This window comes from Cololabis saira, chromosome 9 (assembly GCF_033807715.1).
Source record: "Cololabis saira isolate AMF1-May2022 chromosome 9, fColSai1.1, whole genome shotgun sequence".
NCBI classification, from domain to species: domain Eukaryota; kingdom Metazoa; phylum Chordata; class Actinopteri; order Beloniformes; family Belonidae; genus Cololabis; species Cololabis saira.
The window spans coordinates 2,667,776-2,739,864 of NC_084595.1; the positions used below are offsets into that span (position 1 = coordinate 2,667,776).

Below are 72,089 nucleotides of genomic sequence, written 5' to 3' on the forward strand. Positions count from 1 at the left end.
ATTATTATGTATTACTTAACATTAATAAGCATATTCGTTTTTCCAATTCAATTCAATTTTATTTATATAGCGTCTAATACAACAGATGTTGTCTCTAGACGCTTTCCAGAGATCCAGAACATGAAAATAAACATGAATATAATTATAAATATAATCCCCCGAGCAATTATTATATAAACAATGGCAGGTAAAAACTCCCACAGTGGAAGAAAAGCCTTAAGCCAAACAGTGGCAAGGAAAAACTCCCCTTTAGGAGGGAAGAAACCTTGAGCAGGACCAGGCTCATAAGGGGGGACCCTCCTGCCGAAGGCCAGACTGGGGGGTCGGGGACGTCAGCAGCACAGCAGGCAGGTGGAAGCAGCAGCAGGATGACCAGAGGTATGGGGGGGGGGGGCGCCGGGACCGCAGGCCAAAACCCATTTCCCGAGGCTCCGGCCCTGTAAACATGCACAAAAAAGAGAAAAGGGGGGCCGGCACAAGAAACTACAGGGGCGATGGACAAAACGATAGCTATGAGATATTTATAATAAATAAAAATTGAAGTGGAGAAGAGAGGAAGGGAAAGGGAGTGGAGAAGAAGGGTGAGAGGCACCACCCAGTGGATCATGTCGGTGCCCCCCTGCAGCATAGGCCTATAGCAGCATATCTACCACCAAGCTATATTTGAGACTAACTATTATAGTCTTGTTCTATAGCTGCAACTATGACTACTAACTCTAACACACTAGAGTTTACACTACCTAGAGATTTACCAACACCAGGTAGAAGTTTACTAAACACTAACTATAGGCTTTACTAAACAGAAAGGTTTTAAGTTTAGTTTTAAAGGTGGAGGTGGTGTCAGCCTCCTTAACCCAGATTGGAAGTTGGTTCCATAGTAATGGTACCTGATAGCAGAACGCTCGCCCTCCAAATCTACATTTAGATACTCTAGGAACTACAAGTAAACCTGCACTCTGAGAACCGAGAGCTCTGCCAGGAACATAAGGCACTATCAGGTCTTGCAAATAATGCGGAGCTAAGCCGTTTTGGGCTTTATATGCAAGTAATAGGATTTTAAATTGGATTCTGAATTTTACAGGTAGCCAATGTAGCAACGCTAACACTGGAGAGACGTGGTCTCTCCTGCTGATTCCTGTCAGCACTCGTGCTGCTGCATTCTGGATCAGCTGGAGCCTATTCAGCAAATTACTTGGACATCCTGCTAATAACATCTAAAGCTGAAGGCAAGAAATCAGCAGTGTTACTAACAAGGAAATCAACATCAGAGGTAGAACCCAGGTCACTGGCCTCTACTGATTCACTATTTTCCACTGTCGCAAGATGAGCAATGGCCTCCCTAAATTTAGCAATAGCTTCATCAGACAAACATCTGCTAAAATAATACCTCCTGCCCTGCACTTCAACATCAACAACATTCAATTCAAACGTTATTAAATAATGGTCGGATAAAAGGGAGTTTACAGGTGACACCAACAGATCATCAGTTTCAACACCGTAGGTGAGAACGAGATCGAGAGTATGATCAAAACAATGCGTCGGCCCATCCACTTTTTGTGAGATACCCATTGACTCTAGAAGAGAATTGAAAGCTAATTCAAGATTATCGCTTTCAACATCCATATGAATATTAAAGTCACCCACTATGATGAATTTATCTGTACTGATCAATAATCCAGATAGGAAATCTGAAAATTCAGACAGAAACTCTAGGTAAGCACCAACAGGGGGCCGGTACACTACCACTAACACAACTGGCTTCTCTGATTTCCAGCTCGGAGATTTCAGACTAATGGTGAGGCTTTCAAATGTATTATAATTGCACTTAGGTTCAGTTTTTGTTTGGAGACCGGAGTTATAAATATATATATATATATATATATATATATATATATATATATATATATATATATATATATATACGCATACATATGCATACACATACACATACATAAATATACACATACAAACCCAGTGAGTTGTTCTTTTTTGGGTGGGGGTGGTGACATCCACTGCCAATCCAGGAAGCAGGAACACACGGAAACACACGTCAAGCACTGGAAATCTGCAACAAAAAACCACAAACAAAACACAAAACCGACACAACCGACACGGAGCCGACCAAATCACGAGCAGCAATCGACCCAAATCACAGTCTGAGCTAAGCTACCGCTAACTAACCCCAAAAACTACAGAGCAAACATGCAGGTGAACAAGCCAGTGTGTATGTCTATGTGTGTGTGTGCATGTACGTATATGATTGTGTGTGTGTGTGTGTGTGTGTGTGTGTGTCTATGTGTGTGTGCATGTATGTATATGATTGTGTGTGTGTGTGTGTGTGTGTGTGTGTGTGTGTGTGTGTGTGTGTGTGTGTGTGTGTGTGTGTGTGTGTGTGTGTGTGTGTGTGTGTGTGTGTTTGTGTGTGTGCGTGCGTGCGTGTACATGTCTTTGTGGCTATGTGTGTGTGTGTATGAGTGTGGGGCCGGCTCCGGGGGACTAAGGATACGAGGGGCCGGCTTCAACTCAAACACAAAGACATGGGCTTCAAAATAAAACAGGAAGTGACAAAACCGTGACAACTACATTTGATAAGAGCTTTATTCCTCAAAATGCCAGGACAGTGAAATTACAGTACATGTGCAACCAGTACAACACAACCTAGCTGAGAAAGATGACACTGGAAAAGAGTCAATTTATAAATGACTTGCTGCCCTCTCTGCTGGGAATGAGCTGCAGAAAAGTCTTGTTACTCATTGTAATCCCTTTTAAAATGGGAAACATCGGATATTATGTTGAATTCCTTGAGTAAATTAGCCGTTGCGTCAACTACACTTCCCTCCAGGTTTTCTCGCCATGCTGTGAATATGTTAAATTCCCGGCGAAGGACCTCCTGGAGGGATTTCTTATCGTCTTCACTCATCTCATCGATGAACTCTTTAGTTGCTGGTGCGCCAGAGAACCCTCTCTCTTTTGGGTTAACCCAGGTTCCTCCACTGGCCATCGGATGTTCTTCAAACAAAAATCTTGTTGCTCTCTTATCAAAGTTTTTAAGGTTATCAAAGTTGTTAGCCATATCTAAAGCCATAATAATCAAAGGGAACGTCCGAAAATTTCTGGCAGATTCTGATATAACTGATGCAGTGAAATACCAGGCGCGCTTGAAGTCAGTTTCAAGATCTATGTCCTTCCTAATTCCAATAAAGATATTTTTAGCATAAAAAGCAAATTTAGAAGGTTTAATGCCCCGTCTAATCTTCATGTAACATTCATTTCCTACGTCTGTCCATTTAGTTAAAAGTTTGGTGATTTTCTCCGTGTCGTCGCGATCGTTGAGCTTTTTTCCAACTGGGAACGCACAAAGGCTCTGATCAATAAAGAAGATCCAGTCATGGATCATCAAATATAAGGTCAAGTTTTTATCGTTTCCGAGGCGGTGGATTAAGTATAGGATGTCTCGTCCTAATTGTATTTTGTAACATTTTTTTGGGTATTGGTCTGGGTTTAGCACCTTTACAACATCACCTTCACGTTTTACTATTAAACAGTTTTGTTTCTGCAAGTTTTCTGCATCAGCTTGCGGCGGGGGGTACTGTGGTTTTGGAAATATTGCCAAGGTTATACATCGATGATCCATCACGAAATCGTCGAGTTCACTTTGCTTATTTGCGAAGATCTCTTAGATGCAGTAGCGCATATACATTCATACATAAAAACTTTTTACGTCGTCGTTGTGATATCGTTTAGCCAGAACCAGAACTGAAACACAAAGACACAGGTTTCAAAAAAAAAAAAAAGGAACTGAATAACCAAACTGTGACATAGTTGGACTGTGTAGATACAGTCACAGTGGAAAAACCAGTTCTACCTCAATTAGAAACCCTGCATCACCAGAGAGGTGAATCATCTGTCGGGCGTTTAAAAATGTAAATTCCCTTTAACTGGACCGACAACTTTTACATTCTCCTCCATTTTCTATTCTCCTACTCATCCCCCACCTGTCCAGCTACAATGGAGTCTACCAGCGTTGCTAACCACGCCCACACACAGGGACAGCCAATCAGCGTCCACTTCAAGGTGGGACTAAAGGTTGTTTTCTACTCACAACTCAAGCACAAACACAGATTTATTAATAAAGACAACTCGTAAACAGAAAAAGTAAAGTTAGAGATTAAAAATCACATTAAGCGATTAAAAAACATAACTAAAAATGCCTGTAATTAATTAATCAAAATTAACATGCTAATTTGACACCCCTTATATATATATATACAGTACATTCATATTAATATATAATATTATAATATTATATATGTATATATATATATATATATATATATATATATATATATATATATATATATATATATATATATATATATATATATATATATATATATATATAATATTTATATCATTGTCCAGTAACTGCAGCAGAGTTATTGTTCAGCGAACATTAGCTGATAAATTATGTAACAACATGACGTAATCTCATGTAACACTCTGAGGTTTCCTCCGAAACGTGTTAGGTAAACAATTACCTGGAAACCTTGTCTGAGATAAAAGAAACAGCAAAGTTAATTAAAAGAAAATTAACTTCATTAAATTAGTACAAGTCAAATTTACACAGAATTAGCATGTGCTTACATAGCACATTTAGCATGATTAGCCTGAGTTTACATAGCACATTTAGCATGATTAGCCTGGGTTTACATAGCACATTTAGCATGATTAGCCTGGGCTTACATAGCACATTTAGCATGATTAGCCTGAGTTTACATAGCACATTTAGCATGATTAGCCTGGGTTTACATAGCACATTTAGCATGATTAGCCTGGGCTTACATAGCACATTTAGCATGATTAGCATGTGTTGACGGTGTTCTGGCCTTTAGTCCAACTGAGGGGCGTCGAGGTTTCTGTGGTGAAATTTAACATTTAACATTTAAACTCAATCAACGCTAAAGTTGATGGACGGGGATTTCACAAGTTTTTCAGTGTCGTTCTCGCTCGACCACGAACAGGAAACTATTCCTCTGAGATTCAAAATAAGATTTTTCTCGAAAGTCCGTCTTGGGTAACCTACTTTCTGAATATAAGAATTTGGTAATTATTTTTGTCGAAAATAAATTTTTAGGTTTTTTAAATACCTGACTGTTTTCGGTGATTCGTTTCGCCTCCTTCAGTCACAAGATGGTTTCTGTGACTTTTAATGTCATCAGCTTATTATAAAAGGAAGCATGACTCACGTACCTCACCTGTCAGGTGAGTCACGCCCCTTCTTAAATAACATCGCCCGAGTCCAACCACTTCTGCCAGCACTGAGGTGTTGTTGGTTTCATTATTTGTGGTAGAATAGATTACTGTAATGACTGTAATGCCCTCGGGTCGTCCTAAAAGAGTATTTCAAGTTTACACCTGCTACCGAATTCAGACGCAGGTGAGCTGGCGAGGACCAGAGGGGGCGGGGCCAGAGCGATGACATCACACCGGTCTTATCGCTGCACTGGCTCCCCCTGGCGCTCTGATTCATCTGATCTGCTTTTAAATTGTGAGCTAGAGCTTATCTGGTACCAGACTTTTACAGTTTTTCACAATTGTTTAAACACATTTATTGGAACATCAGACACAATGTGCACAACCTGAAACTCATGTGTCAGGTGGCTGAACCAATCCTGCTGAACTCCAAGCACATTTACTGCTCTAGACTCAAATTCCCATTCCATACCACACATTTCTCACAACACTACACACAATTCCCAATACCCTGCACACTCTTCCTGAATTCCCTCTCTTGCTGTTCACACAGAACACACAGTCAACCACATTTCTAAACTCCAAAGGCTGTTGTGCAATATGCAATCAGCAATTTGCCATTGAATTCATATTCATTGATGAAGCGGGGTTCAACCTTGTAAAAAGAAGGCGCCGAGGGAGGAATATCATCGGCCAGAGGTCCCTGGCCAACGTGGAGGGAACATAACAATGTGTGCTGCCATCAATCACCACGGCGTCCTCCATCACCATGCCACCCTTGGCCCCTACAACACTGCACTTCTTCAAGCATTCCTGGACCAGCTCTACAATATCATTGTCCAGCCAGACCAGATGGAGGACACAGAGGTGGTCAGGTTCGTTGTTATCTGGGACAATGTCAGTTTCCACTGGGCTGCTCTGGTCCGTGAGTGGTTCAGGGTCCATCCAGAAGTTGATGTCCTATATCTCCCTCCATACTCTCCCTTCCTCAACCCAATTGAGGAGTTTTTCTCTGCCTGGAGATGGAAGGTATACGAGAGAAATCCTCAGACACGGATCCCACTGCTGCAGGCCATGGAGGACGCATGTGGCGATGTCACTGCTGAGGCCTGTCCAGGCTTCATGCGGCATTGTAGGAGATTGTTCCCCCGCTGCTTGGCCAGGGAGAACATCGCCTGCGACGTGGATGAGGTCCTGTGGCCAGCCAGGGATGAAAGGCAGGAGGCAGCCTAATACTTTTGTTCCGTTTCTATTTTCTGTCAAGTTTTCATCCACAGCTTGCTGTGATGTCCAGTGGACTGCACATTTTTGAGTCCAAATACTGTAAAATATTATTTGTTGTTACAGTAAAGAATTGTGTGTTGTTTTCTATTTGAGTAGCCTATACATAAGAATACTATATGGTGATATATTACATCCAACAGCTGAAGGTGTAACACTGAACATACAAATGCATGATTCTACTGAGGCATTCATATAGTGTTTTCCATTCATAATATAGTGTCTTCCATTCTGCACATCAGTGTTCAGTGGGTGCTTAGAAATGTCTACTCAGATGATGTATGTGTTTGACATTTGAGAAGGAAATACCATTTAGTGAAGAGTTAACACTGTTTTGAGGGTAGAGTGTGCTTTTGCAAGAGAAGTGTAGGATTTTGCATTTTGTGTGTGAGTTTTGTAATTTTTGTTTAGAGTTTTGAGAAAGTGAGGTAGTCTATCAGGAAATGTGTTTAAACAATTGTGAAAAACTGTATTATTATTATTATTATTATCATTATTATTATTATTATATGTATGTGTGTCTATATATATATATATATATATATATATATATATATATATATATATATATATATATATATATATATATATATATTTCTATATAATTGGTCACATAACTGGAATTTTAGATACAAATGGGAGGTTCAAAATCAAATTTATAATTAGATAAAATATGTCAAGAGAAGGTTTTCAAGTAAAGATTTAATAACTGCAACTTTAAAAACATGTGGTTACATCTTAAGTCTAGGGATAAGTTGATTATTGGATGAGTAATTTGGGAGATTCAAGGTAAAAGTTTGGTTTCAGTCTGGATAAAGTCTTTTTTATTCTTATAAGTTTTGTTTTTGTTTTGTGCTATTTTTATTTATTTTATATAAGGAATAAATATTAGTGGAAGAGTGTGGTTGTGGGAGTAGTGGACTGTGATAGGCTGAGTAGAGAACAGAAGTTAAATTACACTAAAGGTAAATTTCCTCTGGCTCCATCTGGTGGACAGAAGGTAAATTACACTAAAGTAACTGCCAGCTCCCCCATGAGGAGAGGAGGGAAACTTCCTCTGGCTCCATCTGCTGGATAAACGCTGGAAATGCATTACTTTAGTCCAATAGATAAAAAAAGGCAAATATACATTTGAATTGAATTTAATTTAAATTTTATTTCTAACATGAAATGAAGATGAAGAAGTGAATACAAAACAATAATAATCAATAATACTTAAATGTTTGTTTCCTGCTTCTTTTTTCCCCAACATCCAGTAGGCTACTTACAGTTTTACTTATTTGATAGCACGATAGCACGATAGAACAAAACATGCCTAATACTACATAATTATCCATATAAGTATGTAGAAAAGCTAAATATTAAATACATATTATATCAATATATAGAAAATACAAATGATATATAAATATATATAAATATACACTATATAAACTACATAAATATCCCTATAAATAAATATATATATATATATATATATATATATATATATATATATATATATATATATATATATATATATATATATATGCTACATACATGTTGAGAGGGATAGTTATAATTATGTAATATATGTTATATATTTATTATGTATGCTTCATTTTAAATGTATGCATTTTATTATTGATTCATCTGCTCAGCTTCAATCATATTTGTGTTTACATCAGATTAAACATTTGATTTCTTTGACATAAATATCATGCTCCTCGTTAGTTGAAGAGAAAAACATTATTGATAATCTTGTCTGAACTGACACCTTCATTTCTGAAGTTAGATCATGTGGATTTGACCAAACTTTATGAAATAAAACTCATGGATTGACATGCAAGTTACTTTGACTTAGTTTTTAATGCCTGACGTCCCACAACCGCTTTACTGTTCTTGCTCCTCCTGCTGCTCCTGCTACTCCTGCTCCTCCTGCTGCTCCTGCTACTCCTGCTCCTCCTGCTGCTCCTCCTGCTGCTCCTCCTGCTCCTCCTACTACTCCTGCTCCTCCTGCTGCGCCTGCTCCTCCTGCTCCTCCTGCTCCTCCTGCTACTCCTGCTCCTCCTGCTGTTCCTCCTGCTGCTCCTCCTGCTGCTCCTCCTGCTCCTCCTACTACTCCTGCTCCTCCTACTACTCCTGCTACTCCTGCTCCTCCTGCTGCTCCTGCTCCTCCTGCTCCTCCTGCTGCTCCTGCTCCTCCTGCTCCTCCTGCTCCTCCTGCTGCTCCTGCTCCTCCTGCTCCTCCTGCTACTCCTATTACTACTGCTAATCCTACTGCTGCTCCTACTCATCCTGCTGCTGCTACTACTAATCTTGCTGCTGCTACTACTAATCTTGCTGCTCCCACTCCTGCTGCTACTACTAATCTTGCTGCTCCCACTCCTGCTGCTACTACTAATCTTGCTGCTCCCACTCCTGCTGCTACTACTAATCTTGCTGCTGCTACTACTAATCTTGCTGCTCCCACTCCTGCTGCTACTACTAATCTTGCTGCTGCTACTACTAATCTTGCTGCTCCCACTCCTGCTGCTACTACTAATCTTGCTGCTCCCACTCCTGCTGCTACTACTAATCTTGCTGCTCCCACTCCTGCTGCTGCTGCTGCTCCCACTCCTGCTGCTGCTGCTACTCCTAGTACTGCTAATAATCCTACTGCTGCTACTACTAATCTTGCTGCTGCTACTACTAATCTTGCTGCTCCCACTCCTGCTGCTACTACTAATCTTGCTGCTCCCACTCCTACTGCTGCTGCTGCTCCCACTCCTGCTGCCGCTGCTAATCCCACTCCTGCTTGTGCTGCTGCTGCTGCTGCTCCTACTCCTGCTGCTATTCCTGCTGCGACGTTCCACACCTGCAGGAGGAACAAGAACATGTTTTACACAAAATAAGATGATTGATGTCCTTCAGAAACAATCCACAACTCTGAACATTTATGTGCAACACATCTTCTCTTCATGTGAAGATAAGAGGCAGCAGACCAGAGTGGTGCTGGAACCACGTCTGCTGATCTAAATCTCTGGATCTAAATCTCTCAGTTGGTAGAGCGTTCGCCCATGAATCTGAAGGTCAGTGGTTCGAACCCTAGTTCCGCCTGTGTCCACCAAAGTGTCCTTGGGCAAGACACTGAATCCCCCGGTTCAGGCCAGCGCCGTTGTGTATGGCAGCTCCGCCGACAACTGGTGTGTGAATATGTGAATGTGTGTGTGTGGGTGAATGTTTGCAGTGTAAAGCGCTTTGGGGCTGTAGGAGTACAGCTGGAAAGCGCTATATAAGTGTAAGCCATTTACCATTTACCATCTTTATGAGTGTGACACCGTCATGGAGGAGCGACGGCTGAGAGAACGAGGAGGAGCTCAGTCCTGTTAAAGGTCCAGGGTTTCACCCCGGACCCTCACTAACACAAACCACCAGGAGAAACATGTTCTAACGTACCTGCTGTTGTGCCACTCAGGTAGCTAAGCTGATCAGTTATCGAAGGCTATTAATGAATATTATTAATAATTATTAATAATAAATAAAGTCGACTATTTATCAAATTGAATTATCAAAATGATAATAATTCTCGTATGGGGCACCACCCCGGGCCTTAATCCAGGAAAAAATGATAACTTAACAGCAGACAATCAGTCTCAGATGATTAAGGTTTAAGTATAGTATAATATAATTGAAGGAGTGAGATTCGAGCACTGGCTCTGCTCAAACAATCAGTTTGTGACCGAAACTTGCATGAAACAACAGAAACCACTTATTAAAAATCAATCAGAATTTATTTACATACGGGTATCAAAGCAGATGTAATTAAATACCCAAATAAATCCTGATGGCACACTACATCATTATAAAACCATTAATTAAGAAAAACAACAATCAATAAAAATGAAATGAAAGTTAAATGCATGGGATGCCCCCGGTCCGGAGGCAATCACGTCGTCTCGGGTGCGCGCGTCCCACTTCTGGGACGAGCGGGTTACCGTCGGGCTGATGAGCGCGTGGCCCCGGACGGGGCGGCGGGATGCGTCTCGGTTCTGCGCGGGGCAGGCTGGCCACAGGTCCTTTCAGGTGAAACTCAAGAGCAGAGAGAGAGGTTAGGAAAGAGGAACGGGTCTCACCCTGGACCGGGGCCCGAGCTTCGAAGCGGCTCTTCCCCCCTTTTCAGCTCCCAGGGACCGGGGACACGTGAAGTGGGAGTCGGAGCTCCGGATGAAAAGTTGAGACCAAGAGTTAATGGGAGCGGCTCCGCGGACCGCGGCTTCAACGGGCTGCAGGTCCAACGGACCGGCCCGATCCGATGCGGGCCTTACACCTCCCCCCAGCTGGGGGGAGAAAAGGAGATGGGATCTTGGCCCGGAGCCAAAAGATCCAGCTTGGATGAGATGAAGTGGAGAAGAGAGAAAAAGGGAGAGAGGGATGCAGCGCCGCGGTCCGCGCCGTGGATCCTCGCTGATCCTCCGGCCGGACCGGCTGGAGCACGCCGCAGATCTCTCCTCTTACCCCCCTTTGGGGGGGGAAGGTCGTGGTCCCTTTGGCCCGGAGCCCGGAGCCAAAAGTGGACGAACTGACCCACTGGTTGATGAAGGAAAAAGAGAGAACGAAAAAGGAGCAGCGCGGCGTTTTGTTCCTACGCGCGCTGCGGTGACGTCATCGGTGCCTCGTTGCGATTGGATGCGCGCCGCTTGTAGGCGCCGACCCCCCCACGCAAGGCATGCTGGGGGTTGTAGTTCATGGCAAGGCGGCCATTTTTGGAGGCACATTGCAGCCGATTTTCAGCTGAGCAGTTTCAAAGTTGAATATACACATTCACAAAATGTTCATACATTTATAAGTTCAGAGTTCACATGGGCATATGGGCGACGCCCAACACTGCTGACTCTCACTAACACAAACCACCAGGAGAAACATGTTCTAACGTACCTGCTGACTCTCACTAACACAAACCACCAGGAGAAACATGTTCTAACGTACCTACTGACTCTAACACAAACCACCAGGAGAAACATGTTCTAACGTACCTGCTGACTCTAAAACAAACCACCAGGAGAAACATGTTCTAACGTACCTGCTGACTCTAACACAAACCACCAGGAGAAACATGTTCTAACGTACCTGCTGACTCTCACTAACACAAACCACCAGGAGAAACATGTTCTAACGTACCTGCTGACTCTAACACAAACCACCAGGAGAAACATGTTCTAACGTACCTGCTGACTCTAACACAAACCACCAGGAGAAACATGTTCTAACGTACCTGCTGACTCTAACACAAACCACCAGGAGAAACATGTTCTAACGTACCTGCTGACTCTCACTAACACAAACCACCAGGAGAAACATGTTCTAACGTACCTGCTGACTCTCACTAACACAAACCACCAGGAGAAACATGTTCCAACGTACCTGCTGACTCTAACACAAACCACCAGGAGAAACATGTTCTAACGCAGGGGTTCTTAACCTTTCTGACCTTGGGGCCCAATTGTTTCAGTACAGAGCAGAGCATGTGAGCGGAGCGGAGCGTGAGCGAGCGGCGGAGCGGAGCGGCGGAGCGGAGCGGCGAATTTTGAAAGGAGCGCAGAGCGGGATTTTCTTTTCTAGGATGATTCGGGTGGAGCGGGGCGTCATCCCGCTCCAGTTTCGCTCCGTTACCCCTCATATCACGGCCCCGATGCGTGTCCAAACATATCCCACCTCTCCACAAACTACCTGTTACCTTTCTTCTTTTCCAGTCCTATCTCTGAACCGTAGTTGGGAGAGCTGGTATTTTAATTCGGTCTCTGGCTCGTAACCGGCGTTAGGAGTCCGGGGAAAGTGAAGGGAAAAAAGGACGGAGGAAAAATGCTGTCCGTGCAACCTCGCACATTTATTACAAACATGTAATAAGAGCAAACAAAACGCGTGAGGGCCGACGACTAAAACTAACGGAGGACACACTGAAAAGTAACTGAACACGTGTACCGGTCTTCCACACGCGCACACCTGCATCTCCCTCTCTCTCCTCCGCTGCACCCCAAACCTGGCAGGTTGGCCACGCCCTCATAGTAAAAACAGCTGATAAGGACGTTGTCACTTCCCATCACGTGACACTCTGAGGAAGGCGGGAGATCCGCCGAAACTGTCAGTTTGAAGGTAAGAAGTCGGAACTTTGTCTGTAAAAAAGAAACCTTAGTATATCTATCTAAAGACATAATGAACACAATACAGCAAGTGGGACAGAGTGGGATTCAAACCGCCAACCTTCCAATCATTGGACGACCCGTTCTACCACCTGAGCTACGGCCGCCCTATTTTTTCCTGTCCTGTTCCTGTACCCTTTCGACGTCCGTTCCATCTATCTGTATCGAAGCCCTGTTATCCATATTCCTGTTACCAAAAATCATGAATTTTGTCTTATATTTTGGCTTATATTTAAAGATAATTTAGTTTTGTCAAACCGATATTTTATTTTACTGAATTCAGATGTGACCATTATTTCCAAAAGCTGCTGTAGATTCTCACCTGATGCAAAAAAGTTGGTGTCATTGGCAAATAAAAGGGATTTGAGTAATTTTGATATTTTACATATGTCGTTGATGTATATGGTAAATAATTCAATTCAATTCAATTCAATTTTATTTATATAGCGTCTAATACAACAAAAGTTTTCTCCAGACGCTTTCCAGAGACCCAGAACATGAACATAAACCCCCGAGCAATTATTACATAAACAATGGCAAGAAAAACTCCCCTTTAGGAGGGAAGAAACGTGGACAAGGACCTGGCTCATAAGGGGGGACCCTCCTGCCGAGGGCCAGACTGGGGGTCGGGGACGTCAACAGCACAGCAGGCAGGTGGAAGCAGCAACGGGATGACCGGGGGTGGGGAAAGAGAAGAAAAAGTGGGGCCAGCACAAGAAACTACAGGAGCGACTCTAACACACTAGAGTTTACACTACCTAGAGATTTACCAACACCAGCTAGAGGTTTACTAAACACTAACTATAGGCTTTACTAAACAGAAAGGTTTTAAGTTTAGTTTTAAAGGTGGAGGTGGTGTCAGCCTCCTTAACCCAGATTGGAAGTTGGTTCCATAGTAATGGTGCCTGATAGCAGAACGCCCGCCCTCCAAATATACATTTAGATACTCTAGGAACTATGAGTAAACCTGCACTCCGAGAATGGAGAGCTCTGCCAGGAACATAAGGCACTATCAGGTCTGGCAAATAATGCGGAGCTAAGCCGTTTTGGGCTTTATACGCAAGTAATAACATTTTAAATAGTTTTGGTCCTAGTGCTGATCCTTGTGGTACACTGCAAACAATGTCCAACCATCCAGACTGGCTGCCCCCCAACTTCACAAACTGCCTCCTGTTGTTTAGGTAACCAGCTGACCAGCTTTAATGCAATACCTCTGATTCCATATTGATCCAGTTTGTTAATTAAAATTTTGTGATTTATTGTGTCAAAAGCTTTCTTTAAATCAATGAATACCCTGATGCAGCATTGTGACACCGTGGCTGACGTAAAACTCCAGCTTCCTACCCCCTGCAGGGGTGAAACCTTGGAACTAGCTTCAACAAAGACTTGAACCACGGGAATGCCATATGATGAACTTCCTGACTGATTGATACATTAATACCAACTCATTTGGCCACAGACTTGAACCACGAGAACACCCTATGGGGTAATTTACAACTTAGTGACAGTCATGCCAAATGCCCGATAACGGCATTTGGCCACAGATCACATCTGACTGTAAATTGTTTTTGTCTCTCACTTGGCTTGTTTATTCCTGCCTTTTGTACTTTGAACTTACTGTATAAAAAGTCATGATTCCAACCACTCTGGGTCAGCACACCAACCCAGACACGCTCTGCGTAGGTCTGCTCACCGCCGGCTTACTGAATAAAACTCACTACACCACAGCAGACTTCTGAACTGGTTTTGATAATATTCTTCAACAACCCCAACCTCAAATTTCCTTTTATCTGTGGCGTTATTGATTTCTTCTATTACTTCAATTAATGCTAATGATGTTGATATGTTGTTCCGGAATCCATATTAATTGTCTGAAAGTAATTAATGTTTTTCTATGAAATCGTCTAACCCCTAATTCTTAACCATAGGGCCGCGGCCCACACTTGGGCCTGCATCCCGATCATGTGGTGGCGCTGTTACTGACTGCCAGCCGGTGGAGGAGGGAACCCAGAGGAAGAAGATGGGTGAGCTCTATAAAACAGGAGAATAATGCAGCGACACGTTCTATTTACCTCGGACACTCATCTAGCTGCTTTGTCCTTTATTATTTTAAGATCCTTTATTTTGCACAAAATAGTTTTAAATCCGCCAGGATAAGGGATCGTTTACTTGGTCCGCGCCCAGCAACGGGGGAGAGCGAGCGCAGTGTGATCCTTTATTTTCCAGGTATGTTTTAAATTAGTTTAACGGTGGAACTGGTACTCAATCATTTCTTAATATGTTTTAGCTTTGAGGAGAATATTTTTGTTAAAGTTAAAAAGTATATTTTCTTTGTGTTCAAGAGTGAACACGTGCGTTTGCCGCCATCTTGTGGAATTACTCAATACTGACATGCGTTGTGCATGAGTAAATGTATTTTATTACATTTCGTTAAGGCAAAGACCATATTTGTTCATGTTAATTGTTTAGTTACTATGTATGTAGCAGTTTTTGTATTAAAAAGGTGAATTTCCCTGAGATAAAGTTAATTTTCACAAGACTTATTGAAGGTAATGAGCTAATAAGAAATTGTTTGTTGCTTGTAGGCTATATTATTTTGTAGCTTTATTAAGATTTTGGTTGTTGAATGTATTTTACCATTTGTGTACTGCAGGTTAAACCTAAAGTAACTTAAGTGTGCGGTTTACAGATATGATTTACGGAAGTAACTAAAATGAATATTGTCTCGGTGTGTAACTACGCCAAAAGTATGTCGGACTCCGTAGGTTTCTCTGGCCCCCTCCCCAATCTGACCAGCGATGACATGTTTAGTCGCATGCTCTCGCTCCGCCGCTGGTTGTATCGGTGGTGTTCAGAAAACGACGTGGCCTTTATTGACAATTTGGAAACGTTCTGATTAGAAGAGACGGCATTCATCCCACCCGGGCTGGTGCTGCTCTTGTCTCTAGTAATTTGGCCTGTTTCATTAGACCCTCTCCCTGACATCGCAGGGTCCAGGCCAGGATGCAGAGCTGTAGTTTAACACACTTCTCTGCTGCTTCTCGAGGACCAACGCCTGCCAACAAAACTAGAAGATTACATGATGTAACTGGTAACTCTAACCAGGTGCCTAGCAAATTAGAAGTGGTTGCAGTTCCCCGCCCTCCACAAATTCACCAGGTGCGGCGTTATAGAGGCGTTAACCAAAATAATCTTGTAAAAATTAAAACCAATGCACATTTGGTACCAATAAGAGACCGAAAAATTAGATGCGGACTACTAAATATACGATCGTTAAGCTCCAAGTCTCTGTTAGTAAATGATATAATTACAGAGAGCAGGAGTGATGTTTTCTGCTTAACAGAAACATGGTTACAGGAGGAAGAGTATGTTAGTTTGAATGAATCAACTCCGCCCGGCTACTTTAATAATCACATTCCTAGAAGCACGGGCCGAGGCGGAGGAGTCGCAGCAATTTATAACTCCAGTCTCCAAACAAAAATTTAACCTAAGTGCAATTATAATACATTTGAAACCCTCACGCTTAGTCTGAAATTTCCGAGCTGGAAATCAGAGAAGCCAGTTGTGTTAATGGTAGTGTATCGGCCCCCTGCTGGCGCTTATCTAGAGTTTTTGTCTGAATTTTCAGATTTCCTTTCTGGATTATTGATCAGTACAGATAAATTCATCATAGTGGGTGATTTTAATATTCATATGGATGTTGAAAGCGATAATCTTAAATTAGCTTTCAATTCTCTTCTAGAATCAATGGGTATCTCACAAAAAGTGGACGGGCCGACGCATTGTTTTGGTCATACTCTCGATCTCGTTCTCACCTACGGTGTTGAAACTGATGGTCTGTTGGTGTCACCTGTTAACTCCCTTTTATCCGACCATTATTTAATAACGTTTGAATTTAATGTTGTCGATGTTGAAGTGCAGGGCAGGAGGTATTATTTTAGCAGATGTTTGTCTGATGAAGCTATTGCTAAATTTAAGGAGACCATTGCTCATCTTGCGACAGTGGAAAATAGTGAAGCCTCTACTGAAGCAATAGAGGCCAGTGACCTGGGTTCTACCTATGATGTTGATGTTAATTTTCTTGTTAGTAACACTGCTGATCTGTTGCACTCAGCTTTAGATGAAGTTGCTCCTTTGAAAAGGAGGGTTTCTAGCCACAGGAGCTTAACTCCCTGGTACAATTCAGATATTCGCATGTTGAAACAAAGCGTGCGTAAAATGGAAAGGAAGTGGCACTCTTGTAAGTTTGTAGACCTCTATCGTGAATGGAAAGATATTCTAATAGTATATAAAAAAGCCATTCGCAAAACAAGAACAGCTTATTATTCAACGTTGATAGAGGATAACAAAAGTAAGCCACGTTTTCTGTTCAGCACTGTAGCCAGGCTGGCAAAGAGTCACAACTCTGTGGAGCCGTGCATTCCTGCAGCTCTCAGTAGTGAGGACTTTATGAGCTTCTTTAACAGTAAAATCGCGAGAATTAGAGAAGAAATCAACCAGCCGGTTGTGGGCCTTTCCTCAGCTTTAGCGACTTCCCTAGGCTCTGACTTGACTCTAGACTGTTTTGATCCTATAGACCTCCCTGAGCTGACTTCACTCGTTAATAGAGCTAAGTCTACCACATGTATGTTAGACCCCATCCCGACTCGACTATTCAAAAATGTTTTTTCTCTTATTGGTGTGACAATACTGGACCAAATCAACCTATCCCTAAGCTTAGGATATGTACCACAGGTTTTCAAAGTGGCAGTAATTAAACCTTTACTTAAAAAACCTTCTCTTGACCCAGACCTTAGCTAATTATAGGCCAATTTCTAACCTTCCATTTGTATCTAAAATTCTGGAAAAGGCAGTTTCAAGCCAGTTATGTGACTATTTGTATAGAAATGATCTGTTTGAAGTCTTTCAGTCAGGGTTCAGAATGCATCATAGCACAGAGACAGCACTGGTTCGCGTCACGAATGACCTTCTTATGGCCTCAGATAAGGGATTAGTGTCCATATTGGTTCTACTGGACCTCAGTGCTGCTTTTGACACTGTTGATCATGGCATTTTACTGCACAGGTAAGAGCGTGTTGTTGTTATTTAGACGGGACAATGCATATTCTTTAACACTGCATTAAGCAGTGTAAATATACCAGGTTTTAGCAGTAATGCTAGTTTCCACCCGCAGTCCCCACAAACAACCGGACACACTCACACTCACACCTACGGGCAATTTAGAATGATCAATTAACCTAGCATGCATGTTTTTGGACTGTGGGAGGAAACCGGAGTACCCGGAGGAAACCCACGCAAGCACGGGGAGAACATGCAAACTCCACACAGAAAGGTCCTGCTGGGCCTGGGAGTCGAACCGGGGACCTTCTTGCTGTGAGGCAACAGTGCTAACCACTAAGCCACCGTGCTGCCTTGTTCCAGTTTGTTCATGTACATGAGGTTTCTTCAGAACAGTCAAGGGTCTGTTATGGTGTTCCGCAGGGTTCAGTGCTAGGGCCAATCTTGTTTAGTTTATACATGCAGCCGTTGGGAAGTATAATCCAGAATCACAGCATACACTTTCATTGCTATGCTGATGATACGCAGCTCTACTTGTCTATGAAGCCGGATGAAACAGAACCGTTAGTTAAACTTCAGGCATGTCTGAGGGACATCAAGGACTGGATGTCCAGAAATGTCTTGCTTCTAAATTCAGATAAAACAGAGGTTATCATTCTTGGCCCAGAGCATCTTAGGAAGGGACTAGATGGTGTTGCGATGGCTTCCAGTGCAACTGTGAGAAACCTTGGTGTTGTTTTCGATCAGGATTTGTCGTTTAAACCATATGTTAATCAGGTTTGTAAAATAGCGTTTTTCCATCTCCGTAATATTGCAAAAATTAGGAAAATCCTCTCGCAGAGTGATGCAGAAAAACTAGTTCATGCGTTTGTATCTTCTAGACTGGATTACTGTAATGTGTTGTTAGCAGGATGTCCAAGTAATTTGCTGAATAGCTGATCCAGAATGCAGCAGCACGAGTGCTGACAGGAATCAGCAGGAGAGACCACGTCTCTCCAGTGTTAGCGTCGCTCCATTGGCTACCTGTAAAATTCAGAATTCAATTTAAAATTTTATTACTTGCATATAAAGCCCAAAACGGCTTAGCTCTGCAGTATTTACAAGATTTGATAGTGCCTTATGTTCCTGGCCGATCTCTCCACTCCCAGAGTGCAGGTTTACTCGTAGTTCCTAGAGTATCCAAATGTAGATTTGGAGGGCGGGCGTTCTGCTATAAGGCACCATTACTTTGGAACCAACTTCCAATCTGGGTTAAGGAGGCTGACACCACCTCCACCTTTAAAACTAAATTTAAAACCTTTCTGTTTAGTAAAGCCTATAGTTAGTGTTTAGTAAACCACCCTTCTTCTCCTCTCCTTTCCCTGCCTCTCTTCTCCATTACCATTTTTATCTATTATAAATATCTCATAGCTATCATTTTTGTCCATCGTTCCTGTAGTTTCTTGTGCCAGACCCCTTTTTTCTCTTTTGTGCATGTTTGCAGGCTGGAGCCTCGGGAGCTGCGTTCTGGCCTGTGTCGTCCCCCCCCCCCCCCCCCCCCCCGGTCATCCCGCTGCTGCTTCCACCTGCCTGCTGTGGTGCTGACGTTCCTGACTCCCAGTCTGGTCTTCGGCAGGAGGGCCCCCCCTTATGAGCCTGGTCCTGCTCAAGGTTTCTTCCCTCCTAAAGGGGAGTTTTTCTTGCCACTGTTTGGCTTAAGGCTTTTCTCCCACTAAGGGAGTTTTTACCTGCCATTGTTTATATAATAATTGCTCGGGGGTTTATGTTTATGTTTATGTTCATGTTCTGGATCTCTGGAAAGCGTCTAGAGACAACATCTGTTGTATTAGACGCTATATAAATAAAATTGAATTGAATTGAATTGATTTAAAATATGGTTTAAACTTAACAGTTTGCAAAGAAGTGTTGATGTAAAATGTGATTTAAAAAGATAACTAAAAGCTCTGGTTTGAGGAAACACTGTATCACTGGCCTGATCATTTATCCTTTATTTCTCCAGTGCTACTAAGCCCAAAGCCCGAAACAGACTCAGAGCAACGCTGGATGCTACTCTGAGAGTGAGCCTTTCCCCCATTCCACCCAGACTGGACCTGATTGTGTCTCAGAGGCCCAAGTGTCTCATTAAGAGCTGCAGATAAAAAGGGAATTGTATTTTTTTTGTTAATATGTATATGAAAGAAAATAAAGATTATTCTGGTTCTGCTATGCAGAAATATAGTTTCATTTGCACTTTATTTCAATTTTATTTACAGTTTATTTAATTTAAAAACATTATTTTGAATGTATTTATTTTACTTTTTATTAATAATAATGGCTTGGTTTTATATAGCGCCCTTAAAGGCACCCAGAGCGCTTTTTACAGAGACCATTATTCATTCCTACACATTCTCACCGGTGGTGGTAAGGTACGTTTGTAGCCACAGCTGCCCTGCAGAGTGACAGAAGCGTCAGTCGGCCCCTTCCGACCACCACCAAACATTCAAAAACATTCACACGGGGCAAGGTGGGTAAGGTGTCTTGCCCAAGGACACTACGACAGCCACTGGGACGGAGCGGGATTTGAACTGCCGACCTTCCGATCATTGTACGACCCGCTCTACTGCCATCCATTGATTGATTTATATGTATATATATTTTTTATTCTGAGTCCTTCCTTTTTTATTTAAGTAAAATCTAATTATTGATCTTTTTTATTAATAAGCCTGAACTGATTGATTTGTCCTAGTATAAATCAAGCTTGACGTGTGCATGTTAACATTGACATGTTTCATAACGTGATGATCATTTTATTTGACAAGGTTTTTGCTTGGGCCCTGGGCCGCCCTGTACTGAAAAAATTGGGCCTCGAGGTCAGAAAGGTCAAAACATTTTTTCAATAATTTTTGAAAACTGTGGGAGAATAGATACAGGCCTGTAGTTGGTGAAATGATGTTTGTCACCAGTTTTAAACAGAGGAATGACCTTGGCTACTTTCATACTGTTTTGAAATTGACCGGTTTGTAATGAGAAGTTAAAGATGTGAGTCTGGAAATCCCATGAATGACTTTTTTTTACTGTTTTCATATCTATGTCGTTGTAATCCATGGATGTCTTGTTTTTGCAGAAGTTTTGCAATCTTTGAGAAAAATGGAGTTTGAGTTTCTATCTATTAAGTTATCGTTATGTATTCCTAGTTTGTGAATTTCATTAGCTAATTTAGGTCCAATATTTACAAAATAATCATTTAGTCTATTAGCTACTTCATTCATATCGTTTATAATTATATAATTTTCTATAAAATACTGTGGATAGTTCATATGTCTTGTTTTATTAGGGCCCGAGCACTTACAGTGCGAAGGCCCTATTGTATCTCTAGGAGTTCTCGTTCTCGTTTTTATTTTTCTTCTGACAAAATGAGGGTCTTTTTTCCCCTAAACGTGCCCCAAAATTCACCAAATTTTGCACCAAGCCAGGCCTGGTGAAAAATGGTTTGTATTAATGGGCGTGGCCTCATGGCTCAACAGCACCCCCTAGAAAACTTTGTGCCTCAAGCCCCACAATATGGTTTGACATACATGCACGAAAATCGGTACACACCTGTATCATGTCGCAACTTAAAGAAAAGTCTCTTGGCGCCATGGCCAAAACCCAACAGGAAGTCGGCCATTTTCAAATAATCGTGTAATTTTGGCGCAATTTATGCCGATTTATGCTGATTTATTGAGCAGGTTGTCCGTGATATTACCAACTACATTTAGGTTGTGGCTAATCCTCGTGGTGTAGCTGGCTAACTCATTTCGTTTTGTCTCAGTGTGTATTTGGAGCTATTACCATGAAAACTGGCTGTTGGAGCTAATGCTGCTGTGTTCATTACCAGGCCCGAATAAAGACGAGCAGAGCCAGAAAGTGAATGTGCATCTCAATTAACACAACGCAAGAGAGAAAGAGTACAACTGGTAGATACTAGTAGGTGCTACTAGGTACTAGTAGGTACTAGTAGGTACTAGTAGGTGCTACTAGGTACTAGTAGGAGCTAGTAGGTGCTACTAGGTACTAGTAGGAGCTAGTAGGTACTAGTAGGTGCTACTAGGTACTAGTAGGAGCTAGTAGGTGCTACTAGGTACTAGTAGGAGCTAGTAGGTACTAGTAGGTGCTACTAGGTACTAGTAGGAGCTAGTAGGTACTGCGATTATTTCCTCTCTCAAATGTTCAAGAGCAAAGGATGTATATGGGATGGATACAGTTTTTATCAAAACTCATAAGGACGCACTGATTCCCCCTATATCAAATATTGTTAATTGGTCCATCAATGAAGGAGTGTTTCCAGGTGCCTGGAAAACAGCAATAATTACACCCGTCTTTAAATCAGGTGATCATATGGCTATTAGTAATTACAGACCTATTAGTATTCTTCCGGCAGTATCCAAAATTGCAGAAAAATGGATTTCTGAACAGATAACATTATATTTGAATGGTACTTCCTTCTCACTGCATCCGATGCGATTTGGATTTCGAGGACATCATTCTACAGAAACTGCAAATTGTTTTTTTTATTCTTGAAAATATTAAAGCTAAATTGGACAGGGGAGGTGTGGTGGGCGCCATCTTCCTTGATTTCAAGAAAGCCTTTGACATAGTCGATCATGAGGTATTAATTACCAAATTGTCAAAGTTTAATTTTTCACCAAATGTAATGAAATTGATAAAATCATATTTAACAGATAGAAAGCAATGTGTTCGCATTGACAATAAAACTTCACAATTGGTTGATAATAATATTGGTGTACCTCAGGGTTCAACTCTGGGTCCTTTGTTGTTTAGTCTGTATATTAATGACTTACCTGAAGTTTGTCCACCTACGGTAACTTGTCAGATGTACGCTCACGACACAGTCATTTATCTACATGCTAAAAATAAGAAGGACGCTGCAGAGGAACTAACAGCCTCAATGATCAATATCACTAGTTGGTTGACAAATTCTCGTTTACTCCTCAACGTCGATAAAACTGTATGTATGTTTTTTTCAAAGTCTGCAAATAGAGATCCAGATCCAGATGTTTTTGTAGCAGGGAAAAGACTATCAGTAGCCCATGAGATCAAATATTTAGGCATAGTAATAGATTCACAACTAACATTTAAAACCCAAGTTAAAAAAGTTGTGAATAGAATTACATTTAATCTGGTACATTTTAAACACATCAGGAATAATCTAACAACTGAGGCTGCAAAATTATACATCAACGCCATGATTCTCTCGCACATGAACTACTGTCTTACCAGCTGGTCCCAGACAGGTAGGACCGTGTTACAGTCAGTGGAAAAACTCTATAAGCAGGCTTTGAAAACATTGGACAAAAAGTCTAATTTATATCATCATTGTAATATTTTAACTAAATATGTTTTTTTAAACTGGGGAAATATGATTAAGTTTGCAGACATTTTACTTGTTTATAAAATCCTTCATGGTCTGGCCCCCCGTCCACTCAATGAGTTTATTAAACAAAATCAAAACTCATCTGTCAGAGAAGGGCTAAACGGCATAATCTCAGGCCAGGCTGGAATGAGTATGTGGACGGACTTCACCAGCTTAAATTAAAGAAACAGGTTGTTACTCGGTTCAAATATGCGGTGCGATTCATTAAGAGGAACGAACAGACCTTGAGAGCAAATTCTATGGCCAGAAAGCTGCAACAAAATGATGTTAAAGATTTTTGGAAAGAAGTCAAGATTATGAATGATAGTAAAATACATTTGCCATCTAGTATCGAAGGGGTAACTGGGAGTGTAAATATTGCTGCTTTATGGAAAAGACATTATATGGACCTTTTTAACTGTGTTAAAAGTGATGTTTTTATTGTTGGTGATGTTTCCCATGACAATGTGGCTATTAGGCCTGATGAAGTCAGTTACGTCATTGGGAAATTGGCTTTAAACAAATCTTGTGGTCCCGATCAGATCACAGCAGAACATTTGAAATTTTCTAGCCCCAGAGTTTCTGTTTTACTTGCTTTGTGTTTTACGGGTATGTTGATGCATGGTACACTACCTGACTCTATGCTCTCAGTTCTGCTGGTGCCAGTTATTAAAAATAAAACAGGGAAGATATCCAGTATAGAAAATTATAGGCCCATTGCTCTGGCCAGTATATTGTCAAAAGTATTAGAAAAAATCTTATTAGATAGGCTACAGGAATATATAGTCGCCACAGATGATCAGTTTGGATTCAAGAGTAAACATGGCACTGACATGTGTATTTATGCTCTGAAAGAGGCTGTCAGTAGGTACAGAAAACATAACTCTACCATGTTTATGTGCTTCCTGGACGCCTCTAAAGCCTTTGACCGCATTAACCATGGTAAACTGTTTGTGAAACTACGTGAGCGAGGGGTCCCTCCTTATTTATTACGGGTTTTACATTTTTGGTACTCAAATCAAACCATGCAAATAAGATGGGGGAATACTACATCTGAACCCTTCCTAGTGACAAATGGGGTTAGACAGGGTGGGATTCTGTCACCTATGTTATTTAATTTGTACATGGATGAGCTCTCTAAAAGGCTTAAAGAGTGTAGGACTGGCTGTATGGTCAGAGAAAGGCTCATTAGTCATTTACTGTACGCTGATGACTTGGTCATCATGTCTCCCTACTCTGCTGGTCTGCAGCAACTGCTTAGAGTCTGCTCAGACTATGGGAAGCAGTTTGATATCAAGTTTAACTCAAAAAAGACTGTGGTTATGATTGTAAAGACTAAGGAAGACCGGAAAAGAACATTCCCCACCTTTTTCCTGGCAGACAAAATGCTGAATGTTGTGGATAAGGTCACATATCTTGGTCACATCATCAGGGATGACCTTTGTGATGATGATGATATTCAGCGACAGTACTGTAAACTGTACGCACAAGCAAATATGTTGGCACGTAAATTTTGTATGTGTACTCATGATGTTAAAATTGCTTTGTTTAAAGCCTATTGTACTTCACTGTACACTGCCCACCTGTGGTGCAGCTACAGTAAGGCTAAGTTTAATAAGCTACGGGTGGCATACAACGATGCACTTAGAATTATCTTGAAGCTCCCTAGGTGGACGAGTGCCAGTCAGTTTTTTGTGCACAGTGGTGTTTTTACCTTAGACGCTGTCCTTAGGAATCTCATGTATCATTTTATGGCAAGGCTGAATGACTCAAAAAATGAAATAATTATGGCTTTAACCATGCCCAAAAAGAGCAGTACTAGGTTCTTTTCTAGTTTTTGGAGGCATTGGATAGGGTGTTTGTATATTTTTTAGGTATGTTCTTATTCTGTCCTTTGTTGTTTTGTCTACTGTTGTTGTTGTCTCTTTTATTGTATTTATATGGACCTATTTGAGTCTGAAATAAAGATTGAATCATCTACCAGAGCTGCCGCCAGAGGAGATTGTAAAACTGCACATAGAAAAAGTTCCTTTGGGCCGTCAGCCTTTTCCTATCGAGCAGCTTGTACCTGGAACACTATACCCGTACAACTAAGGAACATCACATCTCTTCATTCATTCTCTAAAAACATAAAACAGTGGTTACTGGATAATCAAACATGCTGTCATAATCTGGTATAGGGCTCAGTTTATTGTTTTTATACCTGTTTGTGTTTATGTGCTTTTATGTGAGCATGGTTTTACTAATTGTATGTACTCTGTGTTTTAAGGTTTTAGTGTGTGTTTTACATATGCCATCAACCTGCCAGGGACTGCAGATGTAAATTAGCCTGTATGGCTAAATCTGGCACATTTACATGATGGACTCAAGTGCTCATGTCAATTAATGTGCGTTGTTCCTTTTAAATAAATAAAATAGGAGCTAGTAGGAACTAGTAGGTGCTCGTAGGTGCTAGTAGGTGCTAGTAGTTGCTAGTAGGTGCTAGTAGGTGCTAGAAGGTACTAGTAGTTGCTACTAGTTGCTAGTAGGTCCTAGTAGAAGCTAGTAGGTGCTAGTAGTTGCTAGTAGGTGCTAGTAGGTGCTAGAAGGTACTAGTAGTTGCTACTAGTTGCTAGTAGGTACTAGTAGGAGCTAGTAGGTGCTAGTAGGTACTAGCAGGTGCTAGTAGGTACTAGCAGGTGCTAGTAGGTGCTAGTAGGTACTAGTAGGTGCTAGTAGGTGCTAGTAGGTAGTAGTAGTAGGTGCTAGTAGTTGCTAGTAGTTGCTAGTAGGTACTAGTAGGTACTAGTAGGTGCTAGTAGTTGCTAGTAGGTACTAGTAGGTGCTAGTAGTTGCTAGTAGGTACTAGTAGGTGCTAGTAGGAGCTAGTAGGTACTAGTAGGTGCTAGTTGTTGCCAGTAGGTACTAGTAGGTGCTAGTAGTTGCTAGTAGGGACTAGTAGGTGCTAGTAGGTGCTAGTAGGTGCTAGTAGTTGCTAGTAGGTGCTAGTAGTTGCTAGTAGGTGCTAGTAGGTGCTAGTAGGTGCTAGTAGTTTCTAGTAGGTACTAGTAGGTGCTAGTAGTTGCTAGTAGGGACTAGTAGGTGCTAGTAGTTGCTAGTAGGGACTAGTAGGTGCTAGTAGTTGCTAGTAGGTGCTAGTAGGTGCTAGTAGGTGCTAGTAGTTTCTAGTAGGTACTAGTAGGTGCTAGTAGGTGCTAGTAGTTGCTAGTAGGTGCTAGTAGTTGCTAGTAGGTGCTAGTAGGTGCTAGTAGGTGCTAGTAGTTTCTAGTAGGTACTAGCAGGTGCTAGTAGGTGCTAGTAGGTGCTAGTAGGTGCTAGTAGGTGCTAGTAGTTGCTAGTAGGTAGTAGTAGGTGCTAGTAGGTGCTAGTAGTTGCTGGTAGGTACTAGTAGGTGCTAGTAGGGACTAGTAGGTGCTAGTAGGTGCTAGTAGTTGCTAGTAGGGACTAGTAGGTGCTAGTAGGTGCTAGTAGTTGCTGGTAGGTACTAGTAGGTGCTAGTAGTTGCTAGTAGGGACTAGTAGGTGCTAGTAGGTGCTAGTAGTTGCTGGTAGGTACTAGTAGGTGCTAGTAGGTACTAGTAGGTGCTAGTAGGTACTAGCAGGTGCTAGTAGGTGATAGTAGGTGCTAGTAGGTACTAATAGGTACTAGTAGGTGCTAGTAGTTTCTAGTAGGTGCTAGTAGGTAGTAGTAGTTGCTAGTAGGTACTAGTAATTGCTACTAGTTGCTAGTAGGTACTAGTAGGTGCTAGTAGGTACTAGCAGGTGCTAGTAGGTACTAGTAGGTGCTAGTAGGTACTAGCAGGTGCTAGTAGGTACTAGTAGGTGCTAGTAGGTGCTAGTAGTTGCTAGTAGGAGCTAGTAGGTGCTAGTAGGTGCTAGTAGTTGCTACTAGTTGCTAGTAGGTACTAGTAGGTGCTAGTGTAATGGAAAATTTTGGAATAACACTGTCTGCTGCCACTGTTTTCAATTGAAAATTCCTTGCCAAGGTCATGCACCTCTGACACAGTACAGTTGTCAGGGTGATAAGCGATATTTTGTCTGTTCCAGCTCCCAAGTATAAAATAACTTGTCTCTAATCTTCTTGAGCGCACACAGGACTAACTGTTGGACTGTGTCGCTACATTCATGAATGTAAATTTGTCCTCTTTCATCAAAGCATCAGAAAGACAGCTGAGGTGTCCTGACTTGCATTTTTGAGCAACAATTTTTGCCACCACACTAGTAGGTGCTAGTAGGTACTAGTAGGAGCTAGTAGGAGCTAGTAGGAGCTAGTAGTTGCTAGTAGGAGCTAGTAGGAGCTAGTATGTACTAGTAGGTGCTAGTAGGTACTAGTAGGTACTAGTAGGTGCTAGTAGGAGCTAGTAGGAGCTAGTAGGTACTAGTAGGTGCTAGTAGGTGCTAGTAGGTGCTAGTAGGAGCTAGTATGTACTAGTAGGTGCTAGTAGGTACTAGTAGGTACTAGTAGGTGCTAGTAGGAGCTAGTAGGAGCTAGTAGTTGCTAGTAGGAGCTAGTAGGTGCTAGTAGGAGCTAGTAGGTGCTAGTATGTGCTAGTAAATGTAAATGTACTTTATTTCTATAGCACCTTACATCGACCTACAGGTGCTTTACACAATAAATATAATTAAGACAAAAAGTGCCTGCAGAATAAAACAAGAATAAAACATAGCATCAAGACCAAAGTATAAAAAGTGTATCCACACTAATGAGTATTAAAAGCCACCCTGCATTAATACGTTTTCAGTTTCGATGTAAAAAGGCCCAGGTCAGTGATGGCAGTAAGTCACAGGGGAGCTGATTCCAGAGCCTGGGCCCCCTGCACCCATAGGTGTTAGTTCTCTTAGAGAAAGGCATACATTACAAATGAGATGTAGCCCTTTCATCTGCATCTACATCTTCTATAAACCCTCTTCTAATTCCTTTCTCGTAGCTTTTTGGCCTACAAAGGCATGTCTGTATATACAGTTGAGGACGATATTATTAGCCCCCCTATGGAATTTTAAGTTTTTTCAAGTTTCTGGCAAGATCCTTTTTAGCAGAGCAAGGCGGTTCTAACAGAGCATTCCTGAACATACAATTTGTCATTATATGGGCCAAAACATTTATATTTGTGCACCAAAACATTATTATGTAAGAAAAAGCTAAAATGACCAGGGACATTATTATTAGCCCCCTTTAAGAAATTACCATTTATTAAGTCATCACACAAGCCACTTTTATGCAGTGATGTGCTTAACCTTCACAGGTGATGTGCATAAAGGTAATCAGGTCAAACAGGTGATTGCACTCAATTCAGTTAATTAACTCAAGCCAAAACCTGGTATAAAAGCCTCATTATGGAGCTGGCAGTTGAGGAAGCAACATGCCAAAAACAAAGGAGATCAGTGTGGACCTCAGAATAAGAATTATAGATGCCCACAAAGCAGGGGAGGGATATACGAAGATATCCAACTGTTTCCAGGTGTCAAGGACTGGAGTGAGAGGCATCATTCAACGCTCCAAAGAGAGCAACACAGTGCAGAACAAGCCTGGCAGAGGTAGAAAGAGAAAGATTTCAGAGAGACTGGAGAGGAAACTGGTGAGAGACGTGTCTAGAGACCCCAGATTAACGTCCAAGGCGCTGGCAAATGACTTGGCCACATCAGGAATCATTGTCTCGAAGAAGATCATAACTAAAGCTCTGCACAGGAATGACCTATGAGGGTGCAGACCAAGAAAAACCCCACTTTTGAGAAAGAGGCACCTTCAAGCCAGACTTCAGTATGCTCGAGACAACCTGGAGAAAGATTATTCATACTGGAAGCGTGTCTTATGGTCTGACGAGACTAAACTAGAGCTCTTTGGCCACAGGGACACTGCTTACGTTTGGAGAAAAAAAGGACAGGCATTCAACCCAAAGAACACCATCCCCACAGTGAAGCATGGTGGTGGGAGTATTATGCTGTGGGGATGCTTCAGTGCATCTGGAACAGGAAATCTTGTCAAGGTGGATGGAATCATGAATAAAGAAAAATATTTGGCTATTTTGAAAGAGAACCTTAGGCAGTCAGCTGTGAAACTGGGTCTGAGACGTCACTTCATCTTCCAACATGACAAGGATCCTAAACACACCTCCCTCTTGGTGAAGAACTATCTCCAGACGACCAAAGTGAATGTCATTGAATGGCCTGCACAAAGCCCTGACTTAAATCCAATAGAAAATCTGTGGGGTGACCTAAACAAACATGTCCATGCCAGGCACCCATCACATCTAGAGGAACTGGAGAGATTTGCCAAAGAAGAATGGGCCAGGAGGAGCGTAGGTTGATTTTCTCACTTTAGACATATGTGAAGTTGTCACCAAGTATGAGTCTTGAATATTTGTGACCACTGCAGAGATCTTTCTCCCATGAAATGCTGCAAAATATTTTTTTCCGACTTTCATCAAGAAACATTTCTATCATTTCATTAATTTCACTTTCATGAGTTTTCTACAGCTTGTCTTTTTCCTTCTCATTCTTTACTTCTTTAATTTCCCTCTCATGTTTCGTCAGTAAATCCTTGACTTCGGTCAGATTTTGCGTTTCTCTGAAACAGCTTCTACCAACTCATTGATTTCTCTTAGATGGTTTTCTCTCTTTTGTTTTTTCGTTTGTTTCTTTGAGGGCCTTTTAAGAGGTCATAATTTTCATCTCTTTCATTCACCTCCCTCTTGTGTGCTTCCTCCTGATCTGACACTTTCTTATATTTTTCCTGGAATTTATTTTTCTCTCCTGACCTTGTCTTCAAACTTCTTTTTCAGATTTTCTATATTTTCTTGTAATTGTTTTAATTCTTTTCCCACCTTTTCTCTTCTGATGTTTTCCTCCTCCATTGTCTTTTCATACATTTCTTTCTCCTTCTTGTATTGATCCTTGAGTTCTTCCAGTCGTTTCTGCTCCTTCTGTCGTCTCTCTTCATCTTCTTTCCTCCGTTTTTCCCACAATTCTTTACATTCTTTCTCAAAATCCTCCTTATCCTTTCTCCACTTTTCCCGGGTCTGTTCCAACTCTCTGCTAACGCTTTTCTTTTCCTCTTTTTCTGACTGAATTTGTTTGTTCAACATTTCAAGCTGTCTATTGAATCTCTGGCGATGTTCTTCGTCACTACGTTCCCTTTTCCTCTTCTCCTCTTCCCTCTCTTCCTGTTCCCTTTTTTTCTCTTCTTGCTCTTTATTTATATTTTCCTTCATTTCCTTGAGTTTCAGCTCAGTTTGTTGTTGTAGTTTTTCTCTCTCTTCTTCCATTTTTCTTTTCATTTCTTGCATTTCTTCTTCATGTTTTTGTTTGAGTTCCTCCTTTTCTCTCCGTATTTCTTCTTCCTTCTCCTGCAGGATTCTGTCCATCTCCTTCTTTATTGCTGCTTCAGCTTCTTGCAGCATCTCATTGGTGTAGTAGTTGCCATTGCTTCTCTTCAACATGTCATCAGTCTTTCTTATCAGATCTCTGACCTGTTGATGATTGTTTTTATCATAGTTATTGAACACGTGGTACCTTCCTCCACAGTCATTGATCAGCTTCTGCAATGAGTCATCCTCTCTGATGTAATCTTCAACAGATCTTTCTTCATGTTCTAATGCGTCACCATATGTAAAAAGGATGATGGTGAACTGTTCTGAATTCTTGCCAAAAGCTTCCCTGAGGAGTTTGAGTGTGTCCTTGTCCTCGGGGGTTAATCTGCCGATCTGCACCACCACCAGGAAGACGTGGGGTCCTGGAGACACAAGACTGATGCACTTCAGCATTTCCTCGTTGACCTCGTCAAGTGACAGAGTCGAGTCAAACAGACCGGGAGTGTCGACCACAGCAACAGCACGACCGTCCACTTCACCCACTTCTTTCTTACAGAGTTTGGTGACTGAAGTTTGCTTTAATTCAGCTTTAAACGCTTTTCTTCCTAAAATGGTGTTTCCTGAGGAGCTTTTTCCACAGCCGGTCTTCCCAATCAGAACCATCCTGAGACAGTCTGAGCTCTGCTGCTCTTCATCACCTGCAACATGATAAAAAATTACACCTCAGCTTGAAATGTCAACAGTTTCTATCTCATGGTTCCAGGTGTTTCTGAGCAGTGAGAGATGAGAGTTTACCGTGAGCGTTACTTACACATCTGTGCTTCTTTCAGCTCCTTTACTTCAGCTCTCAGTGCAGTGTTGTCTCTCTCTTCTTGTACGACTCTTTCTATTTGGGCCTTCATGAATGTTTCTGCTGAGTAACTGCAGAAGTTTTGGAGTTGGTTCATCTTTTCAACAGCATCCAGCAGCTCTGGGACCTGCTGATTACTCTTAATGTTGAAGATGAGAGATCTCCCTCCACAGCTCTGACGGAGCTCCTGGAAGTCTTCGCTCTTTTCCACGAAGTTAACAACATCTGGAAGGGTGGGATCTGAGTCCACGGTGAACAGAATCATGGTGAAGTCATTGACTCGAGAGCTGAAGGTGTTCTGGATGGTCTGCAGCTCCCTCTTGTCCTCATCGGTGAGTGGACCCACAGGTAGGACCAGGACGAAGGCGTGGACGCCCTCAGGTTCACACAGGGAGACACACTTGAATGATTCCTCCATCACTTCCTCTGGAGGTTTTCCACCCAAGGCAGGCAGCTCCACCAGGGAAACCTGACGTCCACACACCTCTCCTTGATTCTGGACACACTCTGGTGAGTTGGAGACTGAACGAAGATCTCTCCGACCTAAAATGGCCTTGGCTGCCGAGGTTTTCCCTGCTCCTTGTCTCCCAAACAGAACCAGGTTTAAAACTGGTTTAATTTGTTGCTCTTCAGTCGTGGAGGTTTGTATGAGTTTCTTTGCTGTTTTTTCAATCTTCTCCATCAGTGATTCCTTGTTATCTGCAAACAGGTAGTGGTGTCTTCCCTCACAATCTTCCAGGAGTTCACTGACGCTCATGTCATTTCTATGTGTCATGATGACCATTGAATGTTGGAGGGAATCTTGCCCGAATAGGTTCATGATGAACTTCAGCTTTTGTCTGTTCTCTTCAGAGAAATTAGACGTGTTCACAAACAGCAACAGAACATTTGGTCCTGGAGAACAGAGCTCCATACAACAATCCACCTCTCTTCTTATTTTATCCTCAGATAAGATGAACATGCCTGGTGTGTTCACTACTGTTACTGGTTTCCCTCTCCACTCTCCAGAGGCTACACAACTTGATGATTTTTGAGTCCAAACATCTATGACTTGTTTTGATTGGAAATCTTGAGACTGGACGATAAAATCAACAAGTTTCTTCTTTTTGACCTCACTTGTCCCCAACAGCACAATCCTAAGTTCAGACGCTGTGACATAAAGAGATGCAGTCATGGATTAAGATGTTGTGTGTATTTTGTTCCACATTTAAGCAAAAAAAAAAAACCACATTAACAATGAAATAATGAAGTCTGGATTTTTACAAAATATGTACCTTCTTCTTGATTGACTTGAGATTGAATTAACTTACGTTCAGATGGAGAGTTTTCCCAAAGTAGTGACATTGGAGAAAACATTCCTCTACCTGTGAAAAATGTCCGACTATTTAATTTGTTTTAACTCAGTGAATTAAGGATCTAATTGAACAAAATTTGAACTAATTTACTTCTCAAACATCTTTCTGGACTTACCAACCCTTTTAAATGTCCAACTGTTTTGTCCCGAGTGATTACCTGGTGAAGTTGTTTCTTCAAATACTCCATAGGTCAGATGTTTTCCGTCTTTCTCTTTTGCAACTTGACCCAAGCATGTTAGCAGCTCTGAACGGCTCATTTCACTCATCTCCAGGTGTCTGTATCTGCATTTTCTGATCATCTCCTTCAATGTTGGATTTTCCATGTGGCTTTCCCTCAAGCCGGAGCTCTCCTCTCTGGGTGTAACCAGTATTAGGCATTGATCAAATGACTGATCGTTGTAAGTTTCAAGGATTCTGCAGAGCGTCTCTTTGTGTTCCTCATTGAAGTCTTCAGGTTTTAGGACCAACACGAACACATGAGGTCCAGGATCAGAGACTCTCGCACAGTGTTTCAGAAACTTGTTCAGTTTGTCCTCTGTAGGACTCAACAGATCTGGAGTGTTGATGACTGTTACAGGTTTGTTTCTAAACTGGCTGGTGTTTCTGGTGCAGCTGAGAGGTTTTGTGTTGAATACGCTGTGTTCCAGTATGAAGTTCTCCACTGAGTTCCTCTGACTCCAGCTGCTCCCCAGCAGAACAACCCTCAGCTCAGACACTGGAATTATAGAACAAAGTAAAATAATTCACAAACTGCAACTTAAAGGAGGTATTTAAAAAACACAAGTTTAATACAGATTTATCATAGAAATCCGTATTACATATGAACTAGAAATTATTATCTCAATATCATAAATAATCATATGATGTAACAAAGGGAGCTAATGAACTGGGGTTCTGTAAAGTTTCTGTAAAAGTGGCATATTGACCCAAGCAGGTGAGAAAACTCCTGCAAACATGTCCTTGCATTCCAAAAACCCGCTATGCCGGAACAAAGTGTGATGCTAAGATGCTGTCAGCTTTCCTCATATAGTTACCTTTCAACAGGAGTGTGTGTAACCGTGCACACGCACATGAGCAAAAGCTGATTGAAACAGTGACGATGTGTGTGTGTGTGTGTCTGTGTGTCTGTGTGTCTGTGTGTCTGTGTGTCTGTGTGTCTGTGTGTGTGTGTGTGTGTGTGTGTGTGTGTGTGTGCAGCGCTGATGAACAGAAGTTGACCGGGAAGGTTTGAACCTGTAACTGGACAGATTCAGTTTCATGTTCAGCTTCAGCACAGGAAATAAAAGTGTTGCACCTCCTCCATCTGGAAGTGTCCGGGTTTTTCTTGCCAGCTGGAAATGCGGTTCCAACCGCGTTCCTCCACTGTTTTTTCAGTCGTTGTGTTGATGTCGTGCCTGGTTTCATCTTCTCCTCAGAAATGAAGGAGTTTTCTAAATCTCTTCAGTTCAACATTGTTAAATGATTTAGAGCTAGTGAATAAGAACAATGATCTGTGGTGCAGACTCTTCTTCCACGTCCTGGTAAAGCTGCCGCACACGTACAACGGGATCAGAAAATTGTTAAATTCAGTTAATGGGGGGGACGACCCTTACAGATTATACCGCCTGTCCTTGTTTTACTACTTTACTCCTTGTCTTTATTGGAAGGCGAAAAAAGAAGAGATCAGATATCAGCCTTTTTTGTGAAAGACGTTCTTCCATTCAGGCACTGAGAACAGCAACAGGGAGAAATGTTCTTCCTTAATGAGACTCTAGATGTCTTCGGAGTTCATCTTCAGAAATATGAACAATCCAGGAAACGCTGTCAAAACCACCATCAATACGTGGAGAAGAAGTGGCAGCAAAGATCAGGATGAGAGGATGAGAGGAAAACTTATCAAGGTGGACCAATCGACCATCAGCAACAGTGAAGGAGCTCCAGGAGTTTCTGGAAAGTTCTGGTCTCCCTTCACATGTGACCTCCTGTATTCTGCACCAGTCTGGACTGAGGGGTCGAGGCCAGGATGAAGCTGATTATTACAAAAAAGAATATGCAAACTTGTCTGAATTATAGTAAAAATGCATTTAGTCACCTGAAAACCACAAAGGAGAATGTGTTCTAGTCTGAAAAGACAAGTTTGAACATTGTAGTGGCTTTACTTCTAAAAGACATGTTCTAGAATTGTTAAAGGAACAGAATAGCAACAGTGAAGCATGGTGGAGGTAGCATTATGGTTTGGAGCTGCTTCTCTTCAGCTGGACCAGGGACACTTGTCAACACAGATGTTAAAAGGGGGAGTGACAAATACCAAAACCATTCTGTCCTCTGTCAAACCATGAAGCTGAGTTTCACGTTCTAAGATGACAACGACCCAAAGATCAAATCAGAAGCAATGGAGATGAAGGAGAATCAAAGTCTTGGCACTGATGAGGCCCCCTGCAGACCCCCTGCGGGGACACGACGCCGCCCTGCGGACGGCTCCTGAACTCATATCCCCCTCAGCTCATTGACATGCAATTCCAGTTGCTAAGGACCCCTGCCGGTACGACACCTTGCCGGCAACGCATTGTCTCATTCAATGTCCCTAGGCATCGTCATTCCAGTCCCTGCGTCTTGTTTCCCTGCTGGGACAGGCACCAGGAGAGTATCGGACTTCCAGCCCCCCGCAAGGCCACGCCTCTGACTGTCACACTGACTTGTTTAATTCTGTTGTTTGTTCTTGTATAAAAAAGCTTGTTACAAACCATTCGATGTCAGCCCACCGAACAAGACACTGTCTGTATCTGTCTGCTGAACGCCGGCTAGATTAAAACCTCTCTATACCATGAGCGGACTTCTGAACTGGTTTTTGATAAATTCCACAACAGCACCAAAGTCCCATCTAAAAAGAAGTGGCCACAGGAGATCCTCTCAGGATCTGGAGGAACTTCAACTTTTTAGTGAAGAACAGATCAAAACCTTAAGTCCTGATGTTTGAAGTTAATAAACTTATTCACAAAGACTTGCTGTAATAAAGAGACATTTCCAAAGAATCAGTTCAGAAGGAAGTTTAGATCCATCTAATAAAGCTGTTGGAGTTTTCCATTGTGATGTGAGGCAGCAGAGCTGTTTGTTGGAATACTGCAATAAGAATGTGCATTTGGCATTTATTCATATATTTGTACATACCTGTATCTGTCTATATTTAAAAAACAACAGTTTCAGAAAAGTTTGTTTTACTTTTACATCCACGGATTACAAAAGATCAGATGCTATCACTGATTATAATACTAAGTGATCTTTATGTTTATATGAAGCAACATCTAACTACAGTCTGTTTTTTTATGACCAATTATAATTCCAACCAGATTTTGTTTCAACATCAGAACTGTTCAGACTCAGTTCAGAGAAACTTACTGTCTGGAGGCAAGAGCTCGAGGCTGCTGCAACGTTTCCGAGGACGTCCTCCTGAGGAGACACAAAGATAAAACAATTAATCCACAAGATCAGTCAGTATGAGTAAATATGTAAATGTTTGTAGAGATCATAGATTACATAAAAACTTTACAGACAGTTGTTTAAAAAAAGAGGAGATGCAACAAAGGAATGTCATTGTGCCAATTTTAGAAGGCTTAAGACCCCTAAAATGTTCTCAAGCCTCTAAAACATATGTTGTCATATGTTAATCAGGTTTGTAAAATAGCATTTTTCCATCTCTGTAATATTGCAAAGATTAGGAAAATCCTCTTGAAGTGATGCAGAAAAACTAGTTCATGCGTTTGTATCTTCTAGACTAAATTACTGTAATATGTTGTTAGCAGGATGTCCAAGTAATTTGCTGAATAGGCTCCAGCTGATCCAAAATGCAGCAGCCCGAGTGCTGACAGGAATTAGCAGGAGAGACCACGTCTCTCCAGTGTTAGCGTCGCTCCATTGGTTACCCGTAAAATTCAGAATCCAATTTAAAATTTTATTACTTGCGTATAAAGCCCAAAACGGCTTAGCTCCGCATTATTTGCAAGACCTGATAGTGCCTTATGTTCCTGTCAGAGCTCTCCGTTCTCAGAGTGCAGGTTTACTCGTAGTTCCTAGAGTATCTAAATGTAGATTTGGAGGGCGGGCGTTCTGCTATCAGGCACCACTACTATGGAACCAACTTCCAATCTGGGTTAAGGAGGCTGACACCACCCCCACCTTTAAAACTAAACTTAAAACATTTCTGTTTAGTAAAGCCTATAGTTAGTGTTTAGTAAACCTCTAGCTGGTGTTGGTAAATCTCTAGGTAGTGTAAACTTTAGTGTGTCAGAGTCGCTCCTGTAGTTTCTTGTGCTGGCCCCCCCTTCTCCTCCCTTTTCTCTCTTTTGTCCATGTTGCAGCATCCTTTGCCGGACACCGGAACCTGCAGGTGGTCGTGGGTGGCTTGTAGCTTGCATTACGGAGCACAAGTCTTTCCCTGATCCTGCACCCCAACCTGGGACTTGCTGATTGGGCCGGAGCTTCGGGAGCTGCGTGCTGGCCTGCGGTCCCCACCCCTGGTCATCCCGTTGCTGCTTCCACCTGCCTGCTGTGCTGTTGCCGTCCCTGACCCACCAGTCTGGCCCTCGGCAGGAGGGTCCCCCCTTATGAGCCTGGTCCTGCTCAAGGTTTCTTCCCTCCTAAAGGGGAGTTTTTCCTTGCCACTGTTTGGCTTAAGGTTTTTCTCCCACTAGGGGAGTTTTTACCTGCCATTGTTTATGTAATAACTGCTCGGGGGTCATGTTCTGGGTATGGGTCTCTGGAAAGCGTCTAGAGACAACTCTGTTGTATTAGACGCTATATAAATAAAATTGAATTGAATTGAATTGAACTGTTTAATGGTTTGTAGAAGGGGGGGGGGGGGGGGGGGGGGTGTCTATAAAAGGTCCTTAAATTCTGAGGAGACTTTTATACCTAGATATGAGAAACATGTTGGGGACCAACAAAATGGCAGTGAGATGTTGGGGTCAAGTCTTTCATAGCTATTTAGTGGCATGGCTTCACTCTTAGAAAAGTTTATTTTGTATCTGGAAAAGGAGCCATATTCATCAGTTATCTTTATTAGTTTGGGAATTGACTGTTTGAGGGAATCCAAATAGATCAAAACGTCATCAGCATAAAATGACATTTTTTGTTGGTGATTATTTAACGTAACACCTTTTATATTACTATCTTGTCCCATGGCTAGGGGTTCCATAGCTAACGAGAACAATAATGGACTCGGGGTAGCCCTGTCTAGTCCCTCGTTCAAAACCAAAATTACTGGACCTGAGCCCATTAGTAATTACAGCTGAAAGTGGAGAGGAATACAAAATAGAGATCCACCTGATAAACTCCTCCCCTAGACCAAATGTACGCATTGTACAGAGACGATGGGGCCATTCCAGCCTATCGAAGGCCTTCTCTGCATCAAGAGAAACAACCAGCGCCTCGGAGCCGCATAGTGAAGAGTGCTGAATAACATTGAGTAATCTCCTTACATTATGGGAAGAGTACCTTCCCCGTATGAAGCCGGTTTGATCATTGGAAGGGAGGATGTTTTCTAACTGTCGAGCTAAGACATTTGCAACCGAAATGGGCCTATCCTCTGGCGGTATATTCTTTTTTAGTACAAGAGAGATATTCGCCTCCATTAATAATGAAGGAAGGGCTCCGGCTTCGAATTAAGTTTGCAACATTTTAAATAGTCGATTGATTAAAATGTTGTTACATTTTTGGTAAAATTCGGCGTTAAAGCCATCCGAGCCTGGAGCCTTGTTGTTAGGGAGTGATGGAATACAGTTCTTGACTTCAGCAAGAGATCGGGGCCCGCACAGATTCTCTCTCTGCTGAGACATAACTTTCGGTAAATCAACCTTTGCGAGGAAAAATTATTTGTTTGAAAATAAATATAAAATAATAATACTAAAATAAATATTCTTCTCTAGAAATTAAGTAAATACAACAAATTATTCTGTGGCAATTACACAATAATGTCCAGTAAGATGTTCAACACCACAAACTTAGTCACTGCTGGTGACATTCATCTATTCTGGCCTGATGGTCTTCCCGGCTAGCGGTAGGAGAAGCTAGCAGTAGGCTAGTAGTCCGCTGGAGAAGCTAGCGGTAGACTGGAGCTTAATTGTAGAACACAAAAACTCCCACAGGGAATCCACAGAGAGATGTACAAAAAAACTCCTTCCTCACAGGAAACTGGAAAATGACTGGCCTAGAGCAACAAGCAAACAAACAAACAAACAAAACAAACTTGCCCTGAGCTACTGGCAGCCCCGCTGTTTAACTTCTCCCATGGATGAGCTGATGCGCTGCAGCTGTGTCAGGAGCTCCACTGTGCGTTGGATTAGCGCCCGCAGCTCTTCTGGCCACACGCTGCGCCGACTCGGCGCTCCCACCACGACCGGGTTGCGGTAGAAAGCCAAGCCGGCCGAGCCTAAACAGTTTCCTCCCTTTGTTGAAATGTCCACATTGCAAGTCGCCCAGTCGTCATCCTTTTTGGTTAAATGTAACCAAACTTTCTAGCGTTTATACCGCTTTTGTCGCCAGGTTTTCCTGGTGGGCGCGAATCCGCACGTTGTGTAACTACATAACGTGACGTCACTCGCGCCCACTGGAAGTGTTTCACGTCAATTAAAAACAAAGTTAAAGAGAGAAAGAGGCCGATGGCCAGCAATGCAAGGATCTGCTCTGGGGGGGAGAAGAAGAGGAGACCATCTTTGGATACACTTTCCTACAGAGATGTGGAAAAGAAAACCCAATGTGTCGTGGAAAAAGAAAAAGACGGGGAGAAATGCGGAAAAATAAATCTGTTGTAAACTCAAGTGAGAGTCTTCTCTATCTGGAATGAATGTATTCTTGATTCTATAAGGTAACAATAATAGAATAATAAGATAACCTTGTTTGAATTGTAAAAGAGGTTTGGCTAAATACAATCTTTGACTAAAACCAGACTAAAATGGACAATTCTGACTAAAATAAGACTAAAATGCTCAGACTTTTAGTCGACTGAAACTTGACACGACTAAAAGGAGAATGAACGAGACTAAAACTAATGAAAACTAAAATGATAGCTGGACCCAAAGACTAAACTAAAACTAAAATTGAAACAGGCTGACAAAAACAACACAGTCCCATGGGAGCGTATTCACATTGATTTTTCTGGCCAGTTTGGGGGACGCATGTTCTTTGTTGTGGTTGACGCCTACTTCATTGGTGTAATACAACAAAAAGAACTGGATCAAATTCCTATAATCTCCATCTTTTTCGGCTGATACGACCATGAGTTCCTGCTCACTAGGTTTAACCCTTTAAACTTAATAATTCTGTGTGTTAAGAGTTTTCTTAAATGACCTGAGAACAAATCAGCTTATCTGTCAGTCCCAGGGAAACTTTTACTTTCTATTTAATTTACTTACTTACGCTCAGGTGAAAGCCTTTGTCCAGATGGTGAATGTAAGTGACCACCAGGGGGGTTATAAACAGGGCTGCACATAAGTGGGGCGCCAGAGCGCATGCGCCATCAAAATCCACAGTGAGCTGTCAATCTTGTGCTGCGAAGCGCTTTTGCGTACCAACAGCTGGGGCTCATATTATTGGTTGTGGCCAGACCAGAATACTAATATTAAAAAATCTATTGCGAGAGCTTTTCCCCAGAACTGCCACTCAAAGTTGGTACTGGCCAATCACAGCGCGTCCTTACTCCCTCTCCATGCTCGTTGCGGCGGTGGGTTTGGCAGGAAGACGGGTAAGGATCAGCTTTACTGAACAAACCCCGACACGTCTCGTCAAAATGTCCAAGAAGCAAGCGCCATTAAGTAATTATTTTGGCGTTCCACCGCCACCAACTACAAAGAGACGCCAAACTGAACCACGACCCGAATCGAACAGAAAACGTGTGTTCGCCGAGAAGTGGCTGCAAGTTGTTACGCGGCGACGCGTACCGTACGTTCGCATTCCCGCGTATCCTACCCCGTAAGCTCTGCGTTGGTGCAACGCGGAACCATAAATCAGCCAGTGTCCGTCACTGCGTGCAGCAGTTACCTGCACCAGCAAGACGCTGCTCTCTGATTATGGCTCACAGTTTGAAAACCCCAGATAAAAAATAAATTAGAGAATATTTTATGAAATCAATAAACAATTCCATCATCAAAATTATAACAAATAAAGGTTCAACATATCTTGCTTTGCATGTAATAAGACTAGGTAATATATTAGTTTCACCTTTTATGTTGAATTATGGAAATAGATTAACTTTTACACCATATTCTAGTTGAATTATTGAAATAAATTAACTTTTACACCAAATTCTAGTTGAATTATTGAAATAAGTTAACTTTTACACCATATTCTTCACCTGAAGCAATATTCTACAGCTTGGCTGATGTGGACATACAGAGCATAGGAGGCTAGTTCAGCTGCTATATGGTTGGCTGTCTGTTCAGTCATGCAAGTTCAATGCTATTAAAGAACACGTTTTTTCATATAAAATAAACAAATTTTTATGCAGTTTAGAAGTTTTGGGGCTTTTTTTTGGCTCCTGCGCTGCTGAAATCGGGGCGTCCTTTATTTCTATTTCTGAAAGGTGGCAACCCTAGGTGCAAAATATGCAGTGAGTTTTTCATGTGTTTTTAAGTTTCACGGTGCCAAGATGAAATAAAAGTGTGCACCAGTCGAGCTCTAGCCTTTTGTCTTGAATGCAGAGGGACCGTAACAGTGAACTACGAACAAACCATGGACGACCTGTAAAAATTATATTTGAGTTTTACCAGAAAGTTCTGACTAAGTTAAGGAATTGTCTGTTTTAAAGCTTTTACAAGTTTACAACTTATTAAGCTCTTAAAACTCTTTCTGAACTTCCCAAAATCTCTTAAAGCAACAGTGATGACGTTCATATGTTTTGTCCCGAGTGATTACCTGGTGAAGTTGTTTCTTCAAATACTTCATAGGTCACATGTTCTCCGTCGTTCTCTTTTGCAACTTGACCCAAGCGTGTTATCAGCTCTGAACGGTCGATGTCACTCATCTTCAGGTGTCGGTATCTGCATTTTCTGATCATCTCCTTCAATGTTGGATTTTCCATGTGGCTTTCCCTCAAGCCGGAGCTCTCCTCTCTGAGTGTAACCAGTATCAGGCATTGATCAAATGACTGATCGTTGTAAGTTTCAAGGATTCTGCAGAGCGTCTCTTTGTGTTCCTCATTGAAGTCTTCAGGTTTTAGGACCAACACGAACACATGAGGTCCAGGATCAGAGACTCTGGCACAGTGTTTCAGAAACTTGTTCAGTTTGTCCTCTGTAGGACTCAACAGATCTGGAGTGTTGATGACTGTTACACGTTTTTTTCTGAACTGGCTGGTGTTTCTGGTGCAGCTGAGAGGTTCTGTGTTGAAGATGCTGTGTTCCAGTATGAAGTTCTCCACTGAGTTCCTCTGACTCCAGATGCTCCCCAGCAGAACAACCCTCAGCTCAGACACTGAAACTATAGAACAAAATAAAATAATTCACAAACTGCAACTTAAAGGAGGTAATAAAAAAAACACAAGTTTAATACAGATTTATCATAGAAATCCATATTACATATGAACTAGAAATTATTATCTCAATATCATAAATAATCATATGATGTAACAAAGGGAGTGTCACGTCTAGGGTGTATGGTGTGGACCCAAACGCAGGAGAGCAGGAGGCGGCAAAAAAACAAGGATTTATTCCACAAGAGGAAAAAAAACAAAGCGCTGCTTGGCAGGATCAAAAAAACTAACAGGAACAAAATACTAGAAAACGTGGCAGGAAACATGGAGGGCAAACAAGTACGGACCGACAGGGAACAAGGGCATGACAAAACCAGATATACTCAGGGGATGACGAGACACAGGTGCAGACAATCAGGGCAGATGGGACACAGGCGGGGCAAAACAGAAACTGAAAGGCTGGGGGGGAAGAGTCAAACCCTGACAGGGAGCTAATGAACTGGGGTTCTGTAAAGTTTCTTTTAAAGTGGCATATTGACCAAAGCAGGTGAGAAAACTCCCACAAACATGTCCTTACGTACCAAAAACCTGCTATGCCAGAACCAAAGTGTGATCCTAAGATGCTGTCAGCTGTTGGGCTACGTCATGTGATCATGTGAACTCTTATGAATGTTTATGAACATTTTGTAAATATGTGAATTCGACTTTAAAGCCGGCTCAACCCCGGCCTGAAATCAGCTTTAAAATGCCTCTTAAAATGGCCGCTTTGTGAAGAACTACAAAGACCAACGTGCCTTGAGGCGCTGACGATGTCACGCAGCCAGCAGAGCGCAAAAACCTCTGTCCTCCCAGCTCTCATCCTCTCTTTCCTAGCCCAGCGACCAGGACAGACCTCTGTCGATCACTGGATCACGTCTCCCCATCTTTTCCTGAGAGCTGGGGCGGGGAGGGAGCCGATCGGGACCTGGATTAACAGGCCGGGCGTAAGATCCGATACCAGAGCACTGCACTCTTGACTCTCTCTCAGCCTTTAAACCTCCTATTTTTCTTCGAGCACTCTCCTACACCGGGAACTGTGCCGTTCCAGGGACGTTCGCCCTCGTGGACCAGGATCCGCCGTAGGAGCTCCAGCTTTGGACCCGTGAAGCCCCCCCCCCGCACTGGACTGGAACCCCCGGCAGAACCCGCAGCCCCAGATCCGGAGACGTGGCGTGAGGTTTCATGTGTGATCAGTTTAATCTAGAGCGGTTCAGAGCTAAATTGGTGTTTAATGTAGTTACTGTATGTATATTACTGTGTAACGCCGGCAACTACCGGCCTTATTGTTTGTTTATTTTGTGGCGCCATCTTCGTCAGTTATCCCTAGTTTTAAATACCGCGCCCCGTCATCCTGTCTCATTGCACGTGGTGACGAGGGCGCCGCCATCTTTAAAGTCTTTAAAGAGTTTGCATCATGTATTTCAGAATCAGAATCAGAAACAGGTTTATTAGGTCAGCCTAGAAAACTGTTTTTGACTTTGGATACACCGGCGGCGACACAATAGTATTGTGCGCCTGTTTTCCAAAGGGTAACACTGGGATTGTATGATCTTCACACTGAATATCATACAATACACAATATCAAGTTGGAAAAAAAACACCTCGCAGCACACAAAGCAACAGACGTCACAGGACTTGCATGTGGGTGATGGGAGGTGGGCAAGTCGGGGGGGGGGGGTATCCACAGTTCATCCAAGTGGCGCTTGAACTCGAAGTCCGTGTCAGGGGGGCTGATAAGGGGAGCCAGGGAAGACGTTGGAAGGGGGTGGGGGGGGGTGTTTGGTTGTCAGTGAGTGTGTGTGTGTGCGATAAGTCCGTGAACCTTCGCCCAGAGCTCCTCAGCCAGAATGTCCTTGGTGTTATCAGGCAGCTCGGTACAGTTCTGGGAAGAAGATCCGCAGGTGTTCGTGGGAGAGGGGGAGGGTTGGGCAGAGTCATCTTGTTTACATTCCTCCAGGGAGATTTGTGACCGGAGAGGCCTGCCAAGCCACTCCGTCAAAGGCAGATTAAATTTGATAAATAGTCTACTTTATCAAAAGTAGTGTGTGTGTGTGTGTGTGTGTGTGTGTGTGTGTGTGTGTGTGTGTGTGTGTGTGTGTGTGTGTGTGTGTGTGTGTGTGTGTGTGTGTGTGCAGTGCTGTTGAACAGAAGTTGACCGGGAAGGTTGTTCTAGAATTGTTAAAGGAACAGAATAGCAACAGTGAAGCATGGTGGAGGTAGCATTATGGTTTGGAGCTGCTTCTCTTCAGCTGGACCAGGGACACTTGTCAACACAGATGACAGTGACAAATACCAAAACCGTTCTGTCCTCTGTCAAACCATGAAGCTGAGTTTCACATTCTAAGATGACAACGACCCAAAGATCAAATCAGAAGCAAATGGAGATGAAGGAGAATCAAAGTCCTGGCACCAAAGTCCCATCTAAAAAGAAGTGGCCACAGGAGATCCTCTCAGGATCTGGAGGAACTTCAACTTTTTAGTGAAGAACAGATCAAAAACTTAAGTCCTGATGTTTGAAGTTAATAAACTTATTCACAAAGACTTGCTGTAATAAAGAGACATTTCCAAAGAATCAGTTCAGAAGGAAGTTTAGATCCATCTAATAAAGCTGTTGGAGTTTTCCATTGTGATGTGAGGCAGCAGAGCTGTTTGTTGGAATACTGCAATAAGAATGTGCATTTGGCATTTATTCATATATTTGTACATACCTGTATCTGTCTATATTTAAAAAACAACAGTTTCAGAAAAGTTTGTTTTACTTTTACATCCACGGATAACAAAAGATAAAACGCTATCACTGATTATAATAATAAGTGATATTTATGTTTATATGAAGCAACATCTAACTAAAGTCTGTTTTTTTATGATCAATGATAATTCCAACCAGATTTTGTTTCAATATAAGAACTGTTCAGACTCAGTTCAGAGAAACTTACTGTCAGGCGGCAAGAACTCGAAGCTCCTGCAACGTTTCCGAGGACGTCCTCCTGAAGAGACACAGCGATAAAACAATTCATCCACAAGATCAGTTACCTGTGTGGGCAAATCTGTAAATGTTTTTAGAGATCATAGATTACATAACAACTTTACAGACAGTTGTTAAAAAGGAGAGGAGATGCTATTGAGATAAAGTGGGAGCTTTATCAAAAATCCACGTAACCAGAATGCATTTTCAAGCACAGTGCAACAGAATATGTAAAAGATCTCTGTTACTGAATTCAGCTGGAAGCTCATCCTCTAATCCCAACAGGCAAGTTCTTGCACCAACGTGTAAAGGGTGCTTAAAGATTTTATGAAACTGTGAAATAATTGTAGACCAAAATTGCTGAATGTGAGGACAACTCCATAGACAATGACTGTGTGAACCTACTGTACATTGACATTTAATACAAGCATCTGAAAAGTTTGGGTTCATTCTATGCTCGGCCTGAGCGGGGATATAGATCCTATGCAAAATCTTAAATTGTCTTTCCCATATTGAATTGGTGGTGGTGTAGGGGTTTTGTTTGTGAGTATGAAGTGTAAACACGAAGTGTAGCAGACCCTCAAGTGATACCATGAATAAATATTTAACAGGGATGAGAAGACAGGCGGAAAGAGATGGAGATAAAGAGACAAACGAAAGTCTCCCAAAAGCTAAGACAAGGAAATATGACGAAGCAGCTCGGCTTCACTGTGACTACGGTGGGAGACGAGGAAAGACTGGTAGCTGACTGTCTCAAAATGTTGCCAGCGGACAGCACGAAGCCAAATAAATGAAGGTGTCACTTAAAGACTTTACACCCCTATCTCGCTGATATAGACTAGACGGGATGTACCCAAAAAGTGAATGTAAGGAGCATTTATGGGTACAAGTCGGGAACCGGCCTACTTTACATATTTCAAGGGTGCTGAATCCAAAAAAAACGTTACCCGAGCAAAATTTTGAGTTTTTGACCTTCTAATTTGCATATCAAAATGGCCGCCAAACTGCCTGTCTTGCTCAGTCGTTGGACCATTTTCCCCAAGTGTTTTTGTAAGTAGGCATTCAAAGATGATGAATTAAGTGTCTAGATCTATAGTCTAGGGTCAGAGCAAGGATATAGTGGAGGCTCAGTGCCTTTTTATGTATATATATATATGCAAAATACCAACTTTTAAGGTGAAATTAAGCATTATTTGTGTCATTTTTAAGGCTGACATAAATATTCAGTCAATATCACTATTAAATGTTCCCAGTGTGTATATGATATGTGATGTATTCCATATTACATAATAATTAAGAAAAACACCATTGCAAGTTGTCTGAGAATTCATTTTTTTATGCAAACAAAGCATAATGAACTTAATTCAAACATCGAAAAATTTAAGTGAATAGGGAAAAAGAAACATGAAACTTCCCTTGAACAGTTCTACAGATCAGATCTTGTTTCTGTATATTTTCTTTCATGTTTCTAGCTGAATTGCTTTGCTTTCATCTGTAAGTTCCATAGGTCACTTGTTTTGGTAAATTGTTTTTATACCTTTCTAGTTTGCCATTTGTCTTTGGAATTTCATTTTGATTAGTATTTCTTTCTGCAGTCCTTTTCCAAGTTCTTTGGTTACCCATTGCCTTGGTATGCTTGAGGACTACAACTCCACATTTAAACAAGGACATTGGTCATCAGTCATAGGTGGTTGCAGGTGGCTATAGGTGGCTGCAGGTGACTATAGGTGGCTGCAGGTGACTATAGGTGGTTGCAGGTGGCTATAGGTGGTTGCAGGTGGCTATAGGTGGCTGCAGGTGGCTATAGGTGACTATAGGTGGCTGCAGGTGGCTATAGGTGACTATAGGTGGCTGCAGGTGGCTATAGGTGACTATAGGTGGCTGCAGGTGCGTGTGAAACGACCCTCTTTGCTGTTAATTCACCTCAGGCAAAGGGTCCTCAGCGATGGGACTGACCATGCTATGTACTGATCTAAATATTTAACTTGGTACGTTTCATGGTGGTCTCTTTTTGAATATTTTCCCTATTTACCTGGGTTTTTCCCGTCTTATAATTTAGAGAACAAATGCTTAATTTGCAAAAAAAAAAAAAACATGAAATCTCAGACAACTTGCAATGGATTTTTTTCTTTGTTATCATATAATATGGTGTACATCATATGTCATATCAACAGGGAAAATTTCAGAGTAACTTTTATTTAATATTTATGTCGGCCTTAAAAAAATGAGACAAATAATGCTTAATTTCACCTTAGAAGTTGGTATTTTGCATATATATATACATAAAAAAGGCCCTGAGCCTCCACTATATCCTTGTTTGACCCTTGACTATCGATCTAGAATCTTAATTTCCTCATCTTGATTGCCTACTTACAAAAAAAATAGGAGGAAATGGTCCAATAACTGTGCAAGATGGGCAATTTGGCGGCCATTTTGATATGCAAATTAGAAGGTAAAAAACTCAAAATTTCACTCGGGTACCGTTTTTTTTTGGATTCAGCACCCTAGAAATATGTAAGGTAGGCCGGTTCCCGACTTGTACCCATAAATGCTCCTTACTTCTTATAAAAGGCCTTTTTTCTGAAATCCGTCTAGACTAATAAGCCGCTTGAGTTTTTTCAGCGAAAACGTGCAGAATATTGCCAACAATCATCCCGCTTTGTGACTGCAACTTCAGTAAACCAGCGAGCGTTGTTGGCGTCATATAAGGAACCAAACTACAGTTTTTTTTTATATTGTGCTCCTGAGTTAATGTTGATGATCAGTTTGAATGCATTATTATTTATAGTAATATATATGTCATTTTATTTTTCAGTATCATATGGTTTTACATGGTCAGCCAAAAAATGTTTATAGTTTAATTAAGGATGTAATGTTACTTTTGAATTTCAGATGCACTTTAAATCTTTTCTGTTACAGTTAATAAAGCTATTCTTTGTTGTAAGTGGGTCCATATTTCGTTATTCTTTTATTATCTTATACGTTAATAAGGATACAATGTTATGCAGGTGTACTTATAACAATTTTATAGACAAATGATACTATTTATAGCCGCGCAGGGGGGGGGGCGTGAGATGTTTTCTTCTTCCTAGGGCGGGCATGACAGAAAATAATTGAGAAGCACTGGATTAACCAGAGTTGGGCGGAGTCAGAGCCTTGAGATGGGCGGAGTCCGAGCCCTGAGATGGGCGGAGTCAGAGCCCTGAGATGGGCGGAGTCAGAGCCCTGAGCACATCGACTCCAAAGAGTTATTCCGGTTCTGTCTGTGCAGACTAGAACAGGTGGACTTCCAACAACTGCTGTTCATGTGTTCACCTGGTTCATGTGCTCACCTGGTTCAGCCGCCGCTGCCATCCTGACGTTGATGCTGAAGCACAAGGAGAATTTCAGCTGGAGATCAGCTGGAGATCAACTGGAGATCAGCTGGAGATCAACTGGAGATCAGCTGGAGATCAACTGGAGATCAACTGGAGATCAGCTGGAGATCAGCTGGAGATCAACTGGAGTTCAACAGCAGATTCCTAAAATCTCCTGAGAACCTGCTTCCATCCTGCAGGTTGTTGTTGCAGCACGTCGATGAAGAAAACATCTAAAACAAACGAACAGATAATAAAAAACTTGTAGGCCATTTTATTTTCTTTCATGTGTTTAGTTTATATAGTTGTAACTTTGGTTTGAGAAGTGTTTATGTAATTCAACTGGACTCATATATTCCACCAAAAAAACACGGTCCTAAAATAATTATGAGAAGAAACTTTTCCAGTTCAATATTATTGAATAGAAGGACGATCGACCGAGACTTGAGGGAATCATTTCATGAAATTAGAAATGATCACCATTTATTTGGATGTTGTGTGTGATCAGAGTTGCAGTAATGTGAGTTACTGTAATCAGCTCCACAGATTTATTTATTTTTACAAAGCTGTGCATGAGGGTTCATGTTACTTTGTGATTCTTCTTGTCTCAAACTGTGTTTTCATGACTTCCGGTTATGGCGTGGTGCTGGTGAGACGCACTCTGACGAGGTTCCGAAGCTAATTAACTGAAATAATTGTTAAAAGGAACCCTAGTTAAGACTTGTAGTCCCTAATTAGCCACAATTGTTCTTTTATACTAGAATATGTTGTTATAAACACATAAAATAATGTAATTGCTTTAAAAATCTACAATGTTTATCACATATTTTGACCTGCGGGAGGCGCCATGTTTTACCTGCGCAAGGCATTCTGGGGGCGATGACGTAGAGCGGTGGCTCTGGGAAGATAAGCCGCGTTAGTTTAACTGGGACAGGTATCTAAAACATAGATGAGCAGCATCTCCCGGCCGTGGAGGCTGACGAGGGAGCCCATAAGACGTCTCGGTTCAGGCAAACTGGATCAAAGTTCTCGTGTGCTGTGATGCACGGGAGATCTGCAGCAAAAATGATCAAAGTCGTGCGCATCTTACCAGTGCATTAGGCTACGGTGTAGACACCGTAGCCTACGCCGTAGACGGCTTAGGCTATGGCGTAGCCTACGCCGTAGACGGCTTAGGCTATGGCGTAGCCTACGCCGTAGACGGCGTAGCCGTGGCTCTAGAGCCTGCAGCGCACCGCCATCCGCTCTCCACTCTCGCCGGGATGGAGACGCCGGTGGGCAGGATGCACGTTTGGGTGGGCATAGCCCCCCTAACCCTAACCCCTGCCCCCCCCTAAAACCGGCCTCGGTGCTGGGTGATGACAGACCAGAGGCTGAGGGGACTGGCCCGGGACTTTGACGAAACGGGAGGCGCAGACTTCGCTTCAAATAGGCAAGAACATCTTTATTTAATTTAATGACGCCAGATCTGGCTGGGGTTTTTATTGTAGCATCGGCTATCTGCTAGTTGAAACGTGTGGTCGGTTAGTCTATCTGAGTTTTATGGTGTTTTTGTAGTTCATGCTTTATGGTGCGGTACTTTTTTTTGTTTTTTTTACTTTTTTGTAGGTGCTTCGTCACCTTAATGTTTGGCTGTGTTTTGATCTGTGTTTCTGGTGCGCCGTCACCTGTTTAGCTGTGTTTTCATCTGTTTCTGGGTGTCAAAACAGTGTACGGGGGCCAGCAGGTGCCACCGTCTGACGTCACTACCCAGAATGTATTGCGGTGTAAACAACAATGGCGACCTACGAGTTAAATTATATTTTCAAATTTTATAAAAACGAAGACATCAGCAAGGTTTTTTATATCACATTGTTATAATTGATACCAACATTTATCTTTTAAGACCTACATGTCTTAATAGCCAGGGTTCCTTTTAAAGATACCCTAAGCAGCTTAAACTTCAAACGACTTGAAACCATATAACACTGGCCAGTCTAATGGTTAGGAGATCCCGATGAATAGTGGGGCAAAGTTCAACACCACCAAATTCACCAGCTACCTCGGAGCTGCGGCTAGCGCACCTGCTGCTAACAGGGAGATGATGGAGGCCGTGACGTCAGAGCAGCTCGACTCTGAGGTCCTCAGCGCCATACGCTCCATGAAAAAGGACTTCACGGAGACTTCAAAGATGTGCTGGCCGGGATAAGTGGACTCAGGAATAAATTACAAAGCCAAGCAAACAGGATAACAGAAACTGAAGACAGAATTGGGAAGGCTGAGGACGATCTACATGCCATGCACAGCACTATTAAAAAGCTGAAAGAGAAATGCGCCACGCTGGAAACGAGAGTGGAAGAGCAGGAAAATAGAGGCCGCCGCAACAACTTAAGAATTATTGGTATCCCTGAGAAAGCTGAGGGCCAAGATATGTGTGCTTTTTTAGAAGGATGGCTACCAAAAGCTCTCTGCGCCGACACCTTTCCCACCCTTTCCGACTCATCGCTGGCCAGGATTCAAGGCCAAGAGCGGTAATTATGAGATTCCTCAACTATAGACAAAAAGGAAAAGTTGTGCGAGCAGCCCGAAGAATGGGAGATGTGCGGTTTGAAAACCACAGCATCTGGTTCTACCCGGACTACTCAGCGGACACCCCCCCTCAGCAGCGGCTCTTTGACGCGGTGAAAAGGCAGCTCCAGTCCCTGGGGCTCCGCTACGCATGTTCTACCCGGCCACCTTGGTTATCACACACAACGGGCAGCGACACTCATTCACGTCGGCCCCCGACGCAGAAACGTTTGTCCAAAACATAAAGGGAAATTCTGCCTCCACACCCGCGCCTAACGATGGGTAGCCTGAAGTGAATATGCTGCGCCGTGGCTATGCAGACACCTGCTGCTTCCATGTGGCCAAAGGTTAACAACCTCATGATATACTGCCTGTTTTTCCAATATAATTGTTGATTCTATAATCTGACCTTGACAGGGCAGCTTGGCCGGTCGCTCCAGTCACAATCTCCCTGGTGGAATGTAAACAAGGTGACTCTGCCCCCACTGATCCCAAATCAGATTCATGAAGCACCACAAAGTTGTTTTACTTAAATCCAACTCAAAAACTGATTGAGTCAAAGTTAACGGCAACTCTGAGGTAACGACGAGTCAAAACTATTTTAAACAAGTTCAGTTTAGTCAGAATAAACATAAATCTGTGTTTATACATTTAAAATATGTTTGGTATTATTTCTTAAATCTCATTCTTAATTCTTTCATTTACATCTGACTAAAAGTCTCCACATTAAGTTCATTGGGCTGTTTATGATAAATCTGTGTTTTCTTAAACACAGATTAAAATCAGCCTGAACATTTCTGTAAACGACTTCTGCAGCTCCTCCCTGCTGCAGGATTTATTTCAGGTTAAACATTTTCAATCAATCAGATCAATCAGAGGAAAAGTTCAAAGTTTAATAAAGTCCCTGCTGAAGTTTATGGTGTCGCTCATAAATGGATTAATCATTAAACCAGAGTTCCTTGAACGCGTCACGGAGCCACGTTTATTAACTTGAATTTTCATGGTGTTAAGATGGAAAATATCACAGAAAAAATAAAGATATGAAATAAAAACAGCTCAAAATCATAATCAACCGGAACTACTGAACTATATTTGAACAAAACGAGATGTGGAGTGTGGAGAGGTCGTGGAGGATTCAGACTATCAGGGAGAGCCTGAACCAGCAGTATTTCTGTAATCCCAGTAATCTTTTCATTTACACACAAACAACAAGCAATGATCTTGTTGTATTTACTTTTCCTACCATTTTAATCTATTGGGCAGATTGACCAATGTTTAGATGAAACATGCTTTATTTGTTTAAGTAGAAACCACAGTAAAAATATCTTGATGGATCTACTTAAAAAAATGAAGGCGACTTTTTCGCATGAGATTTTTATGTAGATCAAGAAAGACTAGTCTTTGTATAAACTACTTCATTTTTAGTGCGTACAAAATTCATTTGCAAGTAAAGTCAACTTAATTTTGATAAATAAAGTAAACTTAACACAATTAAGTTGACTGTACTTGCAAAATGTATTATTTATAGGGATGCTGTGATCCAACTTTTCCACTTGTGATCCAATACCGATACCGAGAATGAGAATAACATACTTCCTGAGATTAATAGTCCACTACAGTTGGTTATTATGACAAAAACTTGAGCCATTTATTAGATATTTAAGGTTTTTAACATAAAATAGGCAGTAGCATTAAATTAAATAAATAACATCTCAACATGAAAAAGCCAATATAAAAAGATCGAGCCAATTTAAAAACACATTTACTAAAAGTAGGCTTTGTTTGACATCTGTTACCATTAATAAAAACCATGACTTCCAAAGTCAGATAAATTCTACTGCAATATAATGGCCAAGTGATTCATTTGTTAAATTAATTATTTTCATTTGTTAACTTTGTTTATTTTTTCGTTATTTATTAGTGTTGTTTGAGCCACTCACAGCTACTCTCGTTGCTAAAACCTCAATCACATAATTGATGCGTGTGTGATGATGACAATGATGGATTTGCATCTAACATTAGGTCAGGTGACCTATGAACTGTCAATAATCCATCAAACTCCACAATGATCATGTTAACATTAAATCAGATAGATTTGTAGGACATTTCTCTTGCGGGACGGGAGAAGACACTAAATCAATGTATCTCTATTATTGTGTGGCATGAATTCTCAGAGTTTTGCAGGAGGTGGGCGGTAATGGTCAAAATTACAGCGGGAGCGGGATGAAGAAAACAGTCCCGCTATAGCAGGATGTAGAAAACAGTCCCGCTATATCAGGATGTAGAAAACAGTCCTGCTATAGCAGGATGTAGAAAACAGTCCTGCTATAGCAGGATGTAGAAAACAGTCCCGCTATAGCAGGATGTAGAAAACAGTCCCGCTATAGCAGGATGTAGAAAACAGTCCTGCTATAGCAGGATGTAGAAAACAGTCCCTACAGCAGGATGTAGAAAACAGTCCCGCTATAGCAGGATGTAGAAAACAGTCCTGCTATAGCAGGATGTAGAAAACAGTCCCGCTATAGCAGGATGTAGAAAACAGTCCTGCTATAGCAGGATGTAGAAAACAGTCCTGCTATAGCAGGATGTAGAAAACAGTCCCGCTATAGCAGGATGTAGAAAACAGTCCTGCTATAGCAGGATGTAGAAAACAGTCCCTATATCAGGATGTAGAAAACAGTCCCGCTATAGCAGGATGTAGAAAACAGTCCCGCTATAGCAGGATGTAGAAAACAGTCCCGCTATAGCAGGATGTAGAAAACAGTCCCTATAGCAGGATGTAGAAAACAGTCCCGCTATAGCAGGATGTAGAAAACAGTTCCTATAGCAGGATGTAGAAAACAGTCCTGCTATAGCAGGATGTAGAAAACAGTCCTGCTATAGCAGGATGTAGAAAACAGTCCTCATATAGCAGGTGGTAGAAAACAGTCCTGCTATAGCAGGATGTAGAAAACAGTCCTGCTATAGCAGGATGTAGAAAACAGTCCCTATAGCAGGATGTAGAAAACAGTCCCTATAGCAGGATGTAGAAAACAGTCCTGCTATAGCAGGATGTAGAAAACAGTCCCTATAGCAGGATGTAGAAAACAGTCCCTATAGCAGGATGTAGAAAACAGTCCTGCTATAGCAGGATGTAGAAAACAGTCCTGCTATAGCAGGATGTAGAAAACAGTCCTGCTATAGCAGGATGTAGAAAACAGTCCCTATAGCAGGATGTAGAAAACAGTCCCTATAGCAGGATGTAGAAAACAGTCCCGCTATAGCAGGATGAAGAAAACAGTCCCTATAGCAGGATGTAGAAAACAGTCCTGCTAAAGCAGGATGTAGAAAACAGTCCTGCTATAGCAGGATGTAGAAAACAGTCCCTATAGCAGGATGTAGAAAACAGTCCCTATAGCAGGATGTAGAAAACAGTCCTGCTATAGCAGGATGTAGAAAACAGTCCTGCTATAGCAGGATGTAGAAAACAGTCCCTATAGCAGGATGTAGAAAACAGTCCCTATAGCAGGATGTAGAAAACAGTCCCTATAGCAGGATGTAGAAAACAGTCCTGCTATAGCAGGATGTAGAAAACAGTCCCGCTATAGCAGGATGTAGAAAACAGTCCCGCTATAGCAGGATGTAGAAAACAGTCCCCATAGCAGGATGTAGAAAACAGTCCTGCTATAGCAGGATGTAGAAAACAGTCCTGCTATAGCAGGATGTAGAAAACAGTCCCTATAGCAGGATGTAGAAAACAGTCCTGCTATAGCAGGATGTAGAAAACAGTCCCCATAGCAGGATGTAGAAAACAGTCCTGCTATAGCAGGATGTAGAAAACAGTCCTGCTATAGCAGGATGAAGAAAACAGTCCTGCTATAGCAGGATGTAGAAAACAGTCCTGCTATAGCAGGATGTAGAAAACAGTCCTGCTATAGCAGGATGTAGAAAACAGTCCCTATAGCAGGATGTAGAAAACAGTCCCTATAGCAGGATGTAGAAAACAGTCCCTATAGCAGGATGTAGAAAACAGTCCCTATAGCAGGATGTAGAAAACAGTCCCTATAGCAGGATGAAGAAAACAGTCGTGCTATAGCAGGATGTAGAAAACAGTCCCGCTATAGCAGGATGTAGAAAACAGTCCCTATAGCAGGATGAAGAAAACAGTTGTGCTATAGCAGGATGTAGAAAACAGTCCCGCTATAGCAGGATGAAGAAAACAGTCCCGCTATTGCAGGATGAAGAAAACAGTCCCGCTATAGCAGGATGAAGAAAACAGTCCTCATATAGCAGGTGGTAGAAAACAGTCCTGCTATAGCAGGATGTAGAAAACAGTCCCGCTATAGCAGGATGTAGAAAACAGTCCCTATAGCAGGATGTAGAAAACAGTCCTCATATAGCAGGTGGTAGAAAACAGTCCTGCTATAGCAGGATGTAGAAAACAGTCCTGCTATAGCAGGATGTAGAAAACAGTCCCGCTATAGCAGGATGTAGAAAACAGTCCCTATAGCAGGATGTAGAAAACAGTCCTCATATAGCAGGTGGTAGAAAACAGTCCTGCTATAGCAGGATGAAAAAAACAGTCCCGCTATAGCGGGATGAAGAAAACAGTCCCGCTATAGCAGGATGTAGAAAACAGTCCCGCTATAGCAGGATGAAGAAAACAGTCCCGCTATAGCAGGATGTAGAAAACAGTCCCGCTATAGCAGGATGAAGAAAACAGTCCCTACAGCAGGATGTAGAAAACAGTCCTGCTATAGCATACAGGATTTATAATTAAAAAAAAAAAATTTTCGCGACTGTTTTCTACATCCTGCTATAGCAGGAATGTTTTCTTCATCTGCTATAGCGGGGCTGTTTTCTTCATCCTGCTATAGGGACTGTTTTCTACATCCTGCTATAGCAGGACTGTTTTCTACATCCTGCTATAGCAGGACTGTTTTCTTCATCCTGCTATAGCAGGACTGTTTTCTACATCCTGCTATAGCGGGACTGTTTTCTTCATCCTGCTATAGGGACTGTTTTCTACATCCTGCTATAGCAGGACTGTTTTCTACATCCTGCTATAGCGGGACTGTTTTCTTCATCCTGCTATAGCGGGACTGTTTTCTTCATCCTGCTATAGCGGGACTGTTTTCTTCATCCTGCTATAGCGGGACTGTTTTCTACATCCTGCTATAGCAGGACTGTTTTCTACATCCTGCTATAGGGACTGTTTTCTTCATCCTGCTATAGCGGGACTGTTTTCTACATCCTGCTATAGCAGGACTGTTTTCTACATCCTGCTATAGCGGGACTGTTTTCTACATCCTGCTATAGGGACTGTTTTCTACATCCTGCTATAGCGGGACTGTTTTCTACATCCTGCTATAGCAGGACTGTTTTCTACATCCTGATATAGCAGGACTGTTTTCTACATCCTGCTATAGCAGGACTGTTTTCTACATCCTGCTATAGCGGGACTGTTTTCTACATCCTGCTTTAGCGGGACTGTTTTCTACATCCTGCTATAGCGGGACTGTTTTCTACATCCTGCTTTAGCGGGACTGTTTTCTACATCCTGCTATAGCGGGACTGTTTGCTACATCCTGATATAGCGGGACTGTTTTCTTCATCCCGCTATAGCGGGACTGTTTTCTTCATCCTGCTATAGCAGGACTGTTTTCTACATCCTGCTGTAGGGACTGTTTTCTTCATCCTGCTATAGCGGGACTGTTTTCTACATCCTGCTATAGCGGGACTGTTTTCTACATCCTGCTATAGCGGGACTGTTTTCTTCATCCCGCTATAGCGGGACTGTTTTCTTCATCCTGCTATAGCAGGACTGTTTTCTACCACCTGCTATATGAGGACTGTTTTCTACATCCTGCTATAGGGACTGTTTTCTACATCCTGCTATAGCAGGACTGTTTTCTACATCCTGCTATAGCAGGACTGTTTTCTACCACCTGCTATATGAGGACTGTTTTCTTCATCCTGCTATAGCGGGACTGTTTTCTTCATCCTGCTATAGCGGGACTGTTTTCTACCACCCGCTATATGAGGACTGTTTTCTTCATCCTGCTATAGCGGGACTGTTTTCTTCATCCTGCTATAGCGGGACTGTTTTCTACCACCCGCTATATGAGGACTGTTTTCTTCATCCTGCTATAGCGGGACTGTTTTCTACCACCCGCTATATGAGGACTGTTTTCTTCATCCCGCTATAGCGGGACTGTTTTCTTCATCCTGCTATAGGAACTGTTTTCTACATCCTGCTATAGCGGGACTGTTTTCTACATCCTGCTATAGCGGGACTGTTTTCTTCATCCTGCTATAGCGGGACTGTTTTCTACATCCTGCTATAGCAGGACTGTTTTCTACATCCTGCTATAGGGACTGTTTTCTACATCCTGCTATAGCACGACTGTTTTCTACATCCTGCTATAGCGGGACTGTTTTCTACATCCTGCTATAGCGGGACTGTTTTCTACATCCTGCTATAGCAGGACTGTTTTCTACATCTAGCAGGATGAAGAAAACAGTCCCGCTATAGCAGGATGTAGAAAACAGTCCCTATAGCAGGATGTAGAAAACAGTCCCTATAGCAGGATGTAGAAAACAGTCCCGCTATAGCAGGATGTAGAAAACAGTCCCTATAGCAGGATGTAGAAAACAGTCCCTATAGCAGGATGTAGAAAACAGTCCCGCTATAGCAGGATGTAGAAAACAGTCCCGCTATAGCAGGATGTAGAAAACAGTCCCGCTATAGCAGGATGTAGAAAACAGTCCCGCTATAGCAGGATGTAGAAAACAGTCCTGCTATAGCAGGATGTAGAAAACAGTCCCGCTATAGCAGGATGTAGAAAACAGTCCCGCTATAGCAGGATGTAGAAAACAGTCCTGCTATAGCAGGATGTAGAAAACAGTCCCGCTATAGCAGGATGTAGAAAACAGTCCCGCTATAGCAGGATGTAGAAAACAGTCCCGCTAAAGCAGGATGTAGAAAACAGTCCCGCTATAGCAGGATGAAGAAAACAGTCCCGCTATAGCAGGATGTAGAAAACAGTCCCGCTATAGCAGGATGTAGAAAACAGTCCCTATAGCAGGATGAAGAAAACAGTCCCGCTATAGCAGGATGTAGAAAACAGTCCTGCTATAGCAGGATGAAGAAAACAGTCCTGCTATATCAGGATGTAGAAAACAGTCCCTATAGCAGGATGTAGAAAACAGTCCCGCTATAGCAGGATGTAGAAAACAGTCCTGCTATAGCAGGATGTAGAAAACAGTCCCGCTATAGCAGGATGAAGAAAACAGTCCCTATAGCAGGATGTAGAAAACAGTCCTGCTATAGCAGGATGTAGAAAACAGTCCCGCTATAGCAGGATGTAGAAAACAGTCCCTATAGCAGGATGTAGAAAACAGTCCCGCTATAGCAGGATGAAGAAAACAGTCCCGCTATAGCAGGATGAAGAAAACAGTCCCGCTATAGCAGGATGTAGAAAACAGTTCTGCTATAGCAGGATGTAGAAAACAGTCCCTATAGCAGGATGAAGAAAACAGTCCCGCTATAGCAGGATGTAGAAAACAGTCCTGCTATAGCAGGATGAAGAAAACAGTCCTGCTATAGCAGGATGAAGAAAACAGTCCTGCTATAGCAGGATGTAGAAAACAGTCCTGCTATAGCAGGATGTAGAAAACAGTCCTGCTATAGCAGGATGTAGAAAACAGTCCTGCTATAGCAGGATGTAGAAAACAGTCCCTATAGCAGGATGTAGAAAACAGTCCCTATAGCAGGATGTAGAAAACAGTCCCTATAGCAGGATGTAGAAAACAGTCCCTATAGCAGGATGAAGAAAACAGTCGTGCTATAGCAGGATGTAGAAAACAGTCCCGCTATAGCAGGATGAAGAAAACAGTCCCGCTATAGCGGGATGAAGAAAACAGTCCCTATAGCAGGATGTAGAAAACAGTCCCTATAGCAGGATGTAGAAAACAGTCCCGCTATAGCAGGATGTAGAAAACAGTCCCGCTATAGCAGGATGTAGAAAACAGTCCCGCTATAGCAGGATGTAGAAAACAGTCCCGCTATAGCAGGATGTAGAAAACAGTCCTGCTATAGCAGGATGTAGAAAACAGTCCCGCTATAGCAGGATGTAGAAAACAGTCCCGCTATAGCAGGATGAAGAAAACAGTCCCTACAGCAGGATGTAGAAGACAGTCCTGCTATAGCATACAGGATTTATAATTAAAAAAAAAAAATTTTCGCGACTGTTTTCTACATCCTGCTATAGCAGGAATGTTTTCTTCATCTGCTATAGCGGGGCTGTTTTCTTCATCCTGCTATAGGGACTGTTTTCTACATCCTGCTATAGCAGGACTGTTTTCTACATCCTGCTATAGCGGGACTGTTTTCTTCATCCTGCTATAGGGACTGTTTTCTACATCCTGCTATAGCAGGACTGTTTTCTACATCCTGCTATAGCGGGACTGTTTTCTTCATCCTGCTATAGCGGGACTGTTTTCTTCATCCTGCTATAGCGGGACTGTTTTCTTCATCCTGCTATAGCGGGACTGTTTTCTACATCCTGCTATAGGGACTGTTTTCTACATCCTGCTATAGCGGGACTGTTTTCTACATCCTGCTATAGCGGGACTGTTTTCTACATCCTGCTATAGCAGGACTGTTTTCTACATCCTGCTATAGCGGGACTGTTTTCTACATCCTGCTATAGGGACTGTTTTCTACATCCTGCTATAGCGGGACTGTTTTCTACATCCTGCTATAGCAGGACTGTTTTCTACATCCTGATATAGCAGGACTGTTTTCTTCATCCTGCTATAGCAGGACTGTTTTCTACATCCTGCTATAGCGGGACTGTTTTCTTCATCCTGCTATAGGGACTGTTTTCTACATCCTGCTATAGCGGGACTGTTTTCTACATCCTGCTATAGCGGGACTGTTTTCTTCATCCTGCTATAGCGGGACTGTTTTCTACATCCTGCTTTAGCGGGACTGTTTTCTACATCCTGCTATAGCGGGACTGTTTTCTACATCCTGCTTTAGCGGGACTGTTTTCTACATCCTGCTATAGCGGGACTGTTTTCTACATCCTGATATAGCGGGACTGTTTTCTTCATCCCGCTATAGCGGGACTGTTTTCTTCATCCTGCTATAGCAGGACTGTTTTCTACATCCTGCTGTAGGGACTGTTTTCTTCATCCTGCTATAGCGGGACTGTTTTCTACATCCTGCTATAGCGGGACTGTTTTCTACATCCTGCTATAGCGGGACTGTTTTCTTCATCCCGCTATAGCGGGACTGTTTTCTTCATCCTGCTATAGCAGGACTGTTTTCTACCACCTGCTATATGAGGACTGTTTTCTACATCCTGCTATAGCAGGACTGTTTTCTACATCCTGCTATAGCAGGACTGTTTTCTACCACCTGCTATATGAGGACTGTTTTCTTCATCCTGCTATAGCGGGACTGTTTTCTTCATCCTGCTATAGCGGGACTGTTTTCTACCACCCGCTATATGAGGACTGTTTTCTTCATCCTGCTATAGCGGGACTGTTTTCTTCATCCTGCTATAGCGGGACTGTTTTCTACCACCCGCTATATGAGGACTGTTTTCTTCATCCTGCTATAGCGGGACTGTTTTCTACCACCCGCTATATGAGGACTGTTTTCTTCATCCCGCTATAGCGGGACTGTTTTCTTCATCCTGCTATAGGAACTGTTTTCTACATCCTGCTATAGCGGGACTGTTTTCTACATCCTGCTATAGCGGGACTGTTTTCTTCATCCTGCTATAGCGGGACTGTTTTCTACATCCTGCTATAGCAGGACTGTTTTCTACATCCTGCTATAGGGACTGTTTTCTACATCCTGCTATAGCACGACTGTTTTCTACATCCTGCTATAGCGGGACTGTTTTCTACATCCTGCTATAGCAGGACTGTTTTCTACATCTAGCAGGATGAAGAAAACAGTCCCGCTATAGCAGGATGTAGAAAACAGTCCCGCTATAGCAGGATGTAGAAAACAGTCCCGCTATAGCAGGATGAAGAAAACAGTCCCTACAGCAGGATGTAGAAAACAGTCCTGCTATAGCAGGATGAAGAAAACAGTCCCGCTATAGCGGGATGAAGAAAACAGTCCCTATAGCAGGATGTAGAAAACAGTCCCTATAGCAGGATGTAGAAAACAGTCCCGCTATAGCAGGATGTAGAAAACAGTCCCGCTATAGCAGGATGTAGAAAACAGTCCCGCTATAGCAGGATGTAGAAAACAGTCCCGCTATAGCAGGATGTAGAAAACAGTCCCGCTATAGCAGGATGTAGAAAACAGTCCTGCTATAGCAGGATGTAGAAAACAGTCCCGCTATAGCAGGATGTAGAAAACAGTCCCGCTATAGCAGGATGTAGAAAACAGTCCCGCTAAAGCAGGATGTAGAAAACAGTCCCGCTATAGCAGGATGAAGAAAACAGTCCCGCTATAGCAGGATGTAGAAAACAGTCCCGCTATAGCAGGATGTAGAAAACAGTCCCTATAGCAGGATGAAGAAAACAGTCCCGCTATAGCAGGATGTAGAAAACAGTCCTGCTATAGCAGGATGAAGAAAACAGTCCTGCTATATCAGGATGTAGAAAACAGTCCCTATAGCAGGATGTAGAAAACAGTCCCGCTATAGCAGGATGTAGAAAACAGTCCTGCTATAGCAGGATGTAGAAAACAGTCCCGCTATAGCAGGATGAAGAAAACAGTCCCTATAGCAGGATGTAGAAAACAGTCCTGCTATAGCAGGATGTAGAAAACAGTCCCGCTATAGCAGGATGTAGAAAACAGTCCCTATAGCAGGATGTAGAAAACAGTCCCGCTATAGCAGGATGAAGAAAACAGTCCCGCTATAGCAGGATGAAGAAAACAGTCCCGCTATAGCAGGATGTAGAAAACAGTTCTGCTATAGCAGGATGTAGAAAACAGTCCCTATAGCAGGATGAAGAAAACAGTCCCGCTATAGCAGGATGTAGAAAACAGTCCTGCTATAGCAGGATGAAGAAAACAGTCCTGCTATAGCAGGATGTAGAAAACAGTCCTGCTATAGCAGGATGTAGAAAACAGTCCCTATAGCAGGATGAAGAAAACAGCCCCGCTATAGCAGGATGAAGAAAACATTCCTGCTATAGCAGGATGTAGAAAACAGTCGCGAAAATTTTTTTTTTTTAATTATAAATTTAAAAAAATTTATAAATCTCCTTAAAACAGGGCAGCTGGACTAACCATCTCAACAGACTATTCTGGACAATGGATTACCTTTCATAACTACCAATAGAAAATGTAGCTTATTGTTGTGTTGATCTGCAGAAGTGCGTCTGAGAGCGGGTGCACGTGCATGTGCATGCACGTGTCCGAGCGAGGGGCCGCAGCGCAACAGGTGAGTTGGACTGATAACAGCTGGAGCCAGAGACAATGAGATGACACGAGTGCTGACAGAAAGGCAAGATTATACAGGAATCACCAGGTAGTAGCCTCTTTGGTCTTTTTCCTCTTTCCCACGCGTTTTCTCCAGTGATTCCTAGTGATTCCTGTATAATCTTGCCTTTCTGTCGTCAGCACTCGTGTCATCTCATTGTCTCTGGCTCCAGCTGTTATTAGTCCAATTGTTCTCACCTGTCGCACCTCTGGGCAGATCAACACAACACTTAGAATTAATGAGTGACTCAGATTCAAACACCATCTGTAATTGTTTAGAGTTGTTTGATGGGAAAAAAGTTTTCTTTAGGAGACTATTTTTGTTCACTGTAAGTGACTCATTTAAATTTTAAAAAGTGTTGTATGAGTTGTTAACTCAGTGAGTGACTCAGATTTAAATTGTAAAAAGTGTTGTATGAATAATAAAAAAAACAATGTTTTCTTTGGTAGATTATTATTTTTTGTTAACTCTGAGTGACTCAGAATTATTGTAATTATTGTTAAGAGTAGAGTAGTATGATTAGGGAAAAAAAATTATTTGGTAGGCTATTTTTATACTCTACTACATTTGTAATTTTACATTTACACAGTGTTTTCTTGTACAAACATGCAATTATGTTGATTTGAGTTATATTGATATTGGATCGATGTAAAAAAAAAGATCCGGCTCCGTTAAGGTCTCATTTGAAGGAATGCGGCCTCTACCTAATATGAGTCTGACTTCCCCGATCTAAAGTATTTCCACACCGCTGACATGTTATGCTCTCTCTCTGGCGGTTGTTGTTATCACTGACTCCTCTTCTTCTTCCTCGTGTGAGAAGCAAGTGCTGGATGGAAAATCTGGAGTGGACTTTTTGAATGTAGTGCTAGTATCGCAGCGCTAGGATCGCAGTTTTCCCCTGAACTGTGATCCGATCCGTGTTTTTTGGCTTGATCGCAGCATTCCTAATTATTTACATACAAAAAAATTAAGTAGTTTATACAAAGACTAGTCTTTCTTGATCTACATAATAATCTCATGCAAAAAGTTGACTTATTTTTATTATTTTATGTTTATTTATTTTAAGTAGATCCAGCTCAATATTTGTACCAGTGCATCTAATGTTTCTCTCGTTACTTTGGTGTTTCCAGGAAAAAGGAAATACTTTCCAAAACTAAACTAAGACGATTTGATGACGGAACAAGCTGAGTTTAAGTTTAAGTTTCATTAAGTGGTTCTTAAACAACTTCTAACAAAATAACTTTGTGCAGTTAATCAGGGAGGTTTTACTCACCAGCTGCTCCAACTGAACCACAGATTCATCTGCTGAAATCCGGAGCAATTCATAAAAGTTAAAGATTAACATTTTTACTCCCAGAGGGCAAAGTTCAGTCCAAACCAGTTTTTATAACATGGAATTTCAGCCGGTTCCGACCAAAACACTGGTTTCTGTCACATTTGTGTAAATGTCCTGCAGAATCCACGAGTGAAGCTTCAACCTGCATCAAAGTTTCACGTTTGTGGTTTTAAATTATTTGTGCTTTACAAACAATTAAGAATAAGATCTACGTAACAATATCATAAACCCAACATGTTTTAATGTTGATGTATTTATCATTGATCAATATAATTAGTTTGAATTAAGAACCAGTGAATGAATAAAACTGGAATATAAATAACTTTGTTCTGAAAAACCTTAATATGACAGAAAGAGACATTTTAGGAGACAGAATAATAAATATGTGAACTCTGTGTGGAGGGTTCAGGTTTAAAAACATGTTAAAAATTATTTCATAAAATTAACACAAGATATAAAAGTAGTTTATATAAAAACAGGTTTTATTAACAAGATAAAATAAAGATTTTATTCTCATGAACTCTATACAGCATCGAAAACTGTTTTCATGACTTGTTTTATATTACAACGTTCAGATTTGTAAATTAGTTGTAGATAATTGTATTTGCTAAACGAATGTAGAAACGATAGAGCAGCTGTTTTTGGATGTGAGATCATTCCAGACAGATGGAAGTCTCTCCATGATTTAATATTATCCATCAACACTGATTTCTGCTCTTATTTTTTTTTTAATTTCTGCTTTTATCTGTTCAGCCAGCAGAATAATAGCACAAATGTTAGCAATCACTTTTTGTCACGACACCGGTGTTCTGTTGATTTCTGCTACCGCCGCACAAACCGATAGCGTCTATCTATTTATCTATCGATTTTGGCTACCCTATCATAAAATACTACCTAATGGTTTTCTACCTTTGTAGAGCTACAATTTTACTGTGTTTTACTCCCTAAACCACTTCCTTTTCTGTGTTTTACTCCCTAAACCACTTCCTTGTCTCTTTCCAGGCCGTTATTGTAAATAAGAATGTTCTTAATGACCTGCCTGGTTAAATAAAGGCCAATGACTGAATGAATATCAAATAAAGCCATAGAATTGTGTCTTTTTTCCTCTTTATCGTATAATCTTCACAAAGTGTAATGCAATTCATGTCATGGGTCGTTTATTTTGAAGGATCAAATACTCAACATCCCATATTATCAATTTTAGATCGTGCAAGAAATGTTGGAACAGTCTGAGTGAGGAGCTGAAACAATGTCCAACCATCTACAGAGGGGTATTTATTCTAGAAAGCAGGTTCAACAAACTCTGAGTCTAAACCTGAACTCTGAGTTGATTTATCCTGAGATCGGAAACTCAGAGTTTTGGGTTCCAGAACAGCTGACATGAGTTAGTTACTTTAGTTAAGCGCGTGCGTGAAGAAAATAAAAAGCCATCATCAGTAGAGCGCTGATACAAGGATTCACCATGGCAACCGGCGACAACAAAAGATCCACATACCTTTTCTTTTTTTTTTTTTAACTTTATTTAACATTTCAATTTACAAAATCCCTTTGAGGAAACATTAGTTTGTATCTGAAGATCCACATACTTCACGCCACTGGAGTTAGAAGTGTTAATACGTGTGTATGGCGAGTATGAGAGCAGATTTCAGCTGCAGCAGCGAAGGAGAGAATTGGCGTGGGAGAAAGTTGCTGCATCAATGTGTAAGTTTGAATTCAGTATTCATTTAACATTTAAGCACACTGTCTTATAATATTACAGATGAAAACAGTGGTGGAATGGTGTTGAATTAAATGTTATTGTTATTTAGATCAGGGGCAGCCGCCACACCTTGACTTCAGGGAAAATGTAAATGTGTTTTTTTTAATACATTTATGGAATTACTCTGTGTCTATTTGTATTGATTTGTTCTATTACTTAATACATATAAAATAACTACAAATGCATATCAGAACAACATGATGGATTTCACTAGGTATTATCTTTTGTAATGGAAAATTTTGGTATAACACTGTCTGTTGCCTGTTTTCATTCCTATGCCAAGGTCATGTTCCTTTGACACAGAGCATGGCACGGTTGCCTGGGTGATGGGTGATGGGTGATGTTTTGTCTTTTCCAGCTCCAAACTATAAAATAACCTGTCCCTAATCTTCTTCAGCGCACTCAGGACTGTCGGTTCATGTGACCGGTTGGACTGTGTGGCTCCGTTCAATTGAATGTTTGTCCTCTTTTCATTAAATCTTCGAAAGACAGCTGAGGTGTCCTGACATTCTTTTTGAACAACAATTTTTGCCACCACAATTTGGCGACCACGAAGGGACCTCATCTGTGCCGGATTTTTTCCTTCTCTCCTCCGGAATCGAAGGTGTTTTAAGCATGCAACAACCTCGTACTCCCCCATCAAGTGAAGGTCGAGTGAGGGCCTCTCGTCCGGAGGGGGGTTGGGAAGGTCCCCGCACCGACTGGGGTCGAACGAACCCGGTGGCTTCAGAAACACCTCGCTGTTCTTTCGGGTGAGTTTTGGAAAGAAAACGGCCGAAATAAGTTGCGCGCTAACGTCTCCTCTCTGCCTATTCAGCTGATGTTGCCGGTAGTCCAAGTATTTGGAACCGGGGAGGGCTGGTCCAGCCAGGGTCTGAGGACCTTGGGCTGTTTTATTACTGACCTAGGAGTTAGTGATCGAGGGGCCAGACTAGGTCTGGGGGCGTCGTAGAATGCCTTTCAATTCTAGGTGATGAAGGAATTTTGTTTGTTACTAACCTAGGAGTTAGTGATCGAGGGGCCAGACTAGGTCTGGGGGCGTCGTAGAATGCCTTTCAATTCTAGGTGATGAGGGAATTTTGTTTAAGAGAAAAAGACTCGCCTTTCGGTACGACATCAGCTGTAGGTCGCCAGACGTGACGGATCACGAGTGCTTCTGTAGCCGTGGTTTGAGAGGGAGACTACTTCAAGTCGGGAACTTGAGGGCTCTGGATTCGGGGAATCCGAGTATGCCAGACGGGGTCTGGGGGCGGCTAGGATGCCTCATCCAATCCTAGAAGGAGTCGGAGGATTTGTGTTTGTGCTCTGAGCTGTCTGTTAATGTCTGGCTTACAATCTTGACTGTCTGGAGGATAACAAATAATTTTGAGAAATAATTGGAGTTGGAATGTTTTCCTGTTGATTATGTCGTGGGCTTCTGCGTCTAGAATCCGGTTTGAGTTAAGTGGGTAATCCGAAGTATACCTGGTAGGATTTAAAAGATGCAGGACTCCAGTCAAATCTGAACCGTGACTTTTTCTAATATATTTTTAATCCAACTTTCTCTGTGAAAGAGCTGCGCGAGTGTTTCCGGCTGTTGTGACGTCACAAACCCTGATAAGCGGAAGACCTTGGTTAGCCATGGTGTTGTTTTTTTTGTGTTTTTTTTTTTTTTTCCTCTCTCCTTCTGAAAATTTAGACTCGCAACATGTCTGAGAGGATCAAATAATCAGTTGTGGAGGCCAGTTTTTCAACAAGCCTTCTGGGAGTAATTTTTCCGAAGGACCAGATTTTTCAGCACTAAATGTGAGATATATGATAGTTAATTATGGAAAAGAAAAGAACTCACAACCTTTGTCGGAACTGTGGGTCAGACAAAATTCCCAAAATAAAGAAAACACGAGAAACAGGAAGCCTGAGCGTTAAACAGCTGGAGGCTTTGCAGGTTAGACCAGTTATCACTCGCTAAAAAGAAAAATGAAAAACAAATTTAGATAGATTGGAATGTTGCTGAGTGAGGCAGACACCCAAACAGACTGTGCCCCAGTGTGTGAAGCTAGACCCGGTCTGGACTCTGCGCCCCCCGCCCCACCCGCCCCCCCAACTAGCGCCGGGACCTCAGGCAGAGCTCACCAGCGCCTGGACTTCAACCAGCTGCGTCCGTTTGCCCCCCACTGCCCCCAACTCCACCCAACTCCACCCGTGGGAGCACCCCTCCCCCATCTTCACCCGTTTCACCCATCGGAGAGATGAGGAAAAGTGCTGGGAAGACTGGCTGTCTCAAGGACATTTTTGACTGGCAGAAAGCCTGCGTTTCGCCAGGAAAGTTGTGAGACTAGTGCTGCAAAAGGCTGAAAGAGGCAACGGGGGGGCAGAACACAGTGAGGGCCCGCGCGAAAAGGGGGGCCGGACTGTCTAGGGGTGGCGAGGAGAGCCGGTGAGGTGTCCGGTGGACACGCAGAGGCCGGCTGTGAAGTCTGCAGAACACGTGAGCACCTGAATACTAAATACACATACACACAAGAACCTTGTTGTTCATTTAATAGGTCTGGATTTTATGTTTAATGTCCGAAGGGAAGGGAAATCAGCACTTGTCTGTTTAAGATTAGATTATGATTTAAGATTACAACGTAATTTATTAATAGACGTTGGAATTGAGTATTGTGTCAGGTGAGGTTATTCATGACGTGTGGGTACGCACCCCAATGCTGTTGTAGCTGCTTGCCCGTGATTAGTATCTTCTCAGACGTGGTTATTAATGAATAAAGAACTTCAAGTTACGTGAAAACAATTGTAAAATTAAATAAGTATCGGTAATTTTACTCATGCCGAACTGTTAGTGAGATAAAGGCTTCATTATAATACTTTCGGCTGTTAGAACATTGTTGCAGGGGACTTTTTGTTTATTCTGCAGCAGGAAAACTCTTGCATCACATGCCAGACTGGTACGCCTCATTCCCGGTTAATTAAAAATGAGGTACAAATAAGATGAGGTGATATAAATGGACTAGAAGTGAAATGGATTCGACCTGAATTCACACACTATTTTCTGTCAGGTTCCGGTAGAACGTTTTAGTTTTATTTATTTTTTGCTCGGCATTCCAGTCCATCCTAACAGTCAATTTTGTTTGCTGTTGTTTTGATGGTAAAATTTTGTTTGCTGTTGTTTTGATGGTAAAATTTTGTTTACTGTTGTTTTGATGGTAAAATGTTACACTGTTGTTTTGATGGTAAAATGTTACACTGTTGTTTTGATGGTAAAATGTTACACTGTTGTTTTGATGGTAAAATGTTACACGTTTGTTTTGATGGTAAAATGTTACACTGTTGTTTTGATGGTAAACTGTTACACGTTTGTTTTGATGGTAATATGTTATACGTTCACTCGTGTGGGGTCGGCTCGACCGGGGGTCAAGAGACCTGGTGACCAGCAGGAGGCTGGGAGACCCGGTGACCAGCAGGAGTCTGGGAGACCCGGTGACCAGCAAGGAGGAGGGGTAACTGATGTAAGAGACACTCCTCTCGATGGATCTAGTGGAATGGGAATTTTTGTTTGCCTGTTTTGGCTAATGGTTCTCCTGTCCAATGTTTTTGTCTAGTGTTCATGACTGGAACTATTTATTGAATTGGGATTCCTGTAAATGCATTAAAGTGGGTTTGAGTCCCGCTGAGGGGTTGAGTTGAAGGTCAGGGACCTTCGGGGGTCTGGGACCCCCCCTTTTTTAGCTAGGGATTTAAATTGCCAGATAAACTTGGATGTTGATGGCGTGGCTTCGTGAAGATACTATGTTGATACTTTACTATGTTGACATGGGCCTGAAAAACATAAACAGAGATGTTGAGGTTGTGAAATGTATGTGAAATTCAGCATTACCTGCTGATGCGCCTGCGCTCTGTGTGTGCGTGTGTAAACGCGTGGGTGTGTGTGGGTGTGTAAGCTCCGTGTCGCTTGTCTGACTGCGCGTTCACGCAGGGAGCGTTCACGTGAGGCTGCGTGAATGGGAGAGAGATGTTGTCTCGTTTTCCTTTCTGTTGAAATTTTTTTTTTTTTTGTTAAATTGATACAAGTAAAATAGTTTTTTACTCATTCTTTTCCCTGTGTGGGGAATTGATGATGTGGAATTGTCAGAATTGGGTTGATTTACTGTTCGAATGGTTGCAGGTTACTTTTGTGATACTGTATTTGAACCGGATTGTGGGTCAAGGACGTATAAGGCCTTTGAGTAGCCCATTTTTAAAGTACTTAAAATAAAGATATTTTTGGCCATTTTCCAAACATTTGAAATGTAGTGTACACGTACATGTATGTGAAAGCTTCAAACAAAGGTATTTTAGTGTTTTTAAACCTACATCTATAGGGCAACGACCCTGGTTTTTGTTGTATGGAAATTGGATTCTTGCCGTTGAGCTGTGTATGATTGTGAAAAGCATGTTACATATCAATCATTTTCCTTTATTTTGTCTGTCGTGAACTCACATACTGTTGATTGACGGTTTCGTCAGGAGTGGGTTTCGTCCCGTAAAATGAGTGCCCTGTGTTTTTTTTGGATATGGGTCAATGACAAATAAGGCTTCCGCAGAAGGTATTTTTAAAAGAACTCTGTTGTATCTACAATATTTTAAGATTATTGCATTCCAGTGGCCAGGTATTTAGTATCTTTAGCGTCCAATTTTACATTTAAAGACGGAATAATAATTATACAAATATACAAATGAATGCATTTAATACAATATCTATTCACATCATAGTTGTCAACCATTCGTTCACTTTAACCTATTATTTATTGGTTTAAATGAATGTTTTATGTGGTCGCACCACCTGACATCAGTTGTGCCACCTGACTTTTACAACTAATTTTAAATTAGACGGGCTTCTACTTGGACACCTGTATTGGCTACCTTGGCTGTCAAGTTCATACATATCATTTTTAAATAGAATAGAGAGTTTTATGATAAAATCACATTTTCCTGGTTTTACATTGGTTGTACCATTTGACATTTTGGGGGTTTGAGATGCCAAAATGTAAAGTAACATATATTATCTGAATGTACCTGGAAGGTATTCAAACTAAATAGGTTTTATAGAATAAAGTGATATATGTCATAAATTGATTAACATTATTTTAAAAGGGAAATAATGCACCCGGACACCAAAATATGCATGCCATGTCGTTGACCCATATAGTGTTCATGAGCCTACTGTCATTGGCTCTATTGGCATTGGCTTTAAACAGGGATTGGGCCCGTTTAAGAGGCAGCAGCAAGAAACGGGCCTTTGTGAAGACGAAATGTTACGATATTGTGCAACCTTGTCGTCTGTTTTGTCTGATATCAACAAGCAGGTTAAGGCGGCCCTCCCCAAACCGGCAGAGACGAAACTCCATGACCTCGGAGTGGAGACTACATCGTGGTCAAAGACTTCAGACGTAAACACTGGAAAGCTCGGAGGTGGAACAGACCGTTTCAAGTGCTTCTGGTGACGGAGACAGCAGTCGAGGTTGCAGAGAGACGTACCACGTGGATCCACGCCGGCCACTGCCGACGGGTTCCTGATCCACGCGCACGCCATGCACCTGATCGAGAGGCCACGGCCGTACCATCCCCTTAGGCGGCTCGGATGCGGCCTAAGGGTGGCGACCAGCGTCCTGCTGGTCGTCTCCATAGGGGTGAGGTTGCTTCTGCTGCTGTTGGAGAGCCTGCACGATCACACGTCACAGACCAACTGCACGACATCTCACCTCCCCCTGACCACGATTCTGAGGCGGCACCTACCCCTCTTTGGCTGGTGAGAAGGGCTGCTGTTAACACGACCAACATGACCAACACGGCGTTGCAGCTACAGGACAACATATGGTTCCGTACCATGACCACTGTGACGAGGCAGCTGACCAATGAGATCGATGTGACACATGTTGTCGGACACCTGAATGAATTGTTGCATTTGCAGAGGAGGTCCTTGTTTTCCATTTCAGGGTGGGAAACTGCACTGTTCAACCTCTTTGCCCCTGAACTGACTATTCTTTTGGGTTTGTGTGTTTTTCTGTGTTTTATTGTGCCATGGGTGAAGAAACTAGTAGCTTCTGCCATTCCCACCGCACTTGGACGGTTTGCCCAGGAGATGGACCACAATGATGAGTGGGTTCCTCCTTCCATGGAGGATCCAGAGCTACTTTAATTTATATTCTGCATTAATCCTTCCTCAGGTTGATGATGTTTTTTTTCATTTATGCTGTTTTGAACTGATTATGAGCTGTTATGTCCTGTTGACAGGTTGTGAGGGAATCAAGCATTAGCCCCGTGGTACGGTGGGTTAAAACATGGAGGGTTTTGCCAGGACATGTGGAGAATTTTGTCATTTTTTGATTATTATTATTATTATTATTATTATTATTATTATTATTATTTTACATGTTATCTCATTTTATCCTTGAACTGCATAGTCACACAGTGCCTTTGATTTTTTTCTCTTCTCCTTTTCCCTTCATGGACTATTGTGCTGAATGTGATTTGTTTTGGTATTGTTTGAAGTAGATTAGTTTATATTCCATGATGGGTTTTTCCCCTACGGGGGTTTTTTC

At 42.0% G+C, this 72,089-nt stretch overlaps 1 protein-coding gene across 1 annotated transcript; it reads right to left on the reverse strand.

The window, feature by feature from the left end:
- Positions 1–8,065: 8,065 nt before the first annotated feature.
- LOC133451357 (GTPase IMAP family member 8-like) lies at positions 8,066–48,616 on the reverse strand. Its single transcript, XM_061730335.1, has 6 exons — positions 48,429–48,616; positions 32,811–33,368; positions 32,609–32,662; positions 31,260–32,447; positions 29,963–31,146; positions 8,066–9,370 (listed from the first exon to the last, which is right to left on the reverse strand). Exons 1-6 carry the CDS (start codon positions 48,448–48,450, stop codon positions 8,807–8,809), a joined length of 3,570 nt encoding a protein of 1,189 aa, XP_061586319.1. The 5' UTR covers positions 48,451–48,616; the 3' UTR covers positions 8,066–8,806.
- Between the last annotated feature and the right edge of the window lie 23,473 nt (positions 48,617–72,089).

What these genes read in the sequence shown, in the direction of transcription:
- LOC133451357 (XM_061730335.1), bottom strand. Translation starts at nt 48,450, where the DNA reads ATGGCAGCGGCGGCTGAACCAG. An exon ending in GGAAAACTCTCCATCTGAAC is followed by an intron (nt 32,448 to 32,608) that starts GTAAGTTAATTC and finishes TTTATGTCACAG; the next exon opens with CGTCTGAACTTAGGATTGTG. An exon ending in AAAACATCAGAAGAGAAAAG is followed by an intron (nt 9,371 to 29,962) that starts GTGGGAAAAGAA and finishes TTCCTCCTGCAG; the next exon opens with GTGTGGAACGTCGCAGCAGG.